The 65,836-nt window shown below is 46.8% G+C and overlaps 3 protein-coding genes across 3 annotated transcripts; 2 read left to right on the top strand and 1 right to left on the bottom strand.

The window, feature by feature from the left end:
* The first annotated feature begins 10,800 nt into the window (after window positions 1–10,800).
* AKAP5 (A-kinase anchoring protein 5) lies at window positions 10,801–12,294 on the top strand. Its single transcript, XM_066612324.1, has one exon. The coding sequence runs from the start codon at window positions 10,801–10,803 to the stop codon at window positions 12,283–12,285; it is 1,485 nt and encodes a 494-aa protein (XP_066468421.1). The 3' UTR covers window positions 12,286–12,294.
* Window positions 12,295–30,133: 17,839 nt separating this feature from the next.
* On the bottom strand, window positions 30,134–37,638 carry ZBTB25 (zinc finger and BTB domain containing 25). Its single transcript, XM_066612323.1, has 3 exons — window positions 37,594–37,638; window positions 34,286–34,465; window positions 30,134–33,721 (listed from the first exon to the last, which is right to left on the bottom strand). The coding sequence occupies exons 2-3, from the start codon at window positions 34,456–34,458 to the stop codon at window positions 32,593–32,595; spliced, it is 1,302 nt and encodes a 433-aa protein (XP_066468420.1). The 5' UTR covers window positions 34,459–34,465; window positions 37,594–37,638; the 3' UTR covers window positions 30,134–32,592.
* A 12,613-nt stretch (window positions 37,639–50,251) lies between these two features.
* Window positions 50,252–63,852, top strand: ZBTB1 (zinc finger and BTB domain containing 1). Its single transcript, XM_066612321.1, has 2 exons — window positions 50,252–50,512; window positions 60,270–63,852. The coding sequence occupies exon 2, from the start codon at window positions 60,290–60,292 to the stop codon at window positions 62,411–62,413; it is 2,124 nt and encodes a 707-aa protein (XP_066468418.1). The 5' UTR covers window positions 50,252–50,512; window positions 60,270–60,289; the 3' UTR covers window positions 62,414–63,852.
* Window positions 63,853–65,836: the final 1,984 nt, after the last annotated feature.

Raw genomic sequence — 65,836 nt, 5'->3', positions numbered from 1 at the left:
CATCACACTGTTGTTTCATATTCATCTTGTGATGTACTGCAACACCAAGATCCGTTTTATATATTGTGCTGCCAAACCAGGTCTCTCCCATTCTATATCTGTGTCTTGGTTATTTTTGCCTAAGTGCAGAACCTTGCATTTCTCCCTGTTGAACTTCATCTTGTGCATTTCAGCCCAGTATTCCATTTTGTCTAGGTCTTCCTGACAGTTCCTACTGTTGTGTATGCTACTCCTCCCAACTTGGTGTTGTCCGCAAATTTGATGAGGCCCCCTTGTATCCCTTCATCCAAGTTCAACATTGATGAAGATGTTAAAGAGAAGTGGACCAAAGACAGAGCGCTGGGGTGCCCCACTCAAAATCATCCTCCAGGTTGATACACAGCCATTAATGAACACCCTTTGTGTACGGCTGTCCAACCAGTTGTGAATCCAGTTGGTCTGTGGAACTCCTTTCCACAGGATGTGGTGATGGCGTCTGGCCTGGATGCCTTTAAAAGGGGATTGTACAGATTTCTGGAGGAAAAATCCATCACGGGTTACAATCCATGATGTGTATGTGCAACCTCCTGATTTTAGAAATGGGCTATGTCAGAATGCCAGATGCAAGGGAGGGCACCAGGATGCAGGTCTCCTGTTATCTGGTGTGCTCCCTGGGCATTTGGTGGGCCACTGTGAGATGCAGGAAGCTGGACTAGATGGTCCTATGGCCTGAGCCAGCGGGGCTGTTCTTATGTTCTTATGTAATCTACCCCAACTTGCTGATTAATATGTTATGTGGAACCTTGTCGAATATTTTACTGAAGTCAAGGTAAATCCACAGCATTCCTACTGAATGTATGCAGTAAATGTATGGAGATTTTATGATAAATGACTTAAAAGTCCTCCAGTTAATCAAGCAAGGTTATTTTAATCATAGCAAGAGGAACCGATATATTCTTGGCTGCCACTGAAAATTCTCCTTCCTGCAGTCTAAGGAATGACATTTGGAGATGTGGCATTGTATATGGCTTGGCTTGCACTCTACCAGAGTGCTGGCCGCTGCAGGGTTGAATCCTTGTCCTGCATTTCCAGCAAAAGCCATACAAAAGTTAATTTTTTTTCCTACTAATCTAGTAAGTATGGAAGTACCTAAATAATTTTGATAACTCTGTGTGTTCATCGCTTGGTGCCTGCAACAGGTGACACAGATGTATACATCCTCACGTCACGCCTAACTCAATGAGAAGCCCAGTTCATATGTTTAACTGCCAGAGCACAAGGGTTGCATGTAAGAAAGTAGGTAGGAAAGCAAAGTTGAAATCCAGAGAAGCGGTTGGCCCTCTGGATGGTGAGGGAGGGAAAGGGGAGATAAAAGGAGACTTAGAGATGGCAGAGAAATTAAATGAGTTCTTTGCATCTGTCTTCACGGCAGAAGACCTCGGGCAGATACCGCTGCCCGAACGGCCCCTCCTAACCGAGGAGTTAAGTCAGATAGAGGTTAAAAGAGAAGATGTTTCAGACCTCATTGATAAATTAAAGATCAATAAGTCACCGGGCCCTGATGGCATACACCCAAGGGTTATTAAGGAATTGAAGAATGAAGTTGCAGATCTCTTGACTAAGGTATGCAACTTGTCCCTCAAAACAGCCACGGTACCAGAAGATTGGAGGATAGCAAATGTCACGCCTATTTTTAAAAAGGGAAAGAGGGGGGACCCGGGAAACTATAGGCCGGTCAGCCTAACATCCATACCAGGTAAGATGGTGGAATGCCTCATCAAAGATAGGATCTCAAAACACTTAGACGAACAGGCCTTGCTGAGGGAGAGTCAGCATGGCTTCTGTAAGGGTAAGTCTTGCCTCACAAACCTTATAGAATTCTTTGAAAAGGTCAACAGGCATGTGGATGCGGGAGAACCCGTGGACATTATATATCTGGACTTTCAGAAGGCGTTTGACACGGTCCCTCACCAAAGGCTACTGAAAAAACTCCACAGTCAGGGAATTAGAGGACAGGTCCTCTCGTGGATTGAGAACTGGTTGGAGGCCAGGAAGCAGAGAGTGGGTGTCAATGGGCAATTTTCACAATGGAGAGAGGTGAAAAGCGGTGTGCCCCAAGGATCTGTCCTGGGACCGGTGCTTTTCAACCTCTTCATAAATGACCTGGAGACAGGGTTGAGCAGTGAAGTGGCTAAGTTTGCAGACGACACCAAACTTTTCCGAGTGGTGAAGACCAGAAGTGATTGTGAGGAGCTCCAGAAGGATCTCTCCAGACTGGCAGAATGGGCAGCAAAATGGCAGATGCGCTTCAATGTCAGTAAGTGTAAAGTCATGCACATTGGGGCAAAAAATCAAAACTTTAGATATAGGCTGATGGGTTCTGAGCTGTCTGTGACAGATCAGGAGAGAGATCTTGGGGTGGTGGTGGACAGGTCGATGAAAGTGTCGACCCAATGTGCGGCGGCAGTGAAGAAGGCCAATTCTATGCTTGGGATCATTAGGAAGGGTATTGAGAACAAAACGGCTAGTATTATAATGCCGTTGTACAAATCGATGGTAAGGCCACACCTGGAGTATTGTGTCCAGTTCTGGTCGCCGCATCTCAAAAAAGACATAGTGGAAATGGAAAAGGTGCAAAAGAGAGCGACTAAGATGATTACGGGGCTGGGGCACCTTCCTTATGAGGAAAGGCTACAGTGTTTGGGCCTCTTTAGCCTAGAAAAGAGACGCTTGAGGGGGGACATGATTGAGACATACAAAATTATGCAGGGGATGGACAGAGTGGCTAGGGAGATGCTCTTTACACTCTCACATAATACCAGAACCAGGAGACATCCACTAAAATTGAGTGTTGGGCGGGTTAGGACAGACAAAAGAAAATATTTCTTTACTCAGCGCGTGGTCGGTCTGTGGAACTCCTTGCCACAGGATGTGGTGCTGGCGTCTAGCCTAGACGCCTTTAAAAGGGGATTGGACGAGTTTCTGGAGGAAAAATCCATTATGGGGTACAAGCCATGATGTGTATGCGCAACCTCCTGATTTTAGGAATGGGTTAAGTCAGAATGCCAGATGTAGGGGAGGGCACCAGGATGAGGTCTCTTGTTATCTGGTGTGCTCCCTGGGGCATTTGGTGGGCCGCTGTGAGATACAGGAAGCTGGACTAGATGGGCCTATGGCCTGATCCAGTGGGGCTGTTCTTATGTTTTTATGTTCTTATCCCTCCTGGTTATTCTAATCTGTTTATGGCAATTATCTTCAGTCACCAAACAACAAACTATCTTCTACTGCTACTGCAAATTCTGGTCATCCACCAGCAGCCATGAAGAAAGAGAGGCCTAAAATGTTTAGGAGGAAGACAGTTAGCATTTGTAAGTGTAAGAATAGCCTCAGTACATGTGTGAGGTTTTTCTCCCTTGGGGAACAGAGTATTATTGTCTACCCCTGATGTGTGCCTGTAGTATGCAAACTTAAAACAGACCTCCCCCCAACCAACATACTTGTTCAGACACTGCTTTAACGCAAAGAATAAACTGGGGAAATCCTCCATTTTCTGAATGAAACCTCCCTGATCCAATGAGTCAGAACCCTTTAGCAAACAAACATAGGATCCATGTGGCTGCCTCACTGCCTTCTACCAGAAGAGATGGGAGCTTCAGCTCAGCCCTCCACTCCTGACCTCACCGCAACTAAAATCCCAGGAGCTAAATACATCTTCAACAGGTCCAAAATATTAGGCAAGCTCATTTCATGTGTGCCTTAACGTTAAAGGGAAATACACTCATTGGATAAAAAGGGCAACTCTCAGGTTACCCATTTTTTAAAGCCATGCAGCTAATGGCAATACCCTCTACAGCAGGAGACCTGCCAAAGGATTGAATCCACACAGAATTCAGTTCTTGATGCGCAAAATGAGGAGGTCTCCCAGCCTCACAAACTGAGCCCTGAGGGAGAGTCAGCATGGCTTCTGTAAGGGTCAGCATGGCTTCTGTAAGGGTAAGTCTTGCCTCACAAACCTTATAGAATTCTTTGAAAAGGTCAACAGGCATGTGGATGCGGGAGAACCCGTGGACATTATATATCTGGACTTTCAGAAGGCGTTTGACACGGTCCCTCACCAAAGGCTACTGAAAAAACTCCACAGTCAGGGAATTAGAGGACAGGTCCTCTCGTGGATTGAGAACTGGTTGGAGGCCAGGAAGCAGAGAGTGGGTGTCAATGGGCAATTTTCACAATGGAGAGAGGTGAAAAGCGGTGTGCCCCAAGGATCTGTCCTGGGACCGGTGCTTTTCAACCTCTTCATAAATGACCTGGAGACAGGGTTGAGCAGTGAAGTGGCTAAGTTTGCAGACGACACCAAACTTTTCCGAGTGGTAAAGACCAGAAGTGATTGTGAGGAGCTCCAGAAGGATCTCTGCAGACTGGCAGAATGGGCAGCAAAATGGCAGATGCGCTTCAATGTCAGTAAGTGTAAAGTCATGCACATTGGGGCAAAAAATCAAAACTTTAGATATAGGCTGATGGGTTCTGAGCTGTCTGTGACAGATCAGGAGAGAGATCTTGGGGTGGTGGTGGACAGGTCGATGAAAGTGTCGACCCAATGTGCGGCTGCAGTGAAGAAGGCCAATTCTATGCTTGGGATCATTAGGAAGGGTATTGAGAACAAAACGGCTAATATTATAATGCCGTTGTACAAATCGATGGTAAGGCCACACCTGGAGTATTGTGTCCAGTTCTGGTCGCCGCATCTCAAAAAAGACATAGTGGAAATGGAAAAGGTGCAAAAGAGAGCGACTAAGCTGATTACGGGGCTGGGGCACCTTCCTTATGAGGAAAGGCTACGGCGTTTGGGCCTCTTCAGCCTAGAAAAGAGACGCTTGAGGGGGGACATGATTGAGACATACAAAATTATGCAGGGGATGGACAGAGTGGATAGGGAGATGCTCTTTACACTCTCACATAATACCAGAACCAGGGGACATCCACTAAAATTGAGTGTTGGGCGGGTTAGGACAGACAAAAGAAAATATTTCTTTACTCAGCGCGTGGTCGGTCTGTGGAACTCCTTGCCACAGGATGTGGTGCTGGCGTCTAGCCTAGACGCCTTTAAAAGGGGATTGGACGAGTTTCTGGAGGAAAAATCCATTATGGGGTACAAGCCATGATGCGTATGCGCAACCTCCTGATTTTAGGAATGGGTTAAGTCAGAATGCCAGATGTAGGGGAGAGCACCAGGACGAGGTCTCTTGTTATCTGGTGTGCTCCCTGGGGCATTTGGTGGGCCGCTGTGAGATACAGGAAGCTGGACTAGATGGGCCTATGGCCTGATCCAGTGGGGCTGTTCTTATGTTCTTATGTTCTTATGTTCAAAGTGATGTAGATGCTGATCCTGATAGCCTTGGCAGGGCCTGATGCTTTCAACTGTATATTTTCAACTGTATATTTTAAATAAGCAGTGGCGTAGCTAAGCCAAAGTCAGGGGGGTACATTTCCTCCCCCCCCCCCATGGCAGGGTGGAGGTTTTCCACTGTCTCCACTGTGGGGGAGGTGACAGCATTTATCTGAGGCAAAATCAGCCCTCCTGCCTGCCCTTGTTCCCATACAGCTCCAAATGTAGTCATTTCCAAGGCCACGGCTGTGCGCGCGCAAGGAAGTGACAGTGCTTGCACCGGGGTGGTGGTAGTGGTGACGACATGATGATGTGGGGACCTCATTGCGTCTCCCAGCCTTTAGGCACCAGCCAGCCCAGCTATGCTACAGAAAATAAATTAATTAAAATAAATATACTTGAACTTTACATGTGCCCTCAGCCTACACACATTATATATACATCTAGCTCTACTGAACAGGGCAACAGAAAAAGGAGCCTAGTAGCTATAAAGGGCTGCATATACATTAGATAATCTAGTTTAGTTCTGACATAACAGCAAAACATGTTTGTAACCACAGTGTATAACTCTAATCATGGTTTGATCTTCCAAAAATACAGTACAAAAACATGGTTTACAGCTGTTCTCCTGTTGTTGTTTCCCTTCTTTTCACTGCTCAGCTTCTTAAATTTATTCCTGGGTCCATAGTTCAGCAACCTTTAGAGGTGGAGCAATGACAGTGACCAGGGTTTGCCTATTCATATGCATGATAAGTCATACTGTGCTTTGTAAACCAACTTAAACCATAGTGTCTGATTCTGGTTTGCTGGTTGGATTCTAAACCAAGGTTTGTTAATTTACAGTCCAATTCTAACTAAATCATGTGCGATGATGCAGTGCTATAGCCCGCATGGCAGTTTTGGCTGCTGGGGTCTCTTGGGGTAAGGGGACATTTGTCCCCTTGCCACAGGGTAACCCACAGCAGTTGCTATGGGTCATTTGAATCTGCAGGCTCAATCCCTGCCAGAAGTCTAAGCTGCTCCGTGAAGACATGAGACCCAGGAAGGGGATTAGGATTCAGCAAGTACTGCCACTACTGCTGCCAAACCCACTCTCTTTCTGTCACTGCCTTGATTGTGAAAAATCATGGTACTGCTGCCTTCTGCTATAGTCAGACCCCACCTGGAAAATCGGGTCCAGTTCTGGGAGCCGCAGTTTAAGAAAAATATTGACAAACTGGAACCGGTCCAGAGGAAGGCAACTAGGATGGTGAGAGGGCTGGAGTCCATGTCCTATGAGGACAGGTTGAAGGAGCTGGGAATGTTTCATTCAGAGAAGATCCAGTTAAGAGGTGATATGGTAACTATCCATAAATCCGAAGGGCTGTTGTGAAAGAATGAGTGAATTTATTTTTGATTGGAGGATAGGACCAGGATAAATGGGTTTAAATTACAAGGGAGATTTCAATTAAATCTGATGGCATAAACTATTCAGCAGTGGGACAATCTCCCTTGGAAGGTGGTAGACTCTTCATCACTGGAGGTCTTTAAGCAAAGGCTGGATAGGCATCTATTGGAGACATTGTAGTTGTAGAAAGCCTACATTGGCAGGAGGTTGGACTTGATGATCTTCAAGGTCCCCTTGCAACTCTATGATTCAGTCATTATCCAATAAATAAATTATGCACATGGTATGTGATTTGAATGTGTGGCAGTGCTTGTATATGTCGTTGTTTTCCAAAATTATGTATTACTCTTTTTGGTCTCTCACCTAAGGATACGCCGGCAGTCACATTTGCTGCCTTCCTACCTGAGCAGCTGGAGGTGACCCCGAATTTAGTGCTGATGTCTTTAGCTGTTAGCGAAACAAAAGGCTAGTGAAAATGTAATGCCTTCAATTGGCAGCTGCTACAGTATTTAAGGAACAGCTGTGCATACACTGTTAAGTGCTCCTAGTGGAGAGAAATTTCAGGAACTGCAGCACAGCCTGGGTTCAGGGTTCCTTTGGAGGAGGAATCACCGTAGAAACCTATAGTGTCTTTGTAATATTTACCTTTTTCCATGGCAAGGTTCTCCCAGGAAAAGGCTGGCTGACCAAGGGGAACAGAGCCTAGTGATTACCTGCATGCACCTCTTCCTGCACCCTTGCTTTCTCTTTACAGGGCTCAAAGAAAAGTCATAAGATTTTATGAAGCTGCTTTCTGTGGAGTCAGACACCAGAACCCCGACACCATCCTGGCTCTCGATATGCAAGTTGTGCAGGTCAGAAGCACTGATCCCTATGCTGAGCATTGCTGTCGTGGTTACTGAGTAGTTTTAGAAGTATGCAGCTGCAACAAGTGCGCTTAAAACACATGGTCTTTTTGGAATTCAATTTCAAACAAGTAATGGTTTTAGAGCAGCCTTTGAATTGTGTTGTGAATGTTGTGTCCCTGTAATGATAACAGTGAGATCTTGTTCCTGGCCCTCCCAGTTGAGACGTAAAATGGCACCCTTGGCTAAAGGGGCTTCAGGCATAGGTGATACCCCAAGATGTAGTGAATGGGAGCACTGAATGTGTTCAATGATTCATGCAGCAGTTGCTATGGCAAGGCAAACTCAGACTATAAATAAGCATTTCTCGTACAATTCAATTTATCTTTTGTGTAATCTGCAGCACTTTCTGCCTTAAAGAGTCTGCCTAAATAAGGGGTCTTGGATAAACTTCCTACCCTTCCTGCCCACGCAGACCCCACAGTTGCTTCATTAATAGCCCAGTTTTAACCAAATTTCCGGCACCAATGCAGGCACAATGCAGCCCTGAGGTACGAGAATAAACATTCCCTTACCTTGAGGAGATCTCCCACCCGCTCCCCCCACCAGCAAAATGCAGTGTGTGCCCCAGTTGGCATGGCTGCATCAGTACTGGAAAGTTGGTTAGCATACAGCTGTAAGGCAGTTGTGATCTCAGAAGCTAAGCAGGGTCAGGCCTGGTTAGTACTTGGATGGGAGACCGCCTGGGAATACTGGGTGCTGTAGGCTTATACCATAGTCTTTCAAGACTGAAGATTGCCAACCAGTTGGCACAATTCATTGTGCTGTGAGTGTCACTGCCGGGCCCTTCCGTTCTGCTGAGGAAGAGTTTCCATTTTTCTGGGTACAGTGCAGGGATGTGCCGGAGCCACAGCTCTGGGTCTCGAGCTCCAAGTCTCCACTTCCTTTGACTCCAGTCACCCAGAGCTGTAACAGTGTTTGTCACAATTCATCCAGAGCCGTTTTTTCAGTCATTTTGACTCAAGTCGGAGACTTTTTGAAAAGTGAGTCAAGCCCTGGAAGTGCCCAAAAAAAAAAAAAAAAAAAAAAGCAAGCAAGCAAGACACACACACAAAGTAGACTAAAGTCTATTCATTTTAGGGTAAGTCTTTTCATTTTTAGAGTAAAACCCTGAGTCCCAAGTCAGTGCCCAAGTTCTTGCATGACTCAAGTCCATACAAGTCGCAAAAAACATGTGTTTTCGCAACTATCATACCATACCATACTATCCCTGGTATGGTGCAACCCAAAGCACGTTTACAAGGGAGTGAACATGTTTAGTGCTGCACTGCTAGTGCCACAACACTGGACTGGACCCAGGAAAAGCTGTTGTGTGAAACCACCATTCTGTCCTGCCTGTGAGCAGATATAGCTGCCTTACACTGAGAGTCGCACTTCTTGCACTTCTTACACACTCACACAAGTGTAAGCTGCACCTTACACTTCTGTTGCATGTACAGTAGCTTGGTGTTATCATGCTGTATCCAGCACTGAGAAGGAGCAGGCTGGAGGTTTCCTTGAGGTGAGGAGACACTTGTAATGCCCCCGCCTGCACAATGGGATTACTCAGATCCGTGGCATTGAAATTGCTGTTGCAAGTCCAAGAAGCCTTGTGTTGGGCTTTCAAGCCCAGGAGCGGGAATAAGATCCTGCCTCCCCCCACCCCTGAAATGAATAGGGAATAGGGCACCCTCGCCCCCCCCCACCCCGGTGCTGCCCTGCGAGAGGTTACCTGCTCCAATGGGCACTGCATTTGGATCCAGTTCCCAGGATAGCACAGGCCAGCCCTTCCCACCAGCACTTCTTACGCTCTAGGTGTCATGGAGCACTTTATGGTGCTTTTATGAGACCCTTGTGGACCCTCTCCCCCAACCGTGCTGAACCAGTTTTAACCAGCTAGCGTCAAACCAGAATTGAACTGGAAGGGTAAAAAATCAGAATCAGAACTGATCCCAAAGTTCAGTGCTTTGATTCCCTGGGCTTGTTCCTGCCTGCCTGTCTTTCCATTGTGTTTGTGTCTTCTCCTATCAATGTCCACAAATGTTGAATCTTCACTCATTAAAATCTACTCATGGATTTTACATTCATTTGTATGCTGAAGTGGCTTCCTTATAGAAACCACGTACCTTGAGAAGTGACCGCTCAGTCAGGTTTGGCAGCCAAACCCAGTGCTGCACGATACAGATACTGAAATAAAGCACATTTTTAAAAGTCAAAATAATATAATTCGTTGGAAGGTTAATTGTGTGGGCACATTTATCATGCTGCTATTTTTTTTTCTTTTTTGTTTTCTCTTGCAGATGTCCACAAAGCAATCGCATCAATGAAGCAGGTTGTCAAGTTGTATAACATAAGGAACACTAATTGGAAAATGGACTGAGAGGCAATAAAAATCAAACCCAAAAGGACATGGAAAACCTCCTGTGCTAGTCGGCACAGCCTTGTGAGATGTCAACTTTTGTAGTTGCTTTCAAACGCATTCCTTGATGGAGAAGCCATACATCTATTTGCAAGTGGGTGTTGTCTCCTGGGGCTATCATTTATGGAACAGGTTCAGTTTCTGAGCTGATCCAAAATCTATTTAAAACAATTAAAGTGGGCTGCTTCTGATGGGAAAAAAATATATTGCCATGGTATCAAGAGATGATTAACATTGATGTTCCCAGTTGTCAAGCTGTACCTCTTTAGTAAAATCTACAGGAGAAAAAAAAAAGCTTGCTGTTACATAACTTTTTGGAAAAAAAAAACACAAAACCTTAACAGTGTCTTAAGAAATTCATCAGGAAACATTTTTTCTAAGGAATTTATATAAGCCTTCCACCTGTCGTGAGATGACATTCCAAAAAGATAGCACTTTGGATTTTATAATGGCATTCCAGCAAAACAGGCATAAACGGACTTAACTGTGGGTCCCCAGGGAACCCTGGAAACTAGCATTTTGTTCTGGGAAGGGAGCTTTAGAACCCCCCCCCCCCCAACAAAGAATTCTTGGCTCTGACACCAAACTATAATTCCCAGGACTTACCAAGAAAGACATATCAGTTAAACTGCTATAACATGGGATATGTTTGTGATGTAGATCTGCCCTAAAATATATATTTCATTGGAGACATTAGCAAAGGAATTGAATTTACTGTTCAGAAGCTAGAAAACAAGTCCAAAGCATGGGGGAACTAGCAAAAGACATTGAGATGGAGAGTCCACAGCTCTCAGAAGTTCCCAATGCCACAAAAGCCTCCCTTCCAGATGTGAGCCCAGCCAAAAAGGCTTCAGTCTTTTGTTTTAAGAAGAGGAAGAAGTCCTGTGAAAAGGTAATTGAGGAAGAGGACAACCAAGAATTGGATTCACAAGCCCCAAAGCCTGCAAACCAGCACACCAATACTGCGTGCAATGAAGCCAAGGTTTCAAATCCTTCTTGGATGTCAGGAGGAGCCTGGCTGGCCTTCAAACGTCTCGTGACGTCAAGAAGGCGGCCAAAATCCACTTTGAAGAAGCAACCACATTTCGGTTCCCAAGTCGGACTGGAGATGAATGCTGAAGAATCAGGCTTGCCACGTTTTGCTAAGGATCAAGCTAGTTCCAGCCTTAAAATTCCCTGCCTAAAGTTCTCCCGAAGCAGAAAGAAGACAAGTCAGTTGGATTCACCTGAGCAGGTAGATCATGGTGACAAGGCAGAAGAAATTACAAGTGTGTTGAATAACAAAACCAAGAGTGAACGAGAAAATATGGCCGTGGAAGACTCGCCAAGCCCCAAACAGCGCCCTAGCAGAGACCCTCAGGAGAAAGGGGGCGTCATTGGGGTTGTAAAGAACATTGAAGATGTCTTTATCTCTCCTGAAGAGAACATCTTTGTTGTAGAAATGAGGGCAGATTCCGATCAATACACAGACTTTGTGGTTCAGTCGGAAATCACCCATTCTGAAGCGGTGCTTGAAACGGAAGAGGAAAAGCAAATATTTCAGCTCCATCATGGAAGCCTCTATGGAAATCCAGAAGAGGCAGAGAACAAGAGAGAGGAGTTCCAGTTTGAGGTGGGCCTTCTCGTTCTTCAGGATCTGTCAGGAAATGAATGTAGTGTCTTTGATGCAGAAGAAGCCAACGGCACTCCTGCCAAAGAGGCCGAGTTGGAAAAAGTTGGAGGGGTCACTGAGGTGATGGAGGACAGTAATGGCGCCAGTGAAGGTGGTTCTGTGGAGGTGATGCTCCATTGCAGCCCACCTGTTGTTGAAGGGGAGGCTTCAGGCATGCCAGGTGATGCTGAGGAAGAAGCAACACCTGAGGAAGACAAATGTGCTCTGCCTGGAGTGGGCATCGTTATAACTATCACTGAAGCAGAAGAGTTCCAGGAGGAGGAGGAGGAGCCCAGCTATGTGTGTGAACCGTTCACATTTCCACAAGCCAGCAAACAGAAAGGCCATAAGAAATCAAGCAGAGGGCCCGATTCTGGGCACAAGAGGGAAAGTAAGCCATCTTCCCAGGTTCCTTCCCCCTTCAGCGCAAATGACCAAGAACATCGGACTTCAGAGCAGTACGAAATGCTCCTGATTGAAACCGCGGCGTCGCTCGTGAAGGCAGCCATTCAGTCGTCCATCGAACAGCTCATCAATGAAATAGCTTTGGAGCAAAATAAGCAAAACAGTTTTCTATGATGATGGGCGAAATCTTGGTCATTCAGACCAGCCATGAGCGAACCTGGTCATTGAGACCAGCTCAGACAGCAGATTTTGCATACCAGAGAAGGGTGCAAATGATCAGATTCTGTGTACATTATTAGGCTGTTAGCTGGAAGAGACTGTCATTTGGGTCTTTCTGGCTCTGGTGCCAAAATCACTTGTTCCTTCCAGGTCATTCAGTATTACTGCCAGAAGGGGTGTTATGAAGCCGATGATATATCTGAACGGCATTGAAGGCTAAGAATGGACTTTATCCCTGGGATGCGTGCAATGTCTGTGATTAGCTTCTTTTTGCATGTCGGTGAAATGGATATCTCTTGTATGTTCTAAAAAGGGATGTAAGAATGACGGCTCTTTTGCTGCATGGTGCCATGTGCTAATGGCCTGTTCTGTGTGGTAGATATAGAAAAGCTGGTAACTTTTCCGCTGTCCGTTACTTTCACATACTGGAGCCAAATTATTCAAGCCTCAATGAGGCTGTCATCAGTTCAAAAAAATCTTAAAATCCAGTCCTATCCAACTTTCCAGCACCAGTGCAGTGGCAATGCAGCCCTGAGGTAAAGGAACAAACATTTCCTTACCTTAAGGAAGCCTCCATGAGTGCCCCTCAACTGCAGGATGCAGCACACATCCCATTGGCACAGCCATGTCAGTGCTGGCAAGTGGGTTAGGATTTGAACATAAGAACATAAGAACAGCCCCACTGGATCAGGCCATAGGCCCATCTAGTCCAGCTTCCTGTATCTCACAGCAGCCCACCAAATGCCCCAGGGAGCACACCAGATAACAAGAGACCTCATCCTGGTGCTCTCCCCTACATCTGGCATTCTGACTTAACCCATTTCTAAAATCAGGAGGTTGCGCATACACATCATGGCTTGTACCCCATAATGGATTTTTCCTCCAGAAACTCGTCCAATCCCCTTTTAAAGGCGTCTAGGCTAGACGCCAGCACCACATCCTGTGGCAAGGAGTTCCACAGACCGACCACGCGCTGAGTAAAGAAATATTTTCTTTTGTCTGTCCTAACCCGCCCAACACTCAATTTTAGTGGATGTCCCCTGGTTCTGGTATTATGTGAGAGTGTAAAGAGCATCTCCCTATCCACTCTGTCCATCCCCTGCATAATTTTGTATGTCTCAATCATGTCCCCCCTCAAGCGTCTCTTTTCTAGGCTGAAGAGGCCCAAACGCCGTAGCCTTTCCTCATAAGGAAGGTGCCCCAGCCCCGTAATCATCTTAGTCGCTCTCTTTTGCACCTTTTCCATTTCCACTATGTCTTTTTTGAGATGCGGCGACCAGAACTGGACACAATACTCCAGGTGTGGCCTTACCATCGATTTGTACAACGGCATTATAATACTAACCGTTTTGTTCTCAATACCCTTCCTAATGATCCCAAGCATAGAATTGGCCTTCTTCACTGCCGCCGCACATTGGGTCGACACTTTCATCGACCTGTCCACCACCACCCCAAGATCTCTCTCCTGATCTGTCACAGACAGCTCAGAACCCATCAGCCTATATCTAAAGTTTTGATTTTTTGCCCCAATGTGCATGACTTTACACTTACTGACATTGAAGCGCATCTGCCATTTTGCTGCCCATTCTGCCAGTCTGGAGAGATCCTTCTGGAGCTCCTCACAATCACTTCTGGTCTTTACCACTCGGAAAAGTTTGGGCCTTAATTGATCAATTAAATCTACATATGATTAAAACTGGGTTGTTGTTTTTTTTAAAAAGCATACTTAAGTGAAGCATGTCTTTGTCAGAGTAGGCTCTATCTTAGAAGAAGTATTCTGTCCAGCAAGTGAATACTTCTCCCAAGATTGTACCTGTCAACTATAGTTTTTTTCAAATTACTTGTATTAAAAATAATTAACATTTAGTACAATTGTGTTGCCCAATTAATCAGGGATGCCTTTTTAGTCAATTAAAAAGGGTTTTAATAGATTAAGCTAATTCAGTGTTTCTCAAACTGTGGGTTAGGACCCACTAGGTGGGTCGTGAGCCAATTTCAGTTGGGTCCCCATTCATTTCAATAATTTTATTTTTAATATATTAGACTTGATACTACCAAGGTACGTGACTGCATTTGGGGAAATGTTACAGCTCTGTACTTTTAACGGGACACTATGTATATGCTTTTAACAATAATAGTAAATGGGACTTACTCCTGGGTAAGTGTGGGTAGGATTGCAGCCTAGGATTGTTAAAAATTTTCCTGCTTGATGATATCACTTGTGGTAGGTCCTGGCAGATTCTCATTCTAAAAAGTGGGTCATGGTACTAAATGTGTGAGAACCACTGAGCTAACTGATTGGTCGATTTCAGGCTGCAGTCCCATTCATTACTGACAATTAGTGAGGACTGCAAGGGGCCAAACTGGATGTGATCTGGCAGGACTATGACTTGTGAAGTCTTTTTCTTCAAAAAGCACCTGCTATGGGGGACAATTTGGATTGGGGCCATGGAGCAGAGGGATCTAACTTTCCCCCTGCACCACGGTCTAGATCCACACACACACCACATACCTGGAAGCTGTTTTCAGTTGCAAAGAGGAACACTTACAGGCATAAAAAAATGTGTTATTCTATGTCAGCTAGGTTCCATCTCTGAATAGAGTGGCCATCACTGTTCCCTATGCTAGGAGAAGTCTCATCTGAGACATGTCTGTGAGTGAGGCTGCTATTAAAGGCACAGGAATCAGGCCAATACAAAAGGTGGCAACGCCCTCTAAATAGTGGTCAGATGAAACAGGTCTTCCAGGGCAAAAATATGAAAGGAAAAGTACGTTGGACTGGAGATTAAAAGGTGAGTAATTTCTACCTCTCCCGTACCACTGAAGTCTTGCAGAACCTTTAAACGATGGAGCATGCATAAGGCAAAGCCAAGGAGCCGTATTAGCAAACTGTCTTCTGATTTAGCAAGGTGTAATTTTCTGAGGACTTGAAGCACTGATCTTTTTTCATTAGGGCCAAACTACACTGGATGTCAGTCATGCCACTAGCCTGGTGTGCTTGCATTGATAAACACAGGAGTGTGGGGAGGGCACAATCTGGATTGGGGCTGTGATGGGGTAGGGGGCTTTAGTCCTATCCCACCGCAGTCCTGGTCCAGATTGCCCCAGTGAAGTAGCTAGAGGGGGTGAAAAGCACAAAGTTTTGCAGGAAGCCTCACCGCAGCAATTCCTTCACTTCTCCTTCAGAGCCAGTAAGAGGCAGATGCCTCCATTTTGCATCCACTGCCCAGAATGGCTCTGAAAGGAAGGAGGGCCGCTTGCACGCTGCAGTGGGCTCTCTGCAAAACTTTGTGCTTTGTACCCCCTCTAGCTACACCACTGGATTGCGCCTCCCTGGTATGCTGTTTACAGAAGACAAAATACTTTCATTGGAACCAGTGGGAGCTTATTGTACAAATAGCACGTGCTGGGGGTTGGCGGTGGGAATCCAGACTGCATCTTCTGCAAAGGCTCCCTTCTATTTCAATCTGGATTATGCACTCTTTGCATAAGGAAAACAATCACATCTAGGTGAACAACAGGACTAATGTTGAGTGTAAGTTAGACCTCAGATGGGTCCTTGTGTACAAAGTACAAGTGCCCCAGTGCACAGTGTGATGATCTACACATCAGCTTTCCATGTGTAGTGCCACTGTGGATGCACACTCAGGCACACGGGAGTATGCCCCCACTCACACTGTGATACTCATTCCCTGCTTACAATATTTGTACGACTGCACTGTCGGGCCCTGGATGTGGATGCAGATCTATGCTTGAGGCCATCAGCTATTTAGCGTGACTTGTGACCTGTGACAACAGCTGGAATGGGGCCAGTGCATTTCAGAGGAGACTGCTGGACTGTACCAGACTCATCTGGAACTGTGATGAGTCTAAGTGGGCTGGGCGGAAGGTGGATCTGAATATTTTGGTATAGCTCTGGGCAGTGGTGTAACTAAGACATCTGCCTCCTGGGGTCAAAGAATTATTTTGTAGCCCCCCCCCAAGACAAAATCAAATTTAAGTAAGTAAGTAAAATAAAAAGTGTGCCCCGTATAGGTTAGAGACGAGTTCTGCAAGTGCCCCCATCCAGCACATAATCCGCTCCAGTTGGGGGCTCTGTTAAATGCAAGGAACTTTGAGCAGAATAAAACACAGTTAAATGGCCATAAATTTTGATATAATGCAGATGTTCCAACACAGTTTGTTTCATTGCATTCTGCCTTGCCTTTAGCTCAGCTTGTTGCCCAATGCAGTTGCTTCCCTGCACCCCCTCTTAGCTACGCCAAGGTCTCTGGGTGATTTGCAGAAGATGGACAGGGCTTCTGACTCCTGAATTTTTATTTTAAAAACAAAAAGGCTCTCCCCCCCCCCCCCCCGCTCTAAATCAGGCTGCTAACATGAAGGAAGCTGAAAGGAAAACAAGGCATGAGGTTTTTTGTGTGCGTGAAAGGACTGACCTCGGTTTTGGTACTGAAACAAATGTCTCTAGACCGAAGATGTGATCAGAGGCACCCTGTTCCTTAATTGTATGGAAGAATTAAGATTGCCTTTTTTAGTCACTGTTTTGCACCTGGCTCCTGTTTGTGGCTGTCAGGGTTCTCAAAAGCAAAACCCCAAGGAGAACAGGGCTGGAAAGAAAAAGGAGCATTGAGAATAGTACCGTCTTGCCATTTGCCATGCATCCATGTCATGGATACATTCTAGATCAGGGGTGCTCAATAGGTGGATCGTGATCTACCGGTAGATCGCGAGGCAAAATGAGTAGATCGCGGAGTGCCGACCCCCCCTTCAGGTGCCTCTGGGAGGAAACGCCGGGAGTAAGGCCCATTGTACTCAATGGGGCTTACTCCCAGGTAAGTGTGGCTAGGATTGCAGCCTCACAGCCTAATCCTAGGCATGTCTACTCAGGAGTAAGTCCTGTTATACTCAGTGGGGCTCAAGGTACACCAACATACATTGTACACATAAATGTTATATGTTATGATGGCGCGAACATTGTAAAAAAAAACTCTGGTAGATCTCCGGGCCTTGCTGGGGTTCAAAGTAGCTCTCGAGCCAAAAAAGTGTGAGCACCCCTGTTCTAGATGCATAAACCAGCAGAAATGCTCAGAAGTGGGGTGTTTGTGTGTGTACATATATGTATATATGCAGTATATGTTAAACAAGATTCCCTTTTTTACTAGCCTTTTGTGTGAAGCTGCCTGGCATAGCTATGCTGTACATGAGCTGGAGCAGAGCTGAGGCTGTTTCTGCAGCCACAACTGGGGTCAGCAATGTGGTCAGAACAGGGAAGAAAAGTCCATGTAATGTATTGGCACAACGATTAAAGTAACATAAAATTATGTAACATTTTCTTTCCCATTTCTAAGAATTAGACATGCATTCCACATGGTAAATGAAAATGCAACTCTTGGCTTGTTCAGAGGCTTATCCAATTTTCCAATTTTCCTATCCAATCCTATCCAATTTTCCAGCGCCCGTGCAGCCACAATGCAGCCCCAAGGTAAGGGAACAAATGTTCCCCTACCTTAAGGGGGCCTCTGTGACTGCTGCCCCACCACAAGATGCAGTGCATGCCCCATTGGTACAGCTGCACCAGCCCTGGAAAATTGGATAAGATTGAACCCTTAGCTGGCAGCTGCCTGTAGCCAAGAGGCTGGTGGCATGGGGCTGCTGGGTACAATACCATTGCAAGTCTCTTGGCTGCCTCATCTCACTGCTTCCACCAATTCAGGGATAGGCCTGGCCAGGTGGGCCCTCTAATAGGCATGGACTCTTAACCGACTACCACTGTGATGCCTCCCCAGATTGCCACAATGGAAAACGCTTCATGGAGAATCTGCATATATGCTGTGTGAACACACGTGTGTCTATAAAACACATATGGCAGGTCAAAATGTTACCTGGCTACAGGGGAAAAAAAACCCAGTAAATGCTGACCAATATTAATTTTCATTATCCCTTCCCCGAACAATGCTAAGGTCAAGACAGCCTTTAGATAATAATAATAATAATAATAATAATAATAATAATAATAATAATAATAATAATAATAATAATAATAATAATAATAAAAACTTTATTTTTATCCCGCCCTTCTCCCCAGAGGGACCCCCAGTTGCATTATGCAGCAACTGTTACTCTGCACATGCCTGATCTTGTCTGATCTTGGAAGCTAAGCAGGGTAAGGCCTGGTTAGTACTTGGATGGGAGACCACCTAGGAATACCGGGTGCTGTAGGCTTATACCATAGTCTTTCGAGACTGAAGGTTGACAACCATTATACAGACTGCAAATTATTGACAAATGTGCAGGTTTTTAGGGGTGCAGGAGCAAGCACATAGGCTGGCAGTGCCAGTCTCAAAACAACAACAGGCCTTTCCATCCTTCAACGTACAAACCACCTCTGCCAGTCAGATTCAAACTGTTTTTCTCACCCACAACATGTCAAGCAAAGCTGGTTTCATCATTATTCAAAATGCATCTCAAGCACCCTAGTTGCTCCTTGGCAGGGATGGGCGAGTCCAACATGGCTTGACTCAAGTTGAATTGCGAGTCTCTCCCCACCCCCACAACTCAACTAAAAAATGAGTCCTAACAGACAGACATTCCAAGTCACCCAGAGCAATTTTGTGACTCAAAAAGACTTGAGTCTCAAGTCTTTCCCCTTTAAAAAGCCAGCTGCAGCTCCACAGAAAAAGCCGGGGCTGCTGCCAGGCTGTGTGTGTGTTTCAGAGTTCTCTTTAAACACTCCCCTGCTGTTCTTACCCATCCCATCTGAAAGGCAGCGGCGCACAATGTGCTGATCGGTTCCCTCCGTACAGTCCCACTCCAACTGCGACGAAACCTCACCCCCTTCACATCACGGGCACAGGTGGACCTACAGGGAGGGAGGGAGGATGCATCCCAGCTCAGCAAGGTGGGAGGGGCCTGTTGCAGAGTGAGAGCGAGAGACACAATGAGCATGCAAACTGTGGGTGGCTCTTTTTCTATTGCTCCTGGAACCGCCTCCTCCTGGCTTCCCCCTGCCTCCACCAGCCCCTCCTGCTTGCAAAACCCACTTGTCCCTATTATGGTGAAAAATGGCTCCGCCCCTCCCTCTCCCAGAGTCACATCCTCTGTCCAATGAATGGTCTGAGGGAACAAGAAGAAGCACCTCCCTCCCCCAGGTTCTGTGCACTTGCAGGACCCTCACATGAAGTACCCAGCCAGCTAAAATTGATACAAAAGTTGTTACACGTTCTGCAACCTGAGACCCTGAAAGTTTTAAAAACAAAAAAGTTAACCATTTAGCTCCACACCCCCAAACCGCTTTCTCTAAACCTAACGTACCCCGAAGCTAGTGCTGCCGATCGCATGTGCAAAGCCCAGCTTCCGAATTGACGCAAGAGGTTTTTTGGGCAGGATAAAGGCGGCACAACCCCAAGTCATTTGTGGGTGACTCAAGGTGCCCAAACCCACGGCGACTCCTGAGTCAGGAGCCTCAGACTCAAGTGTTTCCCTGAGTCTTTGACACGCGTGACTCGAATCTGCATGAGTCAGCAAAAAACATGCATTTTCATGGCTTGGACTTGAGTCACTTGACTCAAATTCCCATCCCTGCTCCTTGGTGTTCATTTTCTCCTAACAATGACCAGGCCACGTCAATTTTCTCAGAGCCACCACATACAGTAACAATCTGCTAAAGTTTGAGGCAGCAGGTGCAGACTTCCAGGTCATTGAGGTCTCTTCCTCAGGCTGGGTGTTCAAAAAGAAAAGGGGAGGAGGTGATCAGCCTTGCTGTCTGTTCCTCTTCCTCCTTTCAGTCCCAAGAAGGAAGGAGTGAGTTGGAACAGAGGCCTGATTCGGTTGTAGCCAAGTCAAAGCTAAGGAACTATTTAGAATTACACAAAGGCATGAACGAAATAGCAAATAAATGATATAAACTGTACTCCATTTGAAAGAAAAATACAAAGAAATAGTGGTACATTATGCTTATGCTGTACATCTGCTCGTAATCTCACAGAAGCAGTGATTCTCAAAATGTTTTGAATTCAGGGTTGTCCCAACATGTTTCTAAAACACGTGATCATCATTGGAAACTTCCTTAGTCACTAAAAAGCAATTAAGAAGGGGCAACCCTGGTCAGGAGTGTGGGGAGGGGGAGGTTAGCTCTCCCTTCGTGCATTTTCCCACTGAAAATTATCCCACCCTAGTGGCTGTTTGTGACAAATAGCTACAGAGGTCAGGAGGGCAGGAGGTCTGGTCTAGAGGGTAGAGCCTCCATTTGCCTGAAGATTAACATCCACAAGGTCGCCAGTTCGAGGCCACCGGCACCGCGCGACCTTGAAGCAGCTGGCAAGCTGCAGCTGAGCTGTTCCATCTGCTCGGAGCATGGGAGGATGGAGGCCAGAATGTTAAACCAGATCGGAATGTAACACCTTGAATGTAGTGGTTCTTGAAAGAAAGAACCTTCTTTCAATTTGTAAAAATCCCTGCGTGGATTTAATAAGCCTGCCTATGTAAACCGCCTTGAATAAAGTCTTGAATAAAGACCAAGAAAGGCGGTATATAAATACTGTATATTATATTATATTATATATTATTTTCAATCAGAAAACAGCATAAAGGGAAAGAGTTGACCTCCCCACCCCTGTGTGTTGTGACACCCCAGAATGTGGAGTGAAAAAAGAGCCTATAGAGACATGTGTGCCTTTTAAAAGCAAGTTCAGTGTTTGACTCGAAGCAAACCAGCAATGGAATTTTGATGTGCTGCCATTTCTGGCTTGGAAATGACACACCCCATTCCCTACAAGTCCTTTGCCTCTCATTGTCCCCTGACTTAATTTGAGCAAGGTCTCTGGAAGTCTTTTCTCTGGTCCCAGATGTGTGCGGGTAGGCTGTGGTTACTCTTTGGTGGAGAGGGAAGGACTCAGCCCATGTCTGGAAGCAATCTCTGTATTGTCTCTCATTTTCCAAGGCTGGACCCTAGCATGAAAAACAGTTTCTGGGTTGGAATCCTGGGGGTTTTACAGAAAATCCTTCACAAAAGAAGGCAGGTATCAACTCCCTCTCTTTCTCTCTCTCTCTCCCCTTTCAGCATCCTTTGTCAAAGTGACATCCATGGAGGTAAAAGGAAATGTCACCCATTCTTATTTGTATCAATTACATATACCACACAAGTTTCATCCCAATCAACAGCGTGAACATTTTTTAGAACTTGCATATCAGCTTGCAAGAGCAACACAGCATTACTCAGTTCGCATCTCAACGTCATGGCTTGTGATATTGCCCAGGCTCAATAGTCCAGTGTTTTTCAAACTGTGGGTTGGGACCCACTGGGTGGGCTGTGAGCCAATTTCAGGTGGGTCCCCATTCATTTTAATATACAAGACTTGATGTCACTATGGTATGTGACTGCATTTGGGGAAGTGTTACAGATCTGTACTTTTAACAGGTTACTATGTAAATGCTTTTGACAATGATAGTAAATGGGGCTTACTCCTGGGTAAATGTCAGTAGGATTGCAGCCTTGGATTGTTGAAAATTCTCCTGCTTGATGATGTCACTTCTGGTCATGACATCATTTCCGATGGGTCCTGTCAGATTCTCATTTTTAAAAGTGGGTCCCAGTGCTAAAAGTTTGAGAACCACTGTAACAGTCAATTCAGTGCCCTGGGAATGGGGCCTTCATAGTCCAGTGGCAGAGCTCTAGCTGTACATGAAGAAGGTCCAGATTCAAACCCTGGTAAATCCAGATAGGGCTGGGAGGGTCCTCTTTAAAAGGTTGAAGAGACACTGCCAGTCAGTGGCATAGCTAGAGGGGGTGCAAAGCATTAAGCTTTGCAGGGAGCCTCACTGCAGTGTGCAAGTGACCCCTCCCTTTATGAGCTATTCCGGGTGGTGGGAGCAAAACAGAGGCAAATGCCTGTTTTGCTCCCACTGCCCGGAATGGCTATAAAGGGGGGGAAGGGGCAGCTTGCATGCTGCAGTGAGGCTCCCTGCAAAGCCCAGTGCTTTGCACCCCCTCTAGCTATGCCACTGGTCTTCAGCGATGCTGTTACATATGACATTGAGCCAGCAATATCTGAGACTTGTCTGCTCCACACTGGCTTCTAGGCCTTGCCCGTCCTTTGTGCTTGGCTGCCCCTTTAATGATCTCCAAATATTCAGCAAACCTTCTGTTTATGCAGCAGCAAGCCCTGCAGGTCAAAGGGATGACCTTGAGCCTTGCTGGTGTGGATTTCTAGTCCCCCTTTCTGATGTGGGGAAGGGGATTGCTTGCTTGCCAGCAGTCATTTCTTTTACAAGTCTTGCCAAGTTGCATAAAATTCACGAAGAAATGTGAAAAATAAAGGAAAAAATATGATAAATGGGCTTGCTTAGGACGTAAGGCAGGCAGACCAACTAGCAAAAGCAGAGGCAAGGACAAAGCAGGGGCAAAGTCAGGCTAACTAAGCTAACACACAACACCACCAAAGTGACTTCAAGTTGGGGGGGGGCACAGCAAAGTGCCTTCCATAAATCCCCTCTCTGTACCTTGGTAGGCAATGAATGAAGCTTCTTGGAAAGAATTGCTTCTTATGACAGCAGGCCAGTAACAACAACATTTAATGAACATAAGTACTCAAGAACTCACTTCTCATCTAGACAGGCTGGTAGACAGTGCTGGGGAGGAGGTATCGGTTGTGGTGCATGTCGGCACCAGCGACATGGGCAAGTGTAGCCGGGAGGTCCTGGAGGCCAAATTTAGGCTATTAGGAAGGAAGCTGAAAGCCAGGACCTCAAAGGTAGTGTTCTCAGAAGTGCTACCTGTTCCATGCACAGGGCCAGCTAGGCAGGCGGAGATCAGGGGTCACAGTGCATGGATGAGACGGTGGTGTAGGGAGGAGGGGTTTAGATTTGTTAGGCACTGGGGAACGTTTTGGGACAAGCGGGGCCTGTACAAGAGGGACGGGCTTTACTTGAACCAGAATGGAACCAGACTGCTGGCGCATATTAAATAGGTGGCAGAGCAGCTTTTAAACTGATCCCTGGGGGAAGGCCGACAGGAGCCGAGGGGCATCCGGTTCGGGACTCCTCTATGGGACAAGGCTGGGGAGGTTAGAGCATAACAAGGTAAAGGCAGAGTAGGAGAAGAAATTGGGAATGGTAGCATGATGGGATGTGACAGATGGTTTGGCACAATGAGAGGATGCAGAAACAAAGGAGCGAATAAGCAGCCCATCCTGGGGCATTCCATGTACAAATGCTTTTATGCAAATGCCCGAAGTCTCTGAGCAAAGATGGGAGAACTGGAATGTCTGGTGACTAGGGTGACTTTTATAGGCCTTGAGCTATTGCAAGACCTTCATTCATTCATATAAGTTCATCTTTAATATATTCATTTATGTAAACTTATGTAAATTTATTCAAATTTTAAATGTAAATTAATTCTTTTTTCCCCCGGCCCCCCGACACATTGTTAGAGGGATGAAGTGGCCCTCCTGCCAAAAACTTTGGACACCCCTGGTCTACTCTGTCACCCGAGAATGGCACTCCCACCTCATGCCATGTGTGACAAGCCCTGGTTTGTCCACAGAGTGTGATGGGGAGGCATTGACTTGGTGGCTTAGAAAGGCAGCAAAAGATTCAGGTCCACTTTGTCTTAAGTCAGATGCATTATTATCCACAAGGAAGGGTGGGAAAGAGAGCTGGAGTACCGCCTCCCTTCTAGCTCAAAGCCTCCATTGCCTCCTGCTCTTTCTCGCTTTGCCACCCACTTCACCCAGTCTTCATTGACAGGTCTGGCCACATGCCAAGAACCAAAGAAGTGTTTGACAAGGCAAAATCCGCTATAAACTTTCACTCTGCCATTTCAGTCAAAGCCAGAATGAAGTATTATTCACATTGCTAAGAAGCTGTTTTTGAAAGTCTCGCTTCCCCACCTCCTCTTCACGCCCTTCTGACATGTGTTTAAAATTCCCTCATAAATTCCAGTGAGTCATAGCGTGTGACAGCACAATGCTGCCAAAGAGTGGGAAGCACAGAGGAGGTGGAAGAACATGGGGTGGGGGGGACTCAGAGATGTGGGAGCAGACCTCTGCCTCAACCCTTGGCGTTCAAAATAAAGTTCTCCGAGGGCTTCCCACACCCCTAATTCAGAGTTGCGCTGCACAACCAGGAACTTGAAACATGGGATGAGGCTGTTGCTGTCTGGTTGACTGCCACTTTTGCTGGTAGAGGCGCAGTGTTCTTGAGGACTGTATCACGAGCCCCCTTGGTGCCTGTGTCAGTGCTTACAGTAAGGGTTGAATGAGGTGCTATGGAACCAGGTGTCAGGGTCCAGAAGGGTTGCAGGGGGGGGGCACAGCATCAGTGCAGGCTCCAGGGATGACATCAGCAGGCCAACCTGATTGGGAATTGGCCAAGAGCCCATGTCTATCAGTGGGTCCACTTGGCCAGATAAACTGCTGAACCTTCAAAACCAGTAGCAATATGTCATCAGGTTGCAGCGGGGACATAATGAAGGTAGTATCATAGCCAGGGCATCTGGCACCCAGGGGCACAAAATTTTTAACAAATTGCCCCATAATACCCCCCCCCCACACACACACAAAATGTTTAACACCTCCTATACGACATCTTAAGGACATCCAAAAGATACCACAACTTGAGGGGGTGTCTTAGAGGCTTCCAAAAGGCACCTCTGTTTTTTGGCAAAAACTGCAAGTGCCTTTTAGATGCCTTGCCTCAAGGCATGGTATCTAGGGCAATGTACTCCCCACTGAACAGCGTACGTTCTCTGTATCCCCTTTGTTTTGCAACTACATGAAGGGCCCAGGGCAGGGCTTTGCTCCAGGATCCACAGGTCTGGGTAGGTCTGAAGCAGAAGCAAGAGATAGGCTGGTGATCAGGGGCCAGGCCAAGCCAAGTAGTTGGTCTGATATTTGTATTGGCAACCTTCAGTCTCGAAAGACTCTGGTATCGTGCTCTGAAAGATGGTTCTGGAACAGCGTCTAGTGTGGCTGAAAAGGCTGATTCGGGAGTGACAATCCCTTCCACACCGGGAGCAAGTGCAGTCTGTCCCTGGTCTGTCTCCCTGGCTATGGGTCTTCCTTCTTTGCCTCTTTGCCTCAGTCTGTTGGCCAAGTATCTCTTCAGACTGGGAAAGGCCATGCTGCACAGCCTGCCTCCAAGCGGGCCGCTCAGAGGCCAAGGTTTCCTACCTGTTGAGGTCCACTCCTAAGGCCTTCAGAGCCCTCTTGCAGATGTCCTTGTATCGCAGCTGTGGTCTACCGGTAGGGCGCTTTCCTTGCACAAGTTCTCCATAGAGGAGATCCTTTGGGATCCGGCCTTCATCCATTCTCACGACATGACCAAGCCAACGCAGGCGTCTCTGTTTCAGCAGTGCATACATGCTAGGGATTCCAGCACGTTCCAGGACTGTGTTGTTAGGAACTTTGTCCTGCCAGTTCTGATAAATGACTCAGATAAAGAACCTGGGGGGGGCAGAGCTGTAAGTGCCGCACATCTCCAAAGCTCTCTGTGTAAGTTGCCCCTCCCCTTCTCTCAGAGCCTGTCTGGGGGTGAAAGCAATGTGGAGGAGACATCTCTGTGTTGCTTTCGCTCCTCCAAAAGGCCCCCTGAGAGCGAGGGGGAGGGGCCGCTTACATGGGGCCTGGCTACCAGAGTTGCCTCATACATGGGGCTGGTGGACTGCCTCAGGTGCACAGGCAATGCTAGCACCATTCTGTACTGGGGGAGATTATTTCGTGTGCGGCACAATCAGACTGGCTTTCTGTTTCCTTATATAGCAGGAAAAAAGTGTTCCGTTTCACAAATGCACAGGCAGAACAGCTGCTAGGCCTTGGGTTCCCAGTGCATTTCAAAATGAATCTTGATCAAGGAGATATTTGATGCCTTTATAAACCCCCCCTATAAAGCTACACTGCAGTATAGTAGGCAATAAGGAATTAAACATTTCCTTGGGAAGGAATATCCTCTTGACTCTGATAAGCTGGAAGAGGTTCAGCGGAGGGGCAACGCAAAGGGAGAAACGGTCTGGTAACCAAGTCCTAGGAAGGATGGTTAAAAGAGCTTTGTATGTTTAGCCTGCAGACTAGAAGGATGAGAGAGATTATTGCTGAAAGGCTTTCTCACAGAAGAAGGGGAGGATTTGCTCTCTGTGACTCCTGAACCAGTGGGTTGAAACTACAGGGGAGTAGATTTAAACTAGATGTGAGGAAGAATTTAACTGCAAAAGTTGTCTGGCGCCTGTTGAGGAAGGGATGTCACTTGCCGGGGATGTGATCAGTTATTTGCCTTGGGCCGGAGGGGGGGGGGATGGACTAGAGCAGGGGTGTCCAAAGTTTTTGGCAGGTGGGCCACATCACTCTCTGACACTGCTGGGGAAAAAAAGAATTAATTTACATTTACAATCTGAATACATTTACATAAGTTTACATAAATGAATATATTAAAGATGAACTTATATGAATGAATGAAGGTCTTGCAATAGCTCAAGGCCTATAAAAGGCCTTGCACAAAGCAAGGCTGGCCTTTCCTTTGCTGCCGCTACTGCATCACAAATGTGAAACAGCAAGCAGTGGAGGAAGCCCTCATCCCACAGCTCACACTTCAGGTTGAACAGTTGCCCTCACGCTGAGAGCAGTTGTGTCGGGCCAGTGTGGGCTCCAACAAATATCTGGAGGGCCAGAGGCTCATTGGAGACTGGGGGCTCCCTGAGGGCCGCATTGAGAGGCCTTGAGGGCCGCAAGTGGCCCCAGGGCCAGGGTTTGGGCACCCCTGGACTAGAGTAAGGGTTGGCCCTTCACATTCTATGTGACTTCACATTCTATGATTCTATTACTCTTGATAAAGATTCATATCTGGTACCTGTCTTGTCTTGACATTTGTTGTGAGTTTACAGCTTTCCTGGATCTTCTTGTTTTCAGCCCCGTCACATATATGTGTGTAACCTGAGGGTCAGCTCACTGGAGAGCTGCAGACAATCCCAGCTTTCTCGGGTGAGTGTGCCCATAGAATACATATGTTTTTTAGTATCTGCATTGTGCATGCATGTGTGGTGTACCTTAAATTTTTTTAAAAAGTTAGATCTATGCTAAATGGGTTAAATTTGGGTAATGGGTGGCCCTGAGTTGCTTGGCAGGTTGCAACATGACAGGTCTGCCAGTGAACAGATCATAGAATACACTTGGTTGCAAACCTAATGTGTGGAAAGACTCTCCGGTCCCAATCCTAAGCATTCCATAGCAGAACACATGTTCTGCTCGCAAAAGTGCTGCTGTAATAGTGGAATTGCTGCTGCGATGGTACTTCCAACAACGCCATCAGTGCACATGGCTGGCACGAACGGAGGAACCTGCAGCACCAGAAAGTTGGTAGCCTGGGTGGGCAGTGGAAGGGAAGCACAGGAGAGTGTCTGGGTAAGTGGAGGCAGAATGGGGAAAGTAGGGAGTGGATGTGGGTGCCACCAGCATACACCAGGATCCTGTCCCCATTCCCTCTTACTTACTCTCCTCAGTTCTGTGTCAGCAAAATGGCTGGTGCTGATCCAAGAAGACTCACTGAGGAAGCAGAGGCTTACCCCTGGTAAAGGAATGAAAGTTCCTTTACCTTCAGAAGACATCCATGACTCCCCCCCATCACAGGACGCAGCTTGCATTCTGTTGTTGTGGCTGCATCAGCAGGGTTATTTCTGGTTTGGATTGGACTGTCTGGTTTGGACTATTTCTGGTTTGGATTGGACTGAAGTTTAGCACTGAAAAGCTCCTGGGTTCATAGGGAATGTTCATAGAGAAAGAAACTGGGAGGGGGGGGGGGTTGTACCTACTGCCACCTTCTGACCAATGCACAACACAAAGCAACATTTTGCCAGTGCAGACCTGAGAAGCCTCCATCAGTCCCACTCCCTTCCCAGACTAGTCCTGCCTTCCCTGTACCCATATGGTACAGTGGTAGCCATTTTGGCGCCGCTGTTCCTCTTGGCACTAAGAAGAATAGAATTGGGCTAGAAGTTGCTAACCTCACTTTCCTGGGAGTAAGTCCCATTGAACACAATAGGACTTACTTCTGAGTAGATCTGGTTAGGATTGTGCCCTTAGTCCTGTTATAATCAATGCAGCTTATTCCCAGGTAAGTGTAGATAGAATTGCAACTTCAGACATTTTGTTGCATGTGCGAAGAGGCGTCTATGCACATGAACATGTTTTCATTTTCAAAATAAAATGCATTTATTTTGAAAGTCAACATAGTGACTGGAACACCTCAAAAATGTAGAGCGTAGATCAGGTGCACTGCTGAATGCAGGTTGACTGCAAAGTGTGAGCCACTGGATCAACACTAAATCTTTACTTCCCATCCTCCGTGCAATATCCTCTGGGTGATATATATAGTTCAGATGCTTGCTGAAACCAATGTGTAAATGGGAATTCTTTATTTTGTAAACAAGTCACATGATCAACAAAGTATGCAAGGCAAGAAACAGAAAACATGAGTTGATAGAATGAATGCAACTACAAAGTGTGTTGATTCAAAAGAACATTTTATTATTACTTAAAAAAAAAAAAAGACAAGCGAAGAACTTAAATGGGCCAGATAACTGAAGGTGTGCATTTTCAAGAGAATCAACACATACTATACACATTTCTGTATGTTTGGGGAGAAATCTACTGTTTCAGGCAAAATTAAACCTAAAGTAACAGTTAAGAGCTCATCTTAAGTAATATGACAATATAGAAAAAATCCACACTCACCTATCTAATGATTCATAGGCTAGCAAGAGAAGTTTTACTGACCCAAAGCTGTTGGTGAGTTTCTGTAGACTGCAGAACACTCCTGTTTTCTTTTCCTGGCTGCATCATAAACTGTGGGGCTGTAATGCGCCACCCAAGCTGGGCTCCTTCCCTGTTTTGTATCCTCCACATTTCTAACAAATTCACCTACAGGTATAAGAGGAAATACAAGTGTGTTTCCTGAACTTGTAATGACGGAAGCACACATGAATTGGAAGAACATGTCCATCTCACATGCACAGTACTGGAGTTTATTTTTAGGGTGTGGAATGGAGGACTCCAGCCTTTCCATTCCTTGTGTTTTGCTGCCAACCTAGAGCCCAATCCTATGCTTATCTACTCATATGTAAGTCCCATTACAGTCAATGGGGCTTACTCCCAGGAAAGTGCAAATAGGATTGTAGCCCGAAAAGTATTTAGGATTGACTCAGGGATGCACAATGCTATAAAACAAGGGCCTTATTGAAGCATTGCTGTTGGAGAGAGTGTCTGTATGCAAGGAAGATTCCAAGATAATTACTATGTAGGAAACACTCTTAGAACTTTTTCTCTTTTCTCCAAACTAAATATACTAGTTGGGACTGGATCACATTTGCTCTTACATCTTTGGTCTAGTCTACACATGCAGGAATGAGGTAATAGACTCCTCAGCTGGTAGGGTAGACTGCAACACTTCAGGATGCAGTTAAGGTGTGTGTATGTACATGTACAAGGACATCTGCAAGAGGGATCTGAAGGCCTTAGGAGTGGACCTCAACAAGTGGGAAACCCTGGCCTCTGAGCGGCCCGCTTGGAGGCAGGCTGTGCAGCATGGCCTTTCCCAGTTTGAAGAGACACTTGGCCAACAGTCTGAGGCTAAGAGGCAAAGAAGGAAGGCCCATAGCCAGGGAGACAGGCCAGGGACAGACTGCACTTGCTCCCAGTGTGGAAGGGATTGTCACTCCCGAATCGGCCTTTTCAGCCACACTAGACGCTGTTCCAGAACCACCTTTCAGAGCGCGATACCATAGTCTTTCGAGACTGAAGGTTGCCAACTAAAAAACTATGTACATGTCATTAAAAAAGTTCTTTTGAATAAAGAACTCCCTACAAGTGGAAAGCTAGCACAACAAGGAGCAACTAGTTCAGATAATTCCTCAAAAATTTGCTCAAAAACTTGTTGCTCAAAAACTTACTCAATCCTATCTACACTTACACTTAAGCTGCATTGATTATAATAGGACTAAAGGCACAATCCTAACCAGGTCTACTCAGAAGTCCTATTGGCTGCAATCCTAACCACACTTTCCTGAGAGTAAGCCCCACTGAACAAAACAGGACTTCTGAGTAGACCTGATTAGGATTGTGCCCATTGTGTGGAATAAGAGAATAGAAAAGAATAACTTTTCTACAGGTTGAGTATCCCTTATCTGGACTGCTTGGGATGGGAAGGTGTCTGGATTTTAGAAATAATTGCATAAATTTAATGAGAAATGCTTCCTCTTACTCTATTCACTGTTACTCATATGGGTGTCTGAAGGCCTCTTTGACATTTTTCAGCAATTTCTGTACAGGTACACACCATAAAGCAGAGAACAGAACTTACAGCTTGTACCTGCACCGTACATGGGAATGATCACAAGACCTTCTAGTGATCACACTAAAGAACACAAGTCTTGGACAAAAATGTCTGGATTTCAGAATAGTCCGGATTTTGAATGTCCGGATAAGGGTCATCTACCTGTACTTGCCAAAAGTTTCGTGATTGCAAAGGAGAATTCAGAATTGGTATTTCCCACCAGTGGCCTGAAGTGAAGCAGTCCATTCTTCCACATGCACCATGTGTAGTCCTAGTTCTAATTTCTAATTCTCTGCCTACTGCAGTAAAAGCCCTGCCCCCACCTTATCTTTTCCCATTTATCTCATCATTTATAGGACCAATAGAACCAGACTTCAGTACAATTGGTCCCTTGTCATAAGGACTGGTAGTGGGCCCTGGGTCACTGCCCAGATACTCCTACCTGCTCCTTGACTCCCTTTACTACTGCACATGTGAATATTTCCTATCTTGTATTAGGAACCAGCATGGGCTATGCAGTTGACACAAATGGCTCCCCATGGAATACTTTCTTCCCAGCTATCCATCAGGCTCCCTCTCTGACAGTCTTAGGGAAGAAACTAAGACAAAACACACTTTCAGTATGGAGTGGTGCTGCTATAATGCATCTGAATGCTGAACTGGAAACTGTTGGATATTTACTTGTAACAGGTAGGCGGTTACAGTAAAAAAGGAAAATTTACCTGTGTTTCACAGATAATTTTTGTATTTCTAAGATGCCTTTGCTGCCTCAGGAATCTAATTAGGAAAGACACAAGTCTTGGGTTGTAACCTGGTAATTGTACCCATTTTCATTATTTTTTAAAATTACATCTACATGTATATATATTTGCACAGTAATTAAAAACCATTGTTCTGAAGATAAAATATTCTTTGTGTTTAGAAGATGTGCGACACTGCATTCCTACCAGTGAAAGAGAGGAAAATGACTTCAAAGATGGACTCCGCCACTTCTGGTCTTTATAGAATCCTTTTGTTAAAACTAATTTTGAAAAATTAAGTCTGCCCCTAAATATTGCAGCCGTCCTTAAAACAGTAGGAAAAAAACAACAGAAATCAAATTTATATTAACTTTATTTATTTTAAATTGTGGAATCTACTTTGAGGTTTACAGCAGCATAATTACAAGAGTAACTATTATTACTCTTATTCTTATGAGACAATAAGAGTAATTCTCATATAATTACTGAGAAACCTAGAATATTTCCACTATCATCTTACTAGCCTGAAGTCTGAATATTTGTGAGTGATATCTTTAAAAAAAAAAAAGGTAGGAGAATAAAATGCTCCATTGTGAAATTTCAATTATAAATCACATGGTGTGAAACATTTGGGAATATTCAACCTTGAGAAATAATGGGGTGAACACACAACCTGTGCCATGACCATACAAAGGTTCCTTATACTGAATCACTACACTTTTGGCCCACCTGGCTGAATATTATCTTCTCAGCAGTGGTTCTCTATGGTCTCAGGTAGGGATCATTCCTAACCTTGCTAGCTGAAAGCCTTTTATCTCAGAAGATGTTAAAGAGATAACCGTGACTCAGAACCTCCATCAAGCAAAGCAGATGCATATCCACTGAACAATGGACAATGCCCCAAGTGTACTACATTTGGTTGCTTTGTTCAGGTTCTACAGCAATACCTTCTGGGTTTGACTACGATTTGGGACTGTGTGGCAAACTCCTCCCACACAGTCTCTCCACTGCAAACATTCCTGGAGTAGTGATGTGGAAGGCAGCCATGCAGCCACATTGCTGAAGTCAGATACAGCAAGGCTTTCAACAAGCCATTTCACATTTCAGAAGAACACACAAAATCTTCAGCGCTAGTGGAAGAGACACTGAGACACATGCATGAATTCACAGGCTAAAATGTACTCAAGATCAAGGAAGGAAAAGAAAGAGGCTACTCAACCAGGATGGTGTCAATGTGCTCTTGTGAGAGGTCAGGATTTAGTGCATTTTGTGAATCTACATGACCTTGAGAGAGGGTGGTGCTTTTAACCACACTCTGAGTCCAGCTGTCACTGTATGGCTGAAACTTGGGAGCCGCCACAGAGCCGAGTCTCTGGCATCGGCCATATTTAAAGTGTTTGCCTTTGTGTGTGTACATGTGTTCCAACAGCTGGCTCTTTCTGAGAAACTTGTGGCCACACACGGTGCAGCTGACCTTTCTCTTCCGCGAAAAAGAAAAGTTGCAGTTTAGCTCCATGGGTTCAGAGTCTTTGGACACCAGGGATAGCTGGCCAATTGGCAATGGCTCCAGATTGCTGCGGGTGGGACACTCATTTTCTTTGCACAGGAAGGAGCTAAGGTCTTGACTTTCAGCAGTTTCACAGTTGTCAGAAATAGGCTGAACCTGGCTGAGGTCACCACTTTCCAGGATTGAGGATGGGACACCAAACGGCAGGGAGCCCGACACATGAGTAAACAGGTGTTCACGCAAATTGCTTCGGGATTCAAAACGCTCTCCGCAATACTGACACAGATGGACTTTGAGGTTGGCTTTGGGGAAGGCTGGAACATCGACATCTGCAGAGGATGAGGTGTGACTCTGGGACACCACTGGTTCTGGGTCAGTCTTTTCCTGCTTTACAGTCACAGGCAGCTTTGAGAGCTCCTCTGCTGGTTTAACAGCTGTCTGGACGGAAGGGTGTGAAATCTGCTGCTCCAAAGAGCCATCATCGAGCCCAATAGCCAGGGAGAGCTGCAGCTGAGGATGATCAGTTTGACTATTCGCTCTGCTACCGAGACCCGCTAAGTTGTCTTTTGCCTGGTGGCTTTCCTTGACAGGCTTGTGTGTGGTGGAGATCTGGATCCCATACAGATTTGAAGACTGCACAGCCTCAGGAGAGAGCACCTGGTTCATCTCAATTGCCATGTGGGAAAGGTAGTCAGCATGCAGGAAACGGATGCCGTCCTCCAATCGGCTGTGATTCACAGTCTGTTTGGGTCCTTTGCCGGTATACATGATATGCAGCAAGTAGCTGAAGATGTCAGGTTGAATATCAGTGGGCTGAATCTTTATGCATTCGCTGCTTGAAACAAGGTGAGAGGTAAGTAAGCACATCACAGTACAGTGGGTGGCTGCATTCTGTTTTACTGTTATTTTTAAAAATTGTTTATTGAATATATTATTTTCAGTGTTTTATTGCACCCTGCCTTGGGTTCAGTTTGTAGAAAGGCAGTACGTATATTTTATATTAAGCATCACGCATAACTTATCTAAAAGATGAAGGCAATGGAAATGTCCGTATAGCTGGGAGGCCAGCCTGGACCCCCAATCCAGATCAATTTTACAACTTTAAAAAAAAAATACTTCAAGTGGAAAAAACCACAAGTGCAAGACTAATAAAAATTTTACATCAACCTGATAAAAAGGCTGCCAGTCTCTCTCAGATAATACTTTTATTGGAGCTTCTGAAATTAGGCAAATCTTTCTCCTGTGGGCCATTCAAACTGAACACAGGCCTTGCCATTTGCATGACAAATGTAAGGAGAAGGCCTGAAACTGGTGGCAGTTGTGGAGCTTCTGATGTCCCCTCTTGTCAGGAAGTATGTTTAATATTTTATTCCCGCCCCAACCAATATTGCCTTACCTTGTCTGATGAATAAATATCATCTTAAAATAGTTTGAAAAAGCAGCCAGGACTGCTCTGTGAGCTTTGAAGTAGACATCTCCAATTGCAACTGTGCAGTCACAGAGGAAACCAAATTCCCGTTGCATGTTCAGCTGTTGCAAAAGGATCAGGCTGTGGCTAGCTGTATCCATTGCGTTCCTAAGAGACAAAATGAGATCAAATAAAGGATGCTTTTAATTTGGTGTACTGATGTAATAAAGAAAAAGAGGGCACACAAAGTCTACCAACAAAGCAACGTGTTTCACATGAGGCTGCCTTTAAGACCATTTGGAAACTGCAATGAGTGAGAATGCTGCTGGGAAGGTTCAGACTGGGGCAGCTTTCTGAAGCCCAACTCATGGCATCCTGGTCTGTTTCCAAAGGCATAACAAAGCACTAGTTATTACTTTTACAGTCTGTAATGTGGTGGTCCTCAAACTAGGGCATCACAAGGCCATAGGCTGAGGGCCCTGGCCTCTGCCCCCTTAAGAGGCGGGGGGGGGGGAAATGGAGCCGTGAAGCACACAAACTGTCAAAATAATTATCGCGACCCACTTCCGGCTCTGCAACCGAAAACCGGAAGTGGGTCACGATCTTTGAGTGTCTGCGAACTTCAGGGGGCCCTGCAGAGGCTCGCGTGGAGCTCCCCATGCCCCCAGGAACCTGCTGCAGCCTCGGATGAGCGTAGGAAAGCCCGGGCCCCTTGAAAGCAGTGCAATCCAGGCAATCGCTTCACTCCATTCCCCCCAGCCCCATAAGAACTTACAGTGGAGCTCAAACCCCTGGAGTGGTTTGAGAACCAGTGCTATAACGGATTGGCTCAGGATTTGGCTCAGGATATCCAAAGGACTGCATCTCCCCATATGAGGTGACCCAATCCTTACAATCATCCAGAGAGAGCCTTCTGTGTGTCTCATCAGTTGCAGACGCCTGGCTGTGGAGACAGGTGAGAGGCCCTTCTCCATGGGGGGGTCGCTAAATAAACTTCCCTTGCCTTGGGAAATCCACTTGGCTGCTATCTCCCTGACTTTCAGAGGGGCTCTCAGAGGGGCAAAGCCTGTGTTTTGCTGCTGGACCCTTTCAGCTCCTACTAGGTCTCCTACTATTTAACAGAGTTTGCAATTCTGTGCACCACTACCTTAGAGTAACCCTATTCAACACAATGTGACTTAGAGCTCAATCCTATGGACTTCAGTGCCAGCAGTATGAGCATACTGCCAATGCTAGTTAGCAAATGTGCTGTAAAGCACACTGAAGTACTGCAAGAGGAGGAAGTGGTGGTGGTGGGCCAGTGTCAATCGGCACTGAGCCTCAGCGCCGGAAGGACACCGTGGGAGAGCGCCTGGGGTTACGTTACACTGCCAGGCGACAGTGCAGCTTGTTGGGGTGAAGGGAGGCATTATGGTGCAAGGGAAGGGGACCAGGGGACATCCACTGAAATTGAGTGTTGGGAGGGTTAGGACAAAAGAAAATATTTCTTTACTCAGCGTGTGGTTGGTCTGTGGAACTCCTTGCCACCGGATGTGGAGACGGCATCTGGCCTGGATGCCTTTAAAAGGGGATTGGACAAGTTTCTGGAGGAAAAATCCATTACAAGCCATGATGTGTATGCGCAACCTCCTGATTTTAGAAATGGGCTATGACAGAATGCCAATGCAAGGGAGGGCACCAGGATGCAGGTCTCTTGTTATCTGGTGTGTTCCCTGGGGCATTTGGTGGGCCGTTGTGAGATACAGGAAGCTGGACTAGATGGGCCTATGGCCTGATCCAGTGGCGCTGTTCTTATGTAAGGGTGGGGAAGAGTTGGATGGGGGATGACCAGCCCAGGAGGGGGATAGGACCCTTCTCCACCCGACCCTATCCTCTGGGTTGGGCTGCAAAGCCTGACATAGAGGTTCTCGCCTGCAAATACTGACTTGAGAAGCCCCATTGTGGGAGCTGGGGCTTTCCTTGGGGGAAGGGGACGACTGGTGGCTTCCCAGCAGTGGTAGGATACAGTAGTTATTTTGGTGCCGCTGTTCCTTGGGAAGCATAGGATTGGGCTGTTCCTTCCTGAGTGAGCAAGGCTGGGCTTGGGCTTGATCGCAGAGGAGCTGCACTGCCATCAGTGGCTTACACTCTCTCCAGGGACCCAGCCCAGAGGCAACTGCAGAGCTGTAGTGTCTGCTATTTCTAGGCGGGGCAGGGGGCTCCCTGCTCCTATCACTTCTAAGGACTTGAGTCCAGGGATGTGTGGTGGGTGAGGAGGCAGGTGAGGCAGAGCCTCCCTACTGGAATCCGTCGAAAATTGCCGCCACTTTGTGAGGTGCCCAAGCACTCCCAACCCACGCACTCTGTGCCGCTGCCTTGTGATGCGCCCAAGCATTCACAACCCATTCACACAGTCGTGTGAGGCACCCAAGAACTCAAAACATTAGTGCTCTGTGCCACCACTGCATGAGGCACCCAAGTACTCCCAACCCATGCTCTGTGCTTCTGCCTTGTAAGGCGCCCAAGCACTCCCAACCCATGCTCTGTGCGCCGCTGCCGTGTGAGTTGCCCAAGCACTCCCAACCCATGCTCTGTGCGCCACTGCCATGTGAGTTGCCCAAGCACTCCCAACCCATGCTCTGTGCGCCGCTGCCGTGTGAGTTGCCCAAGCACTCCCAACCCATGCTCTGTGCGCCACTGCCATGTGAGGCGCCCAAGCACTCCCAACCCATGCGCTCTGTGCGCCGCTGCCGTGTGAGGTGCCCAAGCACTCCCAACCCATGCTCTGTGCTCCACTGCCATGTGAGGCGCCCAAGCACTCCCAACCCATGCGCTCTGTGCCACCACAGTATGAGACGCCCAAGCACTCCCAACCCATGGTCTGTGCGCCGCTGCCGTGTGAGATGCCCAAGCACTCCCAACCCATGCTCTGTGCGCCACTGCCATGTGAGGCGCCCAAGCACTCCCAACCCATGCTCTGTGCTGCTGCCGTGTGAGGCGCCCGAGTACTCCCAACCCATGCTCTGTGCTTGGGCGCCTGGGGAGGCTCTGCCTCCTCTGCTTCCCCACCCTCGTCCCTGGACTCCAGCCGCGCCGGCAGACACCTGCAAGGCTTGCAGCGGCCACCGGGGTGCGTGGCTGTGCCGGTGCGATCCTGGCCGCGCCACGGCCGGCCTGCAGTGCCGGCTGCCAGCAGGCGCCGCCGGGGGAAGCTCCCCTCCAGTGCGGGGGGGGGGCTGGCCGGCTGACTGCCCCCCGCCACCTCCTGCCCGGCCGGCCCAGGGGAGGCTCCCCCGCGCGGGCTGCAGCCTCCTTACCGAGCGAGCGCCAGGCCCTCCGCGCAAGGCGAGCAACGGCAGCCGGGACGGGCGCGCGTGCGCGGTGCTCTCGCTGGCACCTCCCCCGGACCAGAAAAGGGAGCAGGCAGTGAGCAGAGCCCCCCGTCGGCAAGGGGCTGGACGCTCTGACGTCAAGGGGCTCCGTGACGTCACAGCCAGGCCAGGTTGTCCTCCGCGGATGGTGGCTGGAGGCAGCATCTCGGGAGCGGATCCCAGGCAGGCACCGCCTGCCACGCATCAAAAGTGGCCAAAGGGGGCCAGAAGAGCCTGGATGCCCCGCGAAGGCCACTGCAGTGGCGTAGCTAGAGGGGGGCAAAGAACTAAGTTTGGGAGGCACCTGGATGCACCGTGCAAGATACTCCTCCCCCTCCCCTTCAGGGCCATTCCAGGCGGTGGGTGCAAAAATTGGGCCCTGCATGCTCCATGCAAGCAGACCCCTCCCCTTTGGAGCAATTCCGGGCAGTGGGTGCAAAAATTGGGCCCTGCATGCGCCGTGCAAGTGGACCCCTCTCCTTCGGAGTCATTCTGGGCAGTGGGTGCAAAAATTGGGCCCTGTATACACTGTGCAAGCGGACCCCCTCCCCTTTGGAGCCATTCCGGACGGTGGGTGCAAAAATTGGGCCCTACATGCGCCATGCAAGTGGACCCCTCCCCTTTGGAGTCATTCCGGGCAGTGGGTGCAAAAGATGGGCCCTGTATGCGCTGTGCAAGCGGACCCCTCCCCTTCGGAGCCATTCCGGGCAGTGGTTGCAAAATGGAGGCGTATGCGTATGCCTCCGTTTTGCACCCACTGCCAGAATGGCTCCGAAGGGGAGGGGTCCGCTTGCACAGCACATGCAGGGCCCAATTCTATCCAACTTTCCAATACCAACGAAGCCACAATGAAGCCCCAAGTTAGAGGAACAAACATTCCTTTACGTTGGGCAGAAATGGTTTAACTATTAAAAGACAATCATAAGAATAAGAAAAGGAACCTCACAATAAAAAGCAGCTGGAAAGTGATGATGAAATAATCATCACACGTGGGCAGGCAAATGCTCCAAGATTCTCCCTCTAAGCCTTTCCCCCATCCTGTTGCATCCGTCTCACCTAGCAAAAGCTCTGGCCCAGTGCTTGATTTCAGGGGGTCAAGCGTGTCAGTTGTTCAAGAACAGCTCAGAAAATTTCCCCTCCCCCACTCCATGACATAAGCACTTCACTGAAACTAGAGATGGGGTCGTAGCTCAGCAGATATGTCAAGCAGAAAATATTTCTTTACCTAGTGTGTAATTACTCTGTGGAACTCCTTTCCACAGGATGTGGTTTTGGCATCTGGTCTAGATGCCTTTAAAACAGGACTAGACAGATTTCTAGAAGAAAAGCCCATCACAGGTTACAAGCCATGATGGGTATGTGCAACCTTCTGGTTTCAGAAGTAAGGTATCTCCAAATGCTAGGTGCAAGGGAGTGGCCCCTGGATACAGGCATCTTGTTGTCCTCTGTGCTCCCTGAGGTATCTGGTTGGCCATTGTGGGATACAGGAAGCTGGACTAGATGGGCCTATGGCCTGATCCAGCAAGGCTCTTCTTATGTTCTTAGCAGTCAAAGATCAAGTAAATTTACACAGACACTATTGACTTATTAGCATAACCCACGCATGGGGATCATCACAGTTGTGCCTGATGTTCTCTAGCAACTGTTGTATGTGCAGAGATGCAGTACAGTATGTGCACATGGGATGGGTCATCGCTCAGTGGTAAAGGGCATGCTTTGCATGCAGATGCTTCCAGTTCTGTTGCCAGCAACTTTGTGTAGAGCTGTCAAAATCCCTGGAGAGCAGCTGCCAGTCAGATCTGGTCTTCCACCTTTTTCTTGCCACAACCCCAACAAACAAAGTAGGACTGGGGACCTACCGCCAATCTCACCTCCCCCTCTGAGGAGCTGATCCGTCCTGCCGCCGCCTGCCCCATTTCCCCCTATCTCTTGTGTCTTCACAACAACCTGGTGAGGTTGCAACTTCAGCAGGGCTGGCCATAGGAGCTGCAGGGCACGACAGCAAGAAGAGGCTGTGCAGGATTATATCAAGAACCCCATTTTGATAAGGAAGTACCATCCTTGGGTTGGATTTACCCCCTCTCTCGCACAGGCTTTGAAAGTTTGCCGCAATCCCCAAAATGAGGCTTCACTACCCCATTGAAGTCCTGACCCACAGATTGAAAAACACTGACTGAGCTCATCACAGATCTTGCCACAGGGTGGGAGGGTAAAAGGGTTCCTGCAGGGGTTCTCCTGAGACCCAGGTGAGGAAAAAAATGAGGGGTCTTATTCCAACCTGCCATTGAAAGCACAAAATCTATATTTTATATTGTTTCTCAAGAGGAGGCAAAATGCAGAGTGCGGACCACAATGCGTGATGTTCCCGGGGGTGACACCACTACTGGACAAAATTTTTTAAATCTTGGTATTTTCCAATAATACCATCATGTTATATTTCAATCAATGTGTGATTTCATGCAAAACTCAGTGAAACAAACCATGTTGAAATATCTCTAGTCTATCAAAAGTTATAGCCAAAAACCCAGTGGAGGAGGGGCAATGGTACATCCTCATACCCACTGCCTGGGGCGTTGTCCTGTCCACTGCATGGGAGAAGGTCCATCATAGGGGTGACGCACTGGCCTCCTGCACCAGGTGACACAAACCCTCGTGACGCCACTGATATCTGCCATTCAGAGGCTACAGCTGGGGAAGTTTATTTTAAATCCTTGGGCAACAGACTGTAATATTGTGCTTTTTCTAATGTGTCTTTAGCCCAAACAGGAGAAAAGAACCCTTTCTTTGATTCTGAAGAAGTGGAGGATAGTAGATGCATCACTAGGGCTTGCATCACTCCTCCCAAGCCAGACCATACAGAATGAATTACAATATCATACACACAACCTAAATTAGAACATAAGAACATAAGAACAGCCCCACTGGATCAGGCCATAGGCCCATCTAGTCCAGCTTCCTGTATCTCACAGCGGCCCACCAAATGCCCCAGGGAGCACACCAGATAACAAGAGACTTTATCCTGGTGCCCTCCCCTGCATCTGGCATTCTGACATAACCCATTTCTAAAATCAGGAGGTTGTGCATACACATCATGGCTTGTACCCCATAATGGATTTTTCCTCCAGAAACTTGTCCAATCCCCTTTTAAAGGCGTCTAGGCTAGACGCCAGCACCACATCCTGTGGCAAGGAGTTCCACAGACCGACCACACGCTGAGTAAAGAAATATTTTCTTTTGTCTGTCCTAACCCGCCCAACACTCAATTTTAGTGGATGTCCTCTGGTTCTGGTATTATGTGAGAGTGTAAAGAGCATCTCCCTATCCACTCTGTCCATTCCCTGCATAATTTTGTATGTCTCAATCATGTCCCCCCTCAAGCGTCTCTTTTCTAGGCTGAAGAGGCCCAAACGCCGTCTAGTTGGCAACCTTCAGTCTCGAAAGACTATGGTATCGTGCTCTGAAAGGTGGTTCTGGAACAGCGTCTAGTGTGGCTGAAAAGGCCGATTCGGGAGTGACAATCCCTTCCACACTGGGAGCAAGTGCAGTCTGTCCCTGGCCTGTCTCCCTGGCTATGGGCCTTCCTTCTTTGCCTCTTAGCCTCAGACTGTTGGCCAAGTGTCTCTTCAAACTGGGAAAGGCCATGTTGCACAGCCTGCCTCCAAGCGGGCCGCTCAGAGGCCAGGGTTTCCCACTTGTTGAGGTCCACTCCTAAGGCCTTCGGATCCCTCTTGCAGATGTCCTTGTATCGCAGCTGTGGTCTACCTGTAGGGCGCTTTCCTTGCACGAGTTCTCCATAGAGGAGATCCTTTGGGATCCGGCCATCATCCATTCTCACAACATGACCGAGCCAACACAGGCGTCTCTGTTTCAGTAGTGCATACATGCTAGGGATTCCAGCACGTTCCAGGACTGTGTTGTTTGGAACTTTGTTCTGCCAGGTGATGCCGAGAATATGTCGGAGGCAGCGCATGTGGAAAGCATTCAGTTTCCTCTCCTGTTGTGAGTGAAGAGTCCATGACTCGCTGCAGTACAGAAGTGTACTCAGGACGCAAGCTCTGTAGACCTGGATCTTGGTATGTTCCGTCAGCTTCTTGTTGGACCAGACTCTCTTTGTGAGTTTGGAAAACGTGGTAGCTGCTTTACCGATGCGTTTGTTTAGCTCGGTATCGAGAGAAAGAGTGCCGGAGATCGTTGAGCCAAGGTACACAAAGTCATGGCCTTTCCTCATAAGGAAGGTGCCCCAGCCCCGTAATCATCTTAGTCGCTCTCTTTTGCACCTTTTCCAATTCCACTATGTCTTTTTTGAGATGCGGCGACCAGAACTGGACACAATACTCCAGGTGCGGCCTTACCATCGATTTGTACAACGGCATTATAATACTAGCCGTTTTGTTCTCAATACCCTTCCTAATGATACCAAGCATAGAATTGGCCTTCTTCACCGCCGCTCCACATTGGGTCGACACTTTCATCGACCTGTCCACCACCACCCCAAGATCTCTCTCCTGATCTGTCACAGACAGCTCAGAACCCATCAGCCTATATCTAAAGTTTTGATTTTTTGCCCCAATGTGCATGACTTTACACTTGCTGACATTGAAGCGCATCTGCCATTTTGCTGCCCATTCTGCCAGTCTGGAGAGATCCTTCTGGAGCTCCTCACAATCACTTCTGGTCTTTACCACTCGGAAAAGTTTGGTGTCGTCTGCAAACTTAGCCACTTCACTGCTCAACCCTGTCTCCAGGTCATTTATGAAGAGGTTGAAAAGCACCGGTCCCAGGACAGATCCTTGGGGCACACCACTTTTCACCTCTCTCCATTGTGAAAATTGCCCATTGACACCCACTCTCTGTTTCCTGGCCTCCAACCAGTTCTCAATCCACGAGAGGACCTGTCCTCTAATTAGACAGACAGACAGACAGACAGACAGGTCATCCAACAAATCAGTAACCAACAGAAAAATCAGTGGCCAACTTGATGATGTTCACACACGTGAATAAGATTCCTAGTATTACCTCTGATACATGGAAATGAGAGTTGACTCATACTAACACCTTATTGGTTCCATGCTGTGTCATAACCGCACCTCGTTGGCTCACAGAACAATCAGTCTCATTGGTCAGTTTTGCATTTAGGAAATCCACTTTTTGTTAAGTAAGGCAGTTGTGTTGTCCTTTTCTGGTTATTTATCCATTACGTTTGGTAGAATACAGATATTTAAACATGGTGTGTTCTGCATTAAAATCAACACTGAATGATATACAACATGATGTATTGTTCAAAAATACCAAGATTTCACAATTTTGGCTTGTCACCACCACCCCAAGTGTGTCACCTGGTGGAGTCTGCACCCCCCTAGTGATGCCACTGGAGGACAGGCTACTGCAGAAGGGTCAATAAATACAGCAGGAGGAATAGAAGTTTTCTATTCTGTGTTTCAATTCTGTTCTGTGTGTGCACATGTAAGGCAGCAATCCTCAGTATTAGAGGTATTTTCATCTGTGAAATGCTATGAGTTATGAAAAGTGCCCACTTCTCCCCCTTTTTAATAACCTGACAGATGGGAAATACAGCAGGTGAGGCTTTCCCCAGCACTCTGTTTTTCTCTTTACGTTAGGCTGTTTACCAAAAATATAATCTTAATACAAAAATTTACAACAGCAGAAAGCAACACAAAAATCAGGAGAATTAAGAGCAGATTAAAACTGAAACTAAAAGCTCTGTATAGATAAAAAGGTCTTCACCAAGCCCTAAAGACAGACAAGTTTGATTTTAGATTTTAGAAATGGGTTAGGTCAGAATGCCAGATGCAAGGGAGGGCACCAGGATGAGGTCTCTTGTTATCTGGTGTGCTCCCTGGGGCATTTGGTGGGCCGCTGTGAGATACAGGAAGCTGGACTAGATGGGCCTATGGCCTGATCCAGTGGGGCTGTTCTTATGTTCTTATGTTGGTGCCAGGCAAACCTAATTCAGAAGAGCTTTCTGCAATGGGGTGCCACCACAGAGAAGACCTTCACATTAAAACCTCTGAAATGGAACTAAAATGAGGTAATTTCACAACTTCCCCTCCAAACTCTGGGGTTTTCCCATCATCTCCCAACACAGTAAGACTGCAGACAGAGGTTACAATCCTATCCACACTTACATGGGATTAAGTAGACATGCATAGGATTGGGCTGAGGCTGAAAGCCTATCCCTACTTACCTGTGAATAAGCGTCATTGACTATAATGGGACTCCCTTCTGAGTAGACATACATAGGCTTGGACTCTGAGTTACATCAGAATAAAGCCTCTTTCCGAATCCTCATGTATTCCTCCATGCAGCTAACTGAAACAGGGTAGTTTAGAATGTAGGGCAGAGAAGGAAGGCTAATTTGGGGGTTTAATGAATGGAATTAACATTTCTGCCCAATGTTGCATATATGCAACAGGGACCAAATGTGCACACCTGTGTGCCGGGCAAAAATGGGTTAATAAAAACCCAAACCACAAAGGGCTTTGCGCTTCAGACTCAACCAGTAAGGCAGGAAACATCTGGAGGAAAGGTGGGTTATGGTATTCTCTGCTGCACCCCTTGCTAAGCACAGAAAGCCTTCAAGAATGTGCAGTATGCACTGTACTGCAGTTATCCATGTGCACCGGTGAGCACAGGCTGGCAAGACTCTCCCTAACAGGCCTGCAGCACTTAGCTGGTCTTGATGGTGCCCGGACATGCTGTAGTTCAGGGATGTCAAATATAAGGCCCATGGGCCGAATGCAGCCCTCAGAAGCTATTTATCCTGCCCACATTATAATTGGGCTCTCCCAGCTTAATACTTTGACTCTCTCATATCTTGAAAATATGAACAAAATTTGCACATTTTCCCTTCTGTCATTTGCAGCTAATGAGCTTCTATGTGAGAACAAAGTGCTTATTTCTGGCTATCATCTACGTCAGGGATGCCACTTGTGGCCCTCAGGGACTCACAATGCGGCCCACGGGGAGCCCCCAGTCTCCAATAAGAATGTGGCTCTCAGAAGACTTGCTGGCCTGACGCAACTGCTCTCAGTGTGAAGATGACTGTTTGACCTCTTGCATGAGCTGTGGGACAAGTGTTCCCTCCACTGCTTGCTGTTTCACGTCTGTGATGCAGCAATGGCAGTGAAGGAAGGCTAGCCTTGCTTTGTGTAAGGACTTTTATAGGCCTTGAGCTATTGCAAGACCGTCATACATTCATACAAGTTCCATCTCTAAAATATTCATTTATGTAAATTTGTTCACATTTGAAATGTAAATTAATTTGCCCCCCCCCCCAACACAGTGTCAGAGAGATAATGTGGCCCTCCTGCCAAAAAGTTTAGACACCCCTGATCTACGTAATAAGAACATAAGAACAGCCCCACTGGATCAGGCCATAGGGCCATCTAGTCCAGCTTCCTATATCTCAGAGTGGCTCACCAGATGACTTAGGGAGCACACAAGACAACAAGAGACCTACATCCCGGTGGGTGTGCATCTGCAATTCAGAGACAGCCTACATCTAAAAAAAGGAGGTTACGCATACACATCAAGGTTTGTAACCTGTGATGGACTTTTCCTCCAGAAATCTGTCCAATCCCCTCTTAAAGGCATCTAGACAAAATGCCATCACTATTTCCTGTGGCAAGGCAGACTTACACACTGAGTAAAGAAATTCTTTTGCCTGTCCTAACTCTCCCAACACTCAATTTTAGTCAGTTTGTGAAATACTGCATTAGTCTATATGTGAAATTTTGATTTTTTTTTTTTGTCCCAATGTACGTTGGTTTATGCTTATACTGAAGCAAACTTGCCATTTTGCTGCCCATTCTGCAAATTTTGTCTGATTTTACCCCAGGCCAGTTCCTGAAAAATAACCTACCACTAATTGTTACCTAAGAACTGTAGCCTCTAATTTATTAAAAACATAGTAAAAGATCATACATCTTTATTCTTTTTAAATTCTGGTCTTCACCACCTTTTTGTAAACACTATCAGAGTAAGTGCACTGTAAACAACATACCAGTAAATCAGTGGTTCTCAACCTGGTATTCATGTACTCCCAGGGACACTCAACAGGACCTTTAGTGGTACTTGAAAAAGAATGGAATAATGGCTGAAAAAGGCAGGTCCTGCTCCAGAATGCCTTGCAAGGACCAGCAAGGCAGGAAGGGAGGTAGTTAGTTGGCTGTGAAAGCCCCACCAATAGCTAGTTTTTGGTCATAAATTCATGTATGAACCAGTGATTGAAAACCAGCACAGTAAAAAAGCTGAAACATAATATGGAAAGTGATCAATCACCCAGAATTGCTCAGCACACTTCTGGTGCAAAACAGTGCAAAGGCAGAGTCTTCTGTTCTTCAAACAGATGAAAAGAGAAAATATGTGATGAATACATGAAGTCTGAGAGGAGATGAGGGCTTGTATTATTAATTACAAGCATTTTGCTAATATGAAGGGTACAATTTATGGAAATGGGCTGCCAAGGGATATGCCAGTGAAAAAGGTTGGAACCACTGCAGGAGAACCATGAATCAAATTCACCTTTAAGGTGTCTGGTGTGTTAAGCCAGAAGCTCTACGTACAACATACAACCCATAACACGTAACTGGGAGTATGCAATTCAGTTCACAGCAGAGAGATGCAGCTGCATATATTTGCAACCCTTTTTACTCAGAAGTAGACCCACTGCTTTCCATGGGTGTTATTCTTAAGTAATGCTGCATTGAATTGTAACCTGGGAATTGTTGCTTCAAATGGAAAGGGGATCCCATCCTGGTGTTGTAAAAAAACCTCTGCCAAATGCAAAGCCTTTGCAAAAGGGAATCAGGTTGCAGCAGCAAAAGGAAATGGAGAGGAATAAAAGGTTAACTTTGGCTGGAACGTCCCAGGAAAGTAACTATAGCAACTAACCAGCTACCTGCCTAAGCTTAGGGGAGACACGAAACTGTTCAGAGCCTTATCTACTGTATATTACTTTCAGCTCTCAGCAGACATCATGAACACTAACTTTGCCCACTGTATGAATGCCCACTATATGAAACAAGATAAGAACATCCCCGCTGGATCAGGCTTTAGGCCCATTTAGTCCAGCTTCCTGTATTTCACAGCAGCCCACCAAATGCCCCAGGGAGCACACCAGATAACAAGAGACCTGTATCCTGGTGCCCTCCCTTGCATCTGGAATTCTGATACATAGCCCACTTCTAAAATCAGGAGGTTGCACATAATAATAATAACAGTACACACATAAAACATACACATCATGGCTTGTAACCCATGCATAATTTTGTATGTCTCAATCATGTCCCCCCTCAGGCGTCTCTTTTCTAGGCTGAAGAGGCCCAGAGACCAGCCTTTCCTCATAAGGAAGGTGCCCCAGCCCAGTAATCATCTTAGTCGCTCTCTTTTGCACCTTTTCCATCTCCACTATGTCCTTTTTGAGATGTGGCGACCAGAACTGGACGCAGTACTCCAGGTGTGGCCTTACCATTGATTTGTGCAACAGCATTATAATATTAGCTGTTTTGTTCTCAATATCTTTTCTAATGGTCCCAAGCATAGAATTGGCCTTCTTTATTGCCGCTGCACATTGAGTTGACACTTTCATCTTGTCTACCACCACCCCAAGATCTCTCTCCTGATCTGTCAGACAGCTCAGAACCCATTAGCTTAGCCTATATGTGAAGTTTTGATTTTTTGCCCCAATGTGCATGACTTTACACTTACTGACATTGAAGCGCACCTGCCATTTTGCTGCCCATTCTGCCAGTTTGGAGAGATCTTTCTAGAGCTGCTCACAATCACTTCTGGTCTTCACCACTTAGAAAAGTTTGGTGTCATCTGCAAACTTAGCCACCTCACTGCTCAATCCTGTCTCTAGGTCTTTTATGAAGAGGTTGAAGAGCACCGGTCCCAGGACAGATCCTTGGGGCACACTGCTTTTCACCTCTCTCCATTGTGAAAATTGCCAATTGACACCCACTCTCTGTTTCCTGGTCTTCAACCAGTTCTCAATCCATGAGAGGAGCTGCCCTCTAATTCCCTGATTGTGGAGTTTTCTCAGTAGCCTTTGGTGAGGAAGGCAGCTGCCTGGCAAGTCCTGCTTATGGGCTTGCCAGATGCATCTGGCTTGCTGGTGTGTGAAACAGAATGCTGGACTAGTGAACCCCTGGTCTGATCCAGCAGGGTTTGTAGACAAGAATTTAAAGACATTTTAAAGTGATGGAATGTAGGCAGCTAGCCTTCAGCCTCTCCTCCAAAAAGGTCAACAAGGCTAGTTTCCTATGTGTGTGTTTGTGGGGGGGGGAGAGACAAAGAAAGCTCAGAGTAGTGTTGTATACCTGTGATACACAAACATCCTCACTGAAATGGTTGCTACTCCTTTTGGAAGGTTTGCATGGATTTTTAGATGTGTTTACAGCTTTTAATGGCCTTCAGGAAGGGGTCCTGTGACGTGCCTTGTCAGGAATTTTACCCACACAGACATCTATTTCTACAGAAATGAAAGAGTAGTGTTAAAAGGCCGAGGGCCTAATCCTATCCAACTTTCCAGCACTGATACAACCGCAATGCAGCCCTAAGGTAAGGGAACAAATGTTCCCTTACCTTGAGGAGGCCTCCATGATTCATCACCACTACCACTGGATGCAGCGCACACCCCACTGGCATGGCTGCATCAGCACAGGAAACCTGAATAGGACTGGGGCCTGAATAATGAAATGACCTTGACTAACATTCTGGCCCATTAACATCAATGGGAGTTCTACTGTTCCTGGGATATATGAAGAGTCTTATAGAGTCCAGAACCAGGGGACATCCACTAAAATTGAGTGTTGGGAGGGTTAGGAGAGACAAAAGAAAATATTTCTTTACTCAGCGTGTAGTTGGTTTGTGGAACTCCTTGCCACAGGATGTGGTGACGGCATCTGGCCTGGATGCCTTTAAAAGGGGATTGGACAAGTTTCTGGAGGAAAAATCCATTATGGGTTACAAGCCATGATGTGTATGTGCAACCTCCTGATTTTAGAAATGGGCTATGTTGGAATGCCAATGCAAGGGAGGGCACCAGGATGCTCTCTGGGGCATTTGGTGGGCCGCTGTGAGATACAAGAAGCTGGACTAGATGGGCCTATGGCCTGATCCAGTGGGGCTGTTCTTATGTTCTTAAGAGTCTGATTCTTAGTCCATCCAGCAGTTTGTTACACTATTGTCTACACACCAGTGATTTTCTACCTTTTTCATCTCACAGCACACGGACAAGAGCACTAAAATTGACAAGGCACTCCATCCATTTTCTGACTCTTCCCCCAGACTCCTGTAGCACAAGTGTAGTCCTACAGCACACCAGTATGCCATGCCACACTGGGTGAAAATCATTCATCTACACACCTACTTACAGCTGGTCTCCAGGGATTCAGACAGGGGGCTTTCCCAGGTATACTTGGAGGTGCCCACAATCAAACCTCCACCCTCTGCATGCAAAGTAGGTACAGTGCTACTGAACTAAAGCCTTTACCACATCTAGAGCATCTTTGCATACATACCTTCTAACACTGGCAGGAGCATCTCCCCAGGTGCAGACTTGCTAATACTTAAGTAACATCCATGCTAACTTGCCCTCTCTCAGAATGTTTGGAATATATTTATTTTTATTTAATGTACAAAACTACATTAAACACATTCAAACTAATTGATTCACAGCAGCTTTCAATTAAATTATTACCACACAGTGCCATCACTGTGCACGGCATTTTACAAAGTACAACTGGTTTTGCATAGTCACTGTTCATTACAGGAGGGGATTATGAACTCACTGGGGGCTTCACAGAAAGGGTGGACTGTGAGCAGAAGACCCTTGTAGAGGCAAAGTACTGCAGCTGCAGGCCCAAAGGTCATGGGCTTTAAAAACATAGGCTTGTATCCTAACCTCAGGCTGCAGAAGTTTCTCACAAGGAACTAACCTGCTCCCCCCTCTCTGTAGCACTCCCTGGAATCCACTTCAGCAGGGAAGGGGATCTCTGGACAGGACCTGGGATGTGGTGCTGGGGCTGCCAAGGAACCCCTCAGTGTTGTGAAAATCACCCCTCTCCGGTGTGAAAGGGAAATGCCTTCGCTTGTGCAAAATTCACTGAGGCTGCAGTCCTAGAAAGCCAATGGCGTAGCAAGAGGGGGTGCAAAGCGCTACGTTTTGCAGGGAGCATCACCGCAGGGGTGCATTGGGGGGAAAGACAAAGGGAGGTATTCGCTTGCACGCTGCGATGGGACTCCCTGCAAAACTTAGCGCTTTGCACCCCCTCTAGCTACGCCACTGCCACGCTCACCTGGGAGTAAGTTCCATAGGACTCAGTGGGACTTACTTCTGAGTAGGCACGCACAGGACAGTGCTCTACTAGTCTATGCAACAGGAATGGGCGTTTTCATCCCTTGCCATGCGGGGGGGGGGAGAGAGCAGTTCCCCTCCAGCGCTCTTAGACGCGCGTACCCGGGCGGCGGCGGCGGCATCTGCCTCCCTGGAGCCGGCTGTGCGAGCGCGCGCGACCCTGCGGGCACGGCCGGAGCCGGCCAGGGGGGCGCCCGGATTCCTTCCCGGGGGAAGGGGGAGGGCGCCCGGGCGCCCGCCGCGCCATGCCTGGGCATTGGCCGCGGCTGCACCAGCCGCAGCGAGCAGGGCCAGGCGCCGCTCGCTGGCCGCCAGCCGGGGGGAGGGGTCCGGCTCAGTGCGGTCGCGGCGGCGGCGGAGCCGGAGCTGCCTCTGCTGCAAGAGCAGCAGGCGCGGCCGGGGGCGGAAGTCCTTTGTTGCAGCAGCAGCGGCGGGAGGCAGCGGCGGAGCGGCCGGGGCGCCTTCCAGTGCTCGACGCCTGGGGTGAGTGGCGGGCGCGCCGGGCTGCGGGGGGCCCGCGCGGGTGGCGGGGAGCCCCGCGGAGCGCAGCAGCCGCGGCACCGCCAGCAGCTCCTCCCGCGGCTGGAGGGGAGAAGTGGCCGCGCGCTGCGGGAACGGGCTCTGCGTGGAAGCGCCAGCCAGCCAGCGCGTCCCGCGCCTGCCCTGCTGCTGCCGCCGGGGCTTTCCAAGCCGGGCCACTCCTAGCTGGCGTCCCGGGCGGCGGCGGCGGCTGCTTCCCCGGCCTCCCTGCAGCCATGTGGCTCTCGCCCTACGCCGCCATCGGACCAGAAAGGAGGGAGCCAGGCAGCAGGGCGCCCCCGGCGGCGGCCGCCTGGCGGCAGGAGTTGGATCCTGGGAAGCGGGAGCGGAGAGGAACACGTCTGCAGGTTCTGCGGGTAGTGGCGTAGCTGGAGGGGGCAGGGCACTAAGTTTTGCAGGGGGCCTCGCCGGGGCGTGCAAGCGGGCCCTCCCCTTCGGAGCCATTCCGGGCGGGGGAGCAAAACGGAGGCGAATGGAGGCTCCGAAGGGGAGGGCCCGCTTGCACGCCCCAGCGAGGCCCCCTGCCAAACTTGGTGCTCTGCCCTTCTCTAGCTACGCCACTGATCGCAGGGAAGGGGCAAGTGCGCCCAGATCTATTCTTGCACAACATTCCCACCCAAAAGTTTGCTTCCACTACTCTGGTTAGTAGGATTAGATGGACTGGTTTTCCATGCGCCCATTTAAACGAATGCCCTCCAACTTCTTTTCCGCCACAGGGAGTGTGAAGGTGCATTCCCAAGGAGAACCAGGGAGGGAATCCTATGTGATGCCGGAGTTAGGGCCCAATCCTATCCTACTTTCCAGCAGACGTGCAGCCGCAGTGCAAACAAATATTCCCATACCTCAAGGAGGCCTCTATGACTGCTCCACCGCCGCAGGATGCAGTGTGCACCCCGTTGGCATGCCTGCACTGGCACTGGAAAATTGGACAGGACTGGGCCCTAGATGACCCCCAGTTTAGTGGGAACTGGCCATGGGGGTGGGCATTGTTTAGACCAGGTCTGAGCCAGTTGCCAGCCCCACATCAGTGATTTTCATCAATTAAGGGTGCATTGTTTGAAAAAGACTTGAATTTGCTGCCTGTCAGTTTAGTTAATGTTCATTACAGTATCTCTGCTCTCAGCTTTTGCCTTAACTGTTACTGTGCCCCCTCCAGGTAGTGTAGGGGAAGGATCATTGTCTGTCCTGGATGTTGGCCCATGCTGTCCTGTGATTAGAAAATGCAATCCAACCTGTATTCTTGCAGCCCTGCTCTCCTGTCAACCTGAAGACTCAAGCAAAGGCCTTGTCACTTCAAGGGGTGAAATTTCCCCGCAAGTGAAACTTATTTGCCTTTACTTTGTCAGCTTCAGCCGAACATAGGAGGAAAGCTGAAGAAGTGGGTATTGGTGAAATTAGCTTTTGCCTAAACACTTCCATACAGGAAAGAGAATTCATTGTACAGTGTTTAGAAATCTATTCCAACTGTGTACAACTTCATGCAAAGTGGTGAGTGGAGGACTAAATATATGCTTTAGATGGAATACACCTGGTCACAGGGCCCAATCCTATCCATAGCAGCTGCTATGTAGCCCCAAGGAAAGGGAACAAACATTCCCTTAACTGGAGGAGGCCTCCATGACTGCCCCCCAACTGCAGGATGCAGCACATGCCCTATTGGCACAACTGTACCAGCTCTGGAAAATTGAATAGGATTTGACCCATACATGGCACCAAAAATGCAGAGTCTTTGAGATGTAACTGCAAATCTACATTTCTAGCACTTAAAAAACTTTTCTGGTTAGAAAAAAATATTCTAGCACTTAAAAAACTGAATATAAGCACAGTTAAAATGGTATTTTTGTCTTTCACATACACATACCATCCATGGGGAAGAGGCTCAAAAGCACTTTGAGTGGTGCCTGAGTGTGCCTGCATGTAGTATGAACATCCCAGAAGCACCCTTGCCAGTGTGCACTTACTTGACCTGATTGCCCTGTTTTTTGGAGACCTGCTCTGTCACTATCAAACATGAGTGGCACAGCATATTTCACCAAAGCAGAGGAAAATACAATTGAAAAGGACAGTCATAGTAAAAGATTGTTCATATATTTACTAATTTGGCTGGACAAAGAGTGCATGTTATCTCGGTTTCCTACATGTGCAGTTTTTTAAAAGTGTGTCACTAGAGCAGTGCATTAGACCATGTGTTGTAGAACAGTCATGTGCCACAAGGGAACAGCTGGTGTTCAGCGAGAACAACATTTAAAGATTCCTTGTGGTCCAGAGTATCCGCCCTTAGAAAGGGCTACTTGTGTGTGCATGTGTGATTATTGCTCTGGCTCTGCCTTCTTCTAATCAGCCTCTGCAGTAGCAGTAATTCTGCTGTGTCAGCCTGATCCAGTCTGTTCTAGTGCAGAGGCACAATAGAAGTACCTACTCTCAGAGGAGGCTGCCCCTTTGTGCCTCTGCATGGATTACTGCTCTGGGGTAAGAAATACCTTTATTGGGCATATCCTGTACATGTAGGCTATATATGAATGTTACAGCCCCACATCCAGATGACCTGGTACTCTTCCTTTCTGCACGCATGAGCAGAATCAGGGAGCAGTTTTATACAATCTGGCCCATTGCGTGTGTTCCTTCAGAACTGCTCTTAACTTCCTATGTAAATTGGCCTCTAGCCCATATTTGAGTCCTTGGGGTCATGCAGCCTGGGAAATGGTTCCTGTGCTGTCTTAGCACATTAGATGAATCAAAGTTGTAGTGCCTAGGGAATTGTGCAAATACCATGGCAGAAGTCCATACTTAAAATGGCCTCCAATGTAGCTTCTTGCATAAGTGGATGGAGAAGTGAGTGGGTGAGAGTAGGAGAGGAGGACAGAAGCAGAGAGTGCAAGACTATACTGTAGATAACAAGCTTACACGAAGATCCCTTCTGTTTCCCAGACAAGTTTCTCAGATAGAGGCCATTTCCCCAGAATACTTTCTCATTGCATTTAGTGTGTGTGTGTGTGTGTGTGTGTGTTCAAGTGCCCGTGTCTGTTGCTGCTTCACTGAACTGTTGTAAACCAATAAGTCACATGATGTCATGAGCAGCATATGAACCGAAGCTGCTGCTTAGGCAACCACTGCAGAAGGGAAAATAGAAGAGACTCAGAAGCTTCCTTGGCTTTAAAGATTTCTCTTTATTTAAGCCATTTCTGCCCAATTGTTTAAGCCGTTTTTGCCCAACGTTGCAAACACGCAACAGTGACCAAATGTGTACACCTGCGGGCCAGACAAAAATGAGTAAAGAATTTCAGAGTTAAAGCCCCTCTCCTTGCCATTCTTTTGTGCATGCATATGCAGGCATGGCTGAACTGCTGCTCGATGCCACTCTAACACACCTGCATCCCTGGCAAGAGGAACTTGGGCATCCTCTTTATCAGAATAAAAAATATGGTATTAAGCTGCTTTATACTGAGTTGGACCATTGGTCCATCCAATCCAGTGTTGCCTGCTTTACTCCAGGAACTAAGGCAGGCATCTTTTACAGTACTGCTAGTTGGAGCTGTTGGAGATTGTGCCTGGGAGCCTATTGTATGCGAAGCATGTGCTCTGCTATGGAACTGTGGCCCCTGTGTAGATATGTGAGTTAACTTCAAGGAGGGCTATGTGTTGTGTGAATGTGGGGCAGTGGATGAAAAAGTGTCTAAGGGCACAATCCTAACCAGGTCCACTCAGAAGCAAGTCCAAATTTATTCAATGTGGCTTACTCTCAGGAAAGTGTGGTTAGGATTGCAATCTAAGAGCGCAATCCTAACCAATTTTCCAGCATAGGCATAGCTGTGCCAGTGGGACATGTGCTGCATCCAGCAGTTGGTGGGCAGTCACAGAGGCCTCCTCAAGGTATGGCAATGTTTGTTCCCTTACCCATAAGTTGCATTGCCCTTATGTAGGTGCTGGAAAGTAGGTTAGGATTGCGCCCTAAGTGTCAAACATAAGGCCCACAGGCTGGGTATGGGCCATGGAAGCTCTTTGTCCAGCCTCCATTATAATTGGGCTCTCCTAGTATCATGAGCTGCTTTCGGCCGCTGAGCTTTGAAGTGACCCATTGGCAGAAGCGGCACTGCTGAACAGGTGGTGCTGTGAGAGCCCAGTTATCTTGCAGGCCACCCTTTTAGCAGCACCCCTTCTGCTGAGGTGCCACTGTTGAAAGGGTGGCCAGTGTGATTTGTGTTCTTTTAGCACTGCCCTTTCAGATGTGCTGCTTCTGCTGAGGCACTGGAGGGGAGAAGCTGAACGAGGCCTCTGAAGATGAGGAACAATATGGGGGGAAGAGGCAGACCAAGCTGAGGTGGAAAAGAGAGAGAAAGCTGGGTGTTATCAGGATCCAAGGATACTGTATTGTATGCAGTGTGCCAAATCCCTGCATAGCCTTTCCCAGTGACTTCATGATGATGTTAAACAAAAGTCCTGCACTTGAGATACCTGGTTTCTGCTCAGTTGTTCATGGGGCAATTCAGCAGTGTTGTATTTGCCTGTAGGGAATTCCAGGTTCAAGTCACCCTCTGTGATACAGCACCAGTGCTTTTAGGCACGTCAGGGATGCATGCAGACAAAATATAAAAAGAGAACTCCAACGTGAGCTGTGGCACACCAGCAAATTGAACACTGATGTAGCGTCTTTCTCTTCCCTGTTGGCTCTATGACCAGAGAAGGAAAGTAGATATGGGCAGCTAGCCATGATGACACACCAGCATTTGTTTTGCTGGCATGCCACAGTTACCTATAAAAACAATGTCGTTTGAGCTCTCTCTTCCTATTATATCTATATGCATTCATACGCTCCATCATCCTAATCTGCCTCGTTGGATTGTTGTGAAAATAAAATGACCTCCATGCAAGCTTCCCCAAGCTCTTGGGAAAGGGCAGGATATGAATATGATAGAGTACTATTAGGAAGAGCTAAAAGGCCAGTTCACTATTCAGACTTGGGATTCAGGGTAGGCCATAGCCCACCTTGTTATTTTAAAGGTTGGGTCTATGCTGCTGCTTCCTCTCTTGAGGTTTCAGGATTTTTAATTATGTTAGGCGAGTGGTTCTCAAACTTTTTAATACTGTGACCTACTTTTGAGAAAAGTTGGGACCCACCAGAAGTGATGTCATTAATCTGGAAGTGATGTCATAGTCAGAAGTTACATAATCAAGCAGGGAAATTTTTAACACTCTCCCATATGACAAAATTAAGTCAAATTAAGTAAGTAAATTAGAAGTTTACAATAAGTATAAGTTTAAAAATTATTCAAAATAAGAATTTTTAGAATAAGAATTTTCAAAAGAACCCTCTTAACCCTCCCAAAGCAGTTGCTGATCTGTTTAAAAAAATTTCCCCAAACTTCTCAAAGGCTGCAATCCTATCCACACTTATTTGGGAGTAAGCCTCATTGATTATCACTGTTAAAAGCATATACATAGTAGCCTTTTAAGAGGCTTTTAACAGATCTGTAACATGCAGTCACATACCATTGTAGCATCAGGTCTAATATATTAAAAATAAAATATTGTAAGCATTGAAATGAATGGGGACCCACCTGAAATTGCCACGTGATCCACCTAGTGAATCCCAACCCAAAGTTTGAGAAATACTGTGTTAGGCTAACGGAAAACAAGTTAATATTTAGCAAATTTTATTTCAGGTCAATTTTTGTAAATAGAAATCTTATTGTATACACTCACTCTCATTCTAGACAGACTACAACAGGCTCTGGAATGACTCAGGTTTTTTTGTTGTATGTTTGATTTTATACACCAGTTCTCATTAGTACATTCTGGTACTTGTATGTGTATGGAATGTGCACACATTACACCCTTTAGTCCAAGAAGGTTTGTAGGCCTCCTGTCTCAAGTTAAAATCCCACCCTGTTGCTACTTACCAGTAGCACATTAGCTTTAAAATAAAACACAAAACCCTATCATATGTTAAATTTAGTTCCAACAGTTCAAATGTAACTCCTTCCTGCCTCCCCTTCTACTCCCATGAACGCTGAGGCCAGGATAGTGACATGGTGCTCCACAGGTCAGGTTATCGTTGACACACAAGCAGATTTGTAAAGAACCACTTATCTGATTGCCTGTGGGAAAGAAGAATAATCTCTGCCTTAGAGAGGAAAGCTGTTATAAAGTGGGTAAGAGCTGGCTCCTTTTGCATGCTTCAGGCCATCAATGACCAAAATATGTAGGCTTGGATCCTCTGTGGAATTATTTGCCAGGCCACATATTCTGCAACAGGCCAGTTCTGTTTCACTCTTAGGAATCAGAATATTTGCAGTATCTCCACTGATGACTGGTGGCAAATCTGTCTTCATCAGAGACTGACAGTCCTTGTTTCTCCACCAAGATAGTCTGTATCTCCAAGAGAAATTTATTTCAAAAGACTCCTATCCCACCTCATTTTCAGAGAGAGGGTGGCTACCAACATAGTTTAAAATACTATGAAATAGTGTTTCCCAAAGTGGTGGGTCGTGACCCACCACAGCGAACCAAAACTGTGCAATTCCCCCTTAAGTAGAGTGGCCCAGTAATGGGTGCCCCCGATGGTGTTGCAGCAATCACTGCGCCATGTGGACCCAGGGGTTTTTCCCCCTTACCTGCAGGGTCCCGCTGGCCTTGGGGAGGGTCCAGGAGGCCCACAGCCCCCTCTGTGGGCCTCCCTGATGCTCAAAATAGCTCCATTTGGGGATCAGAGTACACTTCCAGTTTTCACCAGGCCCTGTCCCCGCACATACTTACCTGTGGTCCCAAAGTCCGAGTAGGACTTTGGGAACCACTGCTATAAAGCATTAAAAAAAAGCATTAAACAAAATAAATACATCATAACGGGTGAAAGCAAAACCAGAGAATGAAATTTGTTTAGGGAATTGACCTGGCATGAGGTAGTTACATGGTACATCTTGGTTCACAAATGAAACGCTCTTGTGAGTAAAGTTACAGGGCTTCTGTGGGGTTCTGGCTGAAAGGGAAGGTGCCTGTGCCCTCTTACATATAAAAATGCCTTTCTAAAATTCCAAAGGAATTCCCAGCAATGGGGTAGGAAGACCTCATTAGTTTTATCTTGTCTAAGCATCTTCCCTGCTTCCTCCAGTAGCGAACAAAGTGTGTCTCCTAACTTTATGAGGAAAGCAAATCTTAGCTACTTACAGCTCATGCTAGTTCTAACATTTGTCTTCATGGACAAATAGGCACCCAATTTAATATTAAATTTAATAATCTCAATAAAGCATCAATTCATTTTCATTTCACTCTCAAAGAAAGACAAAAGCACATTATGCGATACTCTAAATTCAGGGTCTGGCTGTAGCACTGTATCTTTTCCCCCAGGACCACTTCAGTGGTCCATCAACTATATAATAATGCATGTATAAAATGCCTAACATTTTCTAGATGCTGTACATAGATAAAACGACCTTGCCTGAAGGCATGTCTGTTACACAACAGAGTTGGGATGGGAAAAGGAAAAATAATGTTCCTCAATCCCATATGAGAGATGCTGGAAGATGCCTCTGAATTTCATGCTCAGGCAGCTAAATCATCTCTAAGCATCTGCTGTTATCAAACCTGTAGCCAGAAATGTTGGCTGGGGCAGTGGCAGATCTCCCCAGCCCCATGCGGAAATCCACCCCCCCCCACCTGAGACTCATGGAGCCTTGCATGACCTGAGCCTTCTCGGGGAAGCTTCCTAAAGCTTCCCTGATGTTATAAACTGTGCTTCCGAAATCCACCCCCCCCTCTCCTGAGACTCATGGAGCCTTGCATGACCTGAGCCTTCTCAGGGAAGCTTCCTAAAGCTTCCCTGATGTTATAAACTGTGCTTCCGGGGAAACTGTTTCTGACCCCTTTGGGAGCCTCAGAGAGACTTCCGCAGGGTTCTAGAGGCTCGCGCCTGGGGCATTTGCCCCATTAAACATAATGGGATGTCTGCCACTGGGCAGGGGGGCTTAGCATACACTGAAAAGAAAGGATGAATGCAGGCCCCAAAGGCTTTATGTTTGAAGCTATTTAATTGTATTCAGCATTAACAAAATAAAATTTAATTCAATGAAGTTTAAAAACAAATGCCTGGTGCTTATTGTTCATTCTACTTTTTTTGTTCTCATTGGCCAAAACATCGTAAAGTGGGAGCAAGTTAAAGCTAAACATTCAGGAAGGGGCCTAGAATATTCCAGAAAGGGTCAGGCCCCAAAAGACCTTCCTGTGGCTACAGCCCTGGCTGTTATCAAGGGCTGACACATACTGTGTGTGCCACAAATATGCATATTGTATGTGATATTCCTGCTGTATGTAGAACTGTGTTGATCGTTATCCTATGTTTGCTGCTAGCTGTGGCGTAGTTTGCAGATCTCCCTCCAAGATGGAAAGTAAGCTTTTCAGCATCTCATAGGTGAGAACTCAGTGCCATTCCTTTGTCACATGACAGGGTAGCAACTGTTTTCCCAGTTGTGGGGTAATTAAAAACATAATCAGTTACTTGCTTAGCAAGAAAAACAGAATGGCCATCCATCTCTGTCTTATCATGAATTTCAAGTATGGACGATTCCTGCTTTCAACTGTATTTGCTGCTTAAAGTACCCCCAGAGGTTTCCCATTGCTTTAGGATTTGTACATAGATGTAAGCATGCACACATATCAGTGGTCTGACACCCTACCTCCCCAGAGGACTCCAGAGGCCTCTCCTAGTGCAGAAGGAAATAGGGATGGTATAAAATCATTCCCTGTGATTGACTTGTGGTACGAAGCCCCTGGATTTATCAGGCCAGGTATAAACACTTGAAACCTGTTTGGAGCTTGGCTTACATGCGACTTCTTGTCTGTGGTGAGTGCGATGTGTAGCCAGGTCCTAAGTTACACTGATTTCAATACAACTTATATATGTCCTGCCCTGGACCTATTTTGACTTTTGGGGGTAGCTTTTAAAATTTTATTAGAATTCTAATTCTGTGGGTTTCAACTCTTTTTGCCCCAGCTCTCCAGAAATTAAATTTGTGTTGGGGAAGTTTTGTCTCCAGTGCACACAGATGTAAATACGGACATCAAGGCAAGATCTTGTACACAACCTGCCCTTTCATGTTTATCACTGGCCAGCAACGTGCAGACAACTATGCTTTTCTTGTATATATTTAACCAAGAGAACAAACATCCTCTTCTCTGTAAATCATTGTAAGAGAGATTCTATTGAAGATGAAATCAATACATCATGCTGCCTGTTGAGAAGAGCCTTCTGCAGTATATAAGAGTGTGGCTGCAATCTTAACCACACTTTTCTGAGAGTAAGCCCCATTGAACAAAATAGGACTTACTTCTGAGTAGACATGGTTAGGATTGTGCCCTGTGTGTTGTAAGGCAGCAGAATGGGGAGAGTGCTCAAGCAGTAATCTTTGGTGCTAACACCAAAGTCCCTATTCTTGTTGTGAAATGGAGGGTATGAAATTCCTTGTGGTTCATCCAGCAGGATCTCCCTCTCCAGGTTTCCTGAAATCTCCTACAGCTCATAGGTCTTCTTGTGTCAAGGACCACTTGCTTTGGGGGGTGGGTAGGAAGAAGGCATTATTGCATTGGCTACAGTTTCCCCTGGCAAGCATAGGAAATGGTGAAGGTCACCCAGGGGTATGTTGGGACCTTCATGGTTTGAATTGACAAAACATGTCTGATGGCTCTTTTTTATCTCCTTCTATTTACACAGGGCTGTGATTCAAGAAAACAATGGCAAGGACCAGTCACAGCAACTATGTCCTTCAGCAGCTCAACAATCAAAGGGAGTGGGGATTTCTTTGTGACTGTTGCATTGCCATTGATGATATATACTTCCAGGCACACAAAGCAGTATTGGCAGCCTGCAGCTCTTACTTTAGGATGTTTTTCATGAGCCAGCAGCACAGCATTGCACAGCTGAACCTCAGCAACATGAAGATTACAGCTGAATGCTTTGATCTTATTTTACAATTTATGTATTTAGGGAAAATCATGACGGCCCCTGCAAACTTTGAGCAGTTCAAGGTGGCCATGAATTCCCTACAGCTCTATAATGTGCCGGAATGTTTAGAAGACATCCAAGATACGAACTCTTCCGGTTTACGGTGCTCCTCTTCCGCTTCCAGCACTCAAAATAGTAAAATGGTCTTTGGTGTGCGGATGTATGAAGACACACTGGCTAAGAATGGGAGTGAAGCAAACAGGTGGGGCACAGAGCCACCAAGTTCAACCGTAAGCACATCCCAGAGCAGAGATGGTGACGACGATGCTTTGCAGCTAAGCAGCTTTCGTGAGCAACCTGTGGAGAGCTCCAAAAGGAGTACCATGTCCAAACTCTCAAGCACCAAAGACCGAGTGTCCAATTCGCGGCGTTTTGGGAGAAGCTTTACCTGTGATGGCTGTGGCTTCAGTTTTAGCTGTGAACGGTTGTTAGATGAGCACATCATGTCCTGCACTAACAGGCATTCCTATCAGAATGCCAGGTATTTGGAAGCTGAAAAAAGCAACAGCGAGAAAGGCTCTTCTCCTAAAATGTTGTCTTCCCAGTTGGACAAGTTCACAGGAGAGGGAAGTCAAGCTAGAGATGGATCTTCATCTCCAGCATCAAACGTAACCAGTGGCAAAGGCAGCACAGCCTCATTGGAGCCACAAGGGGAAGAGCGAAGTAGAGCCACTGAGACCAAAAGGATTATTGTCAAGATGGAGCCAGATGAAAACTCTGTTGACAACCTGAGAGAGTTTAACATTATCAAAGTTACAGATGGCAACGAATCCACTGACAATGATGAATTAGACGATGATGAGCCAGTTTACAGGTACTACATTGAGGAGGAAGTCAATGAAAACAGAAGTGTTAGAAAGGCTCTTTTAAAACCTCAGATACCCACTGGTGGAGATGCTCGGAAATATTTTCGAAATGCCAGGGTCCTTAACAGCAAAGTCAGTGCCATCAAGGAGGGTTCAGAAAATGAGTCCTGTGAGCTGTGTGGGCTGACAATCACAGAAGAAGATCTCTCTTCTCATTATTTATCCAAGCACATAGAAAATATATGTGCATGTGGGAAATGTGGGCAGATATTGGTCAAAGGCCGACAGTTGCAGGATCATGCACAGAGTTGTGGAGAGCCCCAAGACCTGAGTACCAACAGCTTAAGGAGTGCAGAGGAGAAAACGGACTTGGAAGAGAGCCCTGAGGAACAATCTGAAATTCGAGAGATGATGTACGTGGAGATGCTTGATGAGCTTGGGGACGGCCCTTTTCAGATGAACTGCCTTCCAAGAAACCAGCTGTACAGAGATTCAGCTTTCCCTTTCCGGTGTCCTAACTGTGGCCTCCGTTTTGAAACAGAAAACTTGGTCGTGGAACACATATCCAGCTGCCTGGAGCAAGATCTGTTCAAGAATGCCATTATGGAAGAGAATGAAAGGGATCATAGGCGCAAGCATTTCTGCAGTCTTTGTGGGAAAGGGTTTTATCAGCGTTGTCACTTACGGGAACACTATACTGTGCACACCAAGGAGAAGCAGTTTGTTTGTCAAACATGTGGGAAGCAGTTCCTCAGGGAGCGTCAGCTGCGCCTTCACAATGATATGCACAAAGGCATGGCCAGGTATGTCTGCTCAATTTGCGACCAAGGGAACTTCCGAAAACATGATCACGTACGACATATGATATCCCACCTATCAGCAGGAGAGACGATATGCCAGGTCTGCTTTCAGATTTTCCCAAATAATGAACAGCTCGAGCAACACATGGATGTTCACCTGTACACATGTGGTGTTTGTGGAGCCAAATTTAATCTGAGGAAAGATATGAGGTCTCACTATAACGCCAAGCATTTGAAAAGAACATGAGTGCAAATCTCTTACCAACCAGAACTAAAGCTGAGAGCAAATGGAGCACCAAAGCAAGGCAAAAAAAAAGTATATAAGAGAAATGGCCTGTTTGAAATGCCTGGTTTTGTATGAGCCTTTAAATCCTGTGCATTTTCATTAAGGCTCCTAAAGCATATGCCGTTGACAAGCACCAACTGTTTAATTATTGCATTTTCACACTTGCCTCATGTCAGTCTCTTAATTTTTTTCCTTTCTGCTTGTTTATACAGATGAATCAAATGGTTATTTTTAAACTCTAGATTTTAAAAGCACACTGTAGTATTACCCTGTCACTGGCTTCTATTAAACAGCTTCTCAGTCCCATCAACATAGGATGGCTGCTCTTATATTTCCAATGTGTTATTTCTTTTCTTCATGTGAACATTTAGATTACACAGAAGTTAATATATGCAGGGACAGGCTAATGCCAAGATGTAACCATTGGCCACAGTCCCAACAGAGAGTTGAGTAATCTTAAACCCATTGAAATCAATGGCTGTGCTGATCGGCTGTGCTAGGGATAGCCCTAATCAACCCACCACCTAAACCTCCAAATTCTGCCCCACTCAAAATTTCACTCCCCACCTCACTACTCCTGCCCATGTGAAGCTTCCTGTCCTCACCCGCACCCACAGTTCACCATCTGAACTGAACTGATTCATCATCTGAACCACTCCCAGTTCGCTACCTGAAGTTCACCAGCCAGTCTCATGGCTGGAGTGCCCCTTGCTGTATTGAATTGGTTGGCAACCTTCAGTCTCGAAAGACTATGGTAGAAACCTACAGCACCTGGTATTCCCAGGCGGTCTCCCATCCAAGTACTAACCAGGCCTGACCCAGCTTAGCTTCCGAGATCATTGTGAACATGGATTTATTATAAGTACAGGCCATCTCTGGTGTGCTGAAGTTGTTGGCATCTTCTATTCCATAGCCCCCTGGGTCAATTAAGTTAATTCTGCATTCCCTTGTGGGATGACTATGAGGAAGAAGACAGTACTTGTAAGGAAATTGCCTGCTACAGAGTTATTTGTGGGGTGTGTGTGATTTTAATGTTAATCTTCAGCCATACTGAAGCAGAATACTTGTACTGATCCAGCACAGGCAAGTCTTAAAACATGTGAAGTGTAATCCAGAAAGAAATAGAGCACTTAAATTACTTTGAAATCAAAGACACCTGGGTAGATAGTGGAAAAAAAAAAACATGTTCCATTTAATAGGATATGTAGCCTGGTATATTTACTCACAGTGAAGTCCTACTGAGTAAAATGGGGCTTTCCCCCAAGTAAATGTACATAGGATTGTGGCTGCAATACTATACACATTTACCTGGGAATAAAAACCATTGTAGTTTGTGGGACTTCTGAGTAGGATTTGTGCACCAGGACAGTCTTAATCTTGAAGTGGATTCTGCTTGTTCTTTATTTATAGTGTTAACTTTATCCTAGGCTGTGAGAGGATGTGTGGTCCAGGTGATAGAGGTGTGACCTGAGAGCTGGAGCCCAGCTCTTGCCTCTGCCACAGATGACTTGTGCAGCCATGAGCAAATCCCTGTCTCTGTGCCTCAGTTCCTCTCCTCTGTCAAACTGGAATACTAATACTGACCTTGTGAACAGGGTTGCTTGGCAGAATGAAATGAGGCACCATGCACACTGAAAGAGCTATAGCAATTATCAGTAATATATACTGTCCTGCCTGCCAAGTGGATGTATTTTACACATCTCATCTCTGCACACACTTTCTTGCCAGCTTCAGCCTGGGTTGGTCTGCCACATGGCTGATAAGGTGACTATGAGTCAAACTAGATGTGATAGATCCATATTTAAAGAGTTGAATCTAGTACTATCTCAACTGTACATAAAGCAGGCCACATGTGCATCTGATTTCAGGAGCAAAGAGGGTATGTGAGTGAGGAGAGCTGAGCCTTATTGCCAAATCTGTTTTCTCCCAACTGAGCTCTGATACTAGAAATGAACCTGGCTGGGAGAAAAGCTCCAGTGTGGTGGGTTCCCATCCTCTTCTCATTCATGTGCTCCTTAAATCAAACTCCACACCCTTGATACATGATTGAAGCAGATCCATATCTAAAGTACTGGTTCTTCCAAATTACCTGTTTTGGCTGAATGGGACCAGCACCAGCTGTGCAGGTGCCATTTGGATGCAAGATCTGCTGACCAAGTATGAATGTTGGTGACTTGTTGAAAGCAACCCAATGAATCCGTGGCTGAACTGGACTTTGAAATGCCAGAGTTCAAAGCCAATACTCTTCCACATGATGTAATAACTATGTGTATAAATCTTGTGCCTGCTATATTAGAATTCAGGAGCCAATGCTCTCACATTTCTGACGGTAGTGTAATGAAAAGCCACTGTGGGCGCAATCCTAACCCCTTATGTCCAGCACTGGCATAGCAGTGCCAATGGGACATGCGTTGCATCCTACAGTTGGGTGTCACTCACAGAGGCCTCCTCAAAGTAAGGGAATGTTTGTTCCCTTACATGTTTGTTGACCTACAGCGCAATCCTAACAATGAGTTAGGCTGGTGCAAGTCCCTTGTGCCAGCCTAGGTGGGTCACAGATGTGCCGTAAAGCATGTTTGCGCCTCTTCTAGAGCAAGCTGCGCCAGAGCACAGAGGTGCACTGGCACACAGAGGCAGGATTCAGCCTCTGTGGCAGCTTGCAGGGCAAGCCTTGCATTGGCCGAGATCGGCCAACACAAGGCTCTGGGGTGGGCAGGGAGGAGGCGGGAGGGAGGCATTCCAGGGTGGGGGAGGGTGGTCCTGGGAAGCGGGGTTGGGATCCAGCTGCTATGCCGGATCCCACCCGTTCCCAAACAGCGCAGAGTGGCTTCAAGCCACTCCGCTCTCCTCGAACTTGCGCCACCTCAGGAGGTGGTGCAAGTCCAAGGAGACCCATAGGGACTGCAGTGGTTTACTCAGGGGCAAGGGGAAGAGTTTCTCCTTACCTTCAGCTGAGCCACTTTGCAGCCCTAACTTGCGCTGGATACAGCGCAAGCCTCTTGGCTTGCCTGTTCCAGCACAAGATAGGATTGCACCCTTACTTGCCTAAGTGATATCATGGCTGAACTGAGGTTGGAACCGGAAACTTATGAGCTCATTCAACTGCTGTACTAGCTCTGTGTGGAAAGGGTGGTAGTTTTAGGCTGCAATTAAATATACATTTTTTTCAGAAACAAGCCCCATTGAAATAAACTAGAGACCTAATCCTATCTAACTTTCCAGCACCTATGCAGCTACCATGCAGGCCTGAGGTGAGGGACCAAATTTTCCCTTACTTTGAGGAAGCCTCTGTAACTGCCCCTACACAGCAGGATGCAGCTCAGCCATATTGGCAAGGCTGCATCAGTGCTAGAAAGTTGGTTGGATTGGACCCTAGGTTTACTG

The sequence above is a fragment of the Tiliqua scincoides genome, chromosome 1 (genome assembly GCF_035046505.1).
Source record: "Tiliqua scincoides isolate rTilSci1 chromosome 1, rTilSci1.hap2, whole genome shotgun sequence".
NCBI lineage: Eukaryota > Metazoa > Chordata > Lepidosauria > Squamata > Scincidae > Tiliqua > Tiliqua scincoides.
Note: the sequence above shows the minus strand (reverse complement) of the source record. Positions and strands in the feature narration are given on the sequence as shown.

Coding starts and splice junctions, on each gene's coding strand:
- ZBTB1 (XM_066612321.1), top strand. CDS start 60,290: ATGGCAAGGACCAGTCACAGCAACTATGTCCTTCAGCAGCTCAACAAT.
- AKAP5 (XM_066612324.1), top strand. CDS start 10,801: ATGGGGGAACTAGCAAAAGACATTGAGATGGAGAGTCCACAGCTCTCA.
- ZBTB25 (XM_066612323.1), bottom strand. CDS start 34,458: ATGGATACAGCTAGCCACAGCCTGATCCTTTTGCAACAGCTGAACATG. Junction 33,722..34,285: donor ATATTTATTCATCAGACAAG/GTAAGGCAATAT, acceptor TGTTTCAAGCAG/CGAATGCATAAAGATTCAGC.